Genomic DNA, 72,089 nt, shown 5'->3' with positions numbered 1-72,089 from the left:
ACATGTCGTGGCGGGTGGGTGGAAAATCTCGCCCAGTACCTTGGAATATTTTGAAGGCAGATATGGATAGATCCTTGAAAAGCAAAGGGGTGAAAGGTTACCAGGGTTAGGCATGAACTGAGGAGTTGAGCTTGCAATCAGATCAGCCATAATCTTTTTTTTAAATATTTTTATTCTGTTTTTAACATTTAATACATAAAACAAAATGATACAAAGCAGACAGAATAACAAACCCCATCCCCACTCTACCGAGCAATAGATATATGACTCAAAAAGTGACCCCCCCCCCCCCCCCCCCCCACCCTCCCACGCCCATTTAGCAGCTGACGTTGATCAACTCTATAAAGTGAAGGATAAACTCTTATGGAATCCCTCAATCGCCTCCCTCCAGCTGAACATAACTTCTCAAGTTACAGAAACACCATCAGGTCCCCCAGCCACACTGGGGCACAGGGCGGAGAAGCTGATCTCCACCCCAACAGGTCCCACTTGTGAGCAATCAGTGAGGCAAAAGCTAAAACCTCTGCCCCCGCCCCTGTCTGCCATCCCTGCAGGTCCGACACCACAAACATGGCCCTCAAGGGACTGGGCTTCAGATCCAAGTGCAAGATCGCCAACATGCTGCTCAAGAAAGAATCCCCAAACTTCTCCAACTTCGGACAGTACCGGAATACATGTATCTGGTTAGCCAGGCCCCTCCCACACCGCTCACAAGCGTCCTCCACCCCCTCAAACAGCCGGCTCGTCGTTGACCTCATCAGGTGTGCCCTGCGCACCACCTTCAATTCAGCCATGATCTTATTGAATGGTGGAGCAGGCTCAAGGGGCCAACTGGCTTACTTACTCCTGCTCCCAATCCATATGTTTGCAGGCATCAGATCAGCATGGGTGATGCATATGTTGATTTAGCTTGAACCTCTGACTGGCAGCAAGGTAACCAGAAGAGACAGCAACAGCCTTCTGCTCAAGCTGCTATCAATCTCGCTCAGTCAGGAACACTCTCACCTCTGAGGGAGGCGGTTGTTCAAATGCCATTCCCCAAGATGAGCACGAGCCTTACACTCCAGTGCAGTATTTGGATGGCATCTTAAACAGAGTGCCGGCTCTTCCAGGTGAACATAAAAGATCGCAGAGCAATATTTCAAAGAAGCGCCGAGGAGTTATCCCTGGTGCCCCCAGCCAATTTTCATCCTTCAGTCAATAAATGAAAAAACAGGGCAGCATGGTGGCACACCTGTTGCCTCACAGCGCCGAGGTCCCAGGTTCAAATCCCGGCTCTGGGTCACTGTCTGTGTGGAGTTTGCCCATTCTTCCCGTGTTTGTGTGGGTTTCGCCCCCACAACCCAAAGATGGGCAGGCTAGGTGGCTTGGCCATGCTAAATTGCCCCTTAATTGTAAAAAATGAATTGGGTATTCTAAATTTATTTTTTAAAATAAAAAAAATTAAAATAAATAAATAAATAAATAAATAAATAAACAGATGACTTGTTTGTTAACAGATTGCTCTTTGTGGGAGCTTGCTGTGTACAAATTGGCTGCTGTGTTTCCTACATTACAACAGTATTTCAAAAAGGAGCGCTTTGTATTTCAAGCACTTTGGGAAGTCCCCAATCATGGAAGGTCCTGTATAAAGGCAAGTTTTTTTTTCTCCTTTATGCTGCTCCACAGGGCATCTCACAAGAGAGGATGTGCAGAATGAGGATCACCTCCAGACAAACAAACACCAGTGTCTCAGAAGGTTCTAAGGTTAACATGGCATTCCGTATGGCGCCCAGCGCCAACCTCGATTTTCAGCTGACGCCCAAACGTGTTTCCCAATTCCAGCGTTGGCTGACAGAGAATCTCGCCCATAATCTTTCCATAGAATTTACAGTGCAGAACGGATTTTCAGTGCAGAAGGAAATTTACAGTGCGGAAAAGGGATTTTCATCCTTAATAAATATCCTTTCATACATTTAAGAGCGTTCACGTGGGAAAATGTTCTTAATACAACTTTCAGGAGTTTATCACAAAAATAGAGCGAGTAAGTTGATTTTAAATAATTGAAAATGACTTTATAAACTAAACAGAACTATCGAGTAGTTTTGTTATTGCGAAGTGGTCAGTTTCTCAGTCAATTAAAAATGTAATGTTCTGACGCTTTTCAATAAGGTGGCTATGACAGCCGTTACACCTGAAGAAGAGTTTATATTAAGAGCCTCCTTGAAGACCCTCAACAGGTATAATTAGGTAAATTTGCAAGGGTGAGATGTTTGGTTGGCGAGCAATTAAATTACACTGAAAATACCAGCGGAAACTCTACCTGCAGCCCCCCCCCCCCCCCCCCCCCCCCCCGCCTTCCCCATGAATAAGTCGCTTGGCAGCTTTTTCATCCATTGTAACTGTTGGCTGACTTTGCATTACCTCCAAACTAAACACATCCCAAAGTTACCTCCAAACTAAACACATCCAAGGCATTTTGAAGCCGTGTGTTGCTGTGAATTTAAATGACGAGAAAACCAGTCTTTTATCCATTTTGAAGGTAAACACGGAATCAAGGCTATTTAATTCTCTCAGCAATGGCCACAAGTGTCTCAGAACGCAAAGAACATGATCGGCTCAGTACTATCTTACTTCGTTAGACAATACAATTCACCGGCAAAAGCCGATTGTTCATCTTCCACAGCTCATTGCCTTATAGCTAGGTATATATCAGACCCCAGGGGATGAAGAAGCAGACAGGTCTTCTTATAGAAATACCTTATCAACACTTCACCAAGTGCTCTTGGATTATCGCCTTGGAGTCAGATCAAAGTTTTTTCCGGGCTATCTTTTCCAATTTGTTTTTTTTTTATTGAATGCAAAGTTTTACTTGTTTTGGGAGAAAAAAAACAATCAAATGGAGTTCTTTCATGTTGGATTTATCGCCCGTGATCATATTGACAATTCTCCAGCCTACAAAAAGAACAGGGTGCAGCAAACTCATGCCGAGGGAGGAGGTGTAACAGACAAAAGTGTTCTACAAGCTTTGATATTTTATCTCCAAGAGTGCACACATGCAATACAGCACCAAATGTTAGCTCTTGGTGAGACTCCTGCTATAATTATGCTCCTTCCTCTCCCATTGAAGTCAAGCTTTGTTAGTTAATCAAATAGCTGAAATCTGAAACAGAAACCCAGTGAAGAAACAGCTCAGATTCTGCACTAAAATGACTGCATATGAATTTCACATTAATTGAAGTAAAGTTTGAAATGAACAATCTCATTCATTAAAGTTTTTAAATATGGTTTACTAGGATACAGATAATCATTTAATTAATGCTCAGCGAACTAGACAGAGGTCAGGCCTGGCATCTGCCTAATTCATTGCGAAGTAATTAAAATGATTTCTGTCTGCTTTTAAACCATGATGACATAATGACACTGGTGTGCAAATTGGCTGCCACATTTCCGACATTACAATATTGATTGTGCTTCAAAAGTATGGAATGTTTTAACATGCCCTGAGGTCCTGAAAGGTTCAACTTTGTGCATCTTCCCACAACTATATTTACACAACTGTTCTGGCACAAAGTTCTACAGCCCTTCCCATCAGCGGGATATTCATGCCCCACCGAAGTCGACTTGCTGACGGATTCCCTGACGGTGGCACGGGCGAAGAATGCAAATCGCCATCGACTTTGGAAGGACCGGAAGATTCCGCAGGGGGAAAACCCGCCATGGGGAGACTGGAGAATTCCACCCTTTATCATCATAGAATTTACAGTGCTGAAGGAGGCCACTCGGCCCATCGAGTCTGCACCGGCCCTTGGAAAAAGCACCCTACTTAAGCCCACACCTCCACCCCATCCCCGTAACCCAGTGACCCCAGTTAAGCTTTTTGGACACTAAGGGGCAATTTAGCATGGTCAATCCACCTAACCCGCACATCTTTGGACTGTGGGAGGAAACCGGAGCACCCGGAGGAAACCCACGCAGATACGGGGAGAGCGTACAGAGTCCGCACAGACAGTGACCCAAACTGGGAATTGAACCTGGGACCCTGGGGCTGTGAAGCAACAGTGCTACCCACTGTGCTACCATGCCGCCCTAATGATCTATCCATCATTTCAATCCAATCTCAATTAAAAATTGAAACCCCAATGACATGTTGAGCAAATGATTCACCACCAGGGTACTGGACCAAATTTACTTAAGGTTTCTAGCATCTGCCTTATTTGGCATTCAGTTCAAGGTACTGGGCCACACAGACTAAAATTCAGCCTCTTCCAACCTTCACAGGACCCCCTAATTCAAAATTTCCTCTTGAAGTCCATCACTATCTTCCTCACAGTTCATAATACTTCCAAGTTTTATGTCACCTGCAAATTTTGAAGTTGTGTCCAGCGCACCTGAAGTGGTTAATTCCTGCTGAGTACAGTTCGAGAGGCACCGCATTTCATCATTGCCTGGCCCATGCGTCTCTTCTTGGTGTTTGAGTCTAGGGTTGCAAGCATAATCAGGTTAATTTGACTGTGGGGATATACAGCAAAGTCTACTCTCACCCTTTTGTGGCCTGGGTCAAAGGTGATGGCTTTGGTCTTCCTGATATTGGGCTGGTTGAAGCTGGGATTCATGCAGCACCTAATGTAGACAACACAAGGCAATCATGCATTGAGAGGAGTGCTGGAGAGGTGAACTTGACCCCGTGCCTTGGGAAGGGAAAGACACAGGTTGGAAAGGGGCCAGACCACAGGGGGAGAAGGCGGCAAGGTGGCAATGTATCTGGACCAATAATCCAGATACGCAGAATAAGGAACTGGGGACATGGGTTCAAATCCCACCACTTCTGACAGTGGAATTTAAATTCAATTGATAAATCTGGGATGTAAAGCTAGTCTCAGTAATTGCCCATGACAGCTATTATCAAATGTTGCAAAAACACATCCAGGCCCACAACAATGCCCTCTTAAATGGCCCAGCAAGCCACTCAGTTCAAGGGACAGTTATGGATGAATAATAATTCTGGCCTTGGTAGCAACATGGAAGACAAAATTTCCTGTGGCCACTTCTGAAGAGGATGCAGGGACAGTGTGACCTGGGAGTATGTGTGCGCAATTCACTGAATGTGGAATGGCTGGTTGAGAATGCAGCTTATAGGACAAAGGATCTTGGGCTTTGTACGAGAATAGAATAAAGCAAGGAAGTTATGATGAACCTTTATAAAGCTCTGCTTCAGCCTCATGTGGAATATTGTGTCCGCTTCTGGGCCTCACACGATAGAAAAGAAAGGTTACAGAGAGTGTGGAGAAAGGATTTGTGAGAGTAGTTCCAGGGACGAGGGAGTTCAGTTGTATCGATAGACTGGAGAAGCTGAGGCTGTCCTCCTTCGAGAATGGGAAGGTGTAGAAGAGATTTGGAGGTGTTCAAAATCCTGGGTTTAGAAAGAGCAGAGAAAGAGAGAAACTATTCCCACTGGCAGAAGGATCTAGAACCAGGGGAAACCAATTCATGGTGATTGGCAAAGGAACCACCAGTGACACGAAAAAAACAAGTGGACAGTATCTGGAATACATCACCGGAGAGTGTGGTGGCAGCAGATTCAGTTCTGGCTTTCAAAAGATGACTGGATAAGTGCCTGAAAGGGAGTAATTGGCAGGTTTGGGGAAGGGCGGCGTGGGGCTGCCTGAGGTGCTCTTGCAGAGAGCCAGAACATTACAGAGACAATGGGCCAAAGGGCCTCCTTCGTTGCATTCAATGGTTCTATAATTGAGGAGAGGAGGAAAGAGATTTGGTGAAAACAAGGTGTGGTATTGTGCGAAGCAAATAATGGCATGATGGGAAAACTAGTCAAGTTCCTTGGGACAATTAAATTTAAACTGACTTCGCATAACCTAAGGCACAAATACAAGCAACCAAGGTCAACTCGACCCGAAAACTGGCTGACTCTAAACTCGGATAAAGCTCGTTCGTCATAAGACCAGAGCCGTCTAAATACATACGATAAGCTAAAAACTTGTCTCTTTCGGGACCATAAACAAGTTTTATCCATTTCTTAAAACATGCACCAAAAGACAAGATAATGATATGAGACCCCGAATCCTCTAAAGGTCAGCAAGGTGACGCCATTATAATGATTATTACTTATGTTTTACTTTTGATCAAATTCCTGACCAAGCTGTATTCATGTTCTCTTGATCCTATAATGTATAAAAATCGTCTTATTCTTTTGTGATATTGCAGACTTGGAAGGGAACCAGCAGTTTGTACTTGACTGCTTTCCGACTTCAAGTCTCAGCCATACTGCTAGCAGTTGTAGTCCGTAAATGAAGCTTAGTTTTGCTTACCTAACGAATCATGTTTGAATCTTTCTATCACAGTCCAGAAGCGGGGAAAATATTGACTACGACAAAGGAATGTAGTTGAACATAGCTCAATATTTGTCTTGGGAGAGGGAAAAAAATGAAGATCTCACCTTGAAGATTCCTTCATTCCAGCACACATTGCAAATGGCAGCACTGTTTGAGGAAGCTGACATGACTTTCCTTACTTGAATCCCTGGTAGAGCATCAAAAGATGGCATTCTTGCCCAGTGATTTAAAAAAACACAAGATTCAGGCTTTCAAAATTAACCATCTGTTTTCAAGCTGCCAAAGAAATATTCCAGGCGGTTTGCTCCACACAGTTGGCGAGAAGTCAAAGCCAATAATCTTGTTATCGCTCCATTTATTTCGGTTCAAATGTTCATTAATCCTCCACAGCTCTTTCGTCCGTCCGTCATTGTGACCAACTTTGTTCATTCATTTGATGTGCTTCAAGGAGATAAAATAAGAGGCTGAATTTAGCTTTGGCAATTGTAAAACAAACCAGACCTTATAGAGATTCAGCCGCTGTTTAATCAGGGAGCACATCAGTAACGGAAAACGCCTTCTTAATTTATTTGTACAGTTTTAATTAACTCAACCTTTATGCTGTTTAATGGCAGGTGAATTCATCAGGTGAATAAGGGTTCAAAAATGGGATGGGCGTCGCAGAAGGAAGGAGAGCAGAAAGAGTTTCCTTGGATACAAGTTCAAAACAATCCTTTAGTTCCTGCAAACAATAAACAAAATGTCGGCCTAAACAGTTTTCAAAACCATCAGTGGCTGTGACTACTTTTTGAAAAAATCTTTATTGTCACAAGTAGGCTTACATTAACACTGCAATGAAGTTACTGTGAAAATCCCCTAGTCGCCACATTCCGGCGCCTGTTCGGGTACACTGAGGGAGAATTCAGAATGTCCAATTCACCTAACAGCATGTTTTTCGGGAGGAAACCGGAGCGCCCGGAGGAAACCCACGCAGACACGGGGAGGACATGCAGACTCCGCACAGACAGTGACCCAAGCCCTAATTATTATTATTATTAAACAGTCGGTGTCCCCATTACAAAAAGCCCATAGAGCCATACCTGCACAAAAGGAGGTCATTCAGCCCAGCCCATTAAGTCTATGCTGGACAATGCTACTCCCCTTGCCAAATATCTCCGTCCGTTATCAATTACATTGCCCATTTGGAGCATCCATGTTCATTTATAATCAAGAAAGGACCTTTAATAACTGACGAGCTTTTAATTTATGAAGTATATTTTAACTAAGGCAAATACTGATGTTGTTAATCCCGTTACTGAAGGAAATGATTGACCGCCCCTCATTTGTAACTGTCGCTATGAACTGCAAAGAAAGCAAATTGCAAAGGTTTTGAGAAGCTTTCAAAGGCATCTGGAACTTCATGGACTTGGTAAAGCAGTCAGAAAGCCTTTGGGAAAGACAACTAACATTCGGCACTTGGCTTCCAGTAGACAAGGGGCTACAGGAGGTTTCACCTGTTGCGTTTGCCACGGTAAAAGTCACCGCGATTCACAAGCTTTGCAATGGCCCATCATGTGTCGGTCAAGTCACTGGCTGTCTGAGATAGATAGGTTCTTGATTAATAAGAGACTTGCAAGGAGAAGGCAAGAGAATGGGGATGAGAAACAACTCAGCCATGACCGAATGGCTGAGCAGACTCTTAATGGGCAGAATGGCCTAATTCTGCTCCTATTGTGGCAGATTCTTTATGAGAGTTGAAGAAGTCACAAGGAACTTGGCCAAGAGGAGGGAATGCCGCGAACCAAGAAAAAATAATTACAAGAGCTACAAAGGGACAGATTGCTCCATTGATTTGATGTCAAAATCGTTTCTGTAAAAGGTTGTATGCATTTATTGATTTGTTCAATGCTTGTGTGAACAGTTCATGTTTTAACTATTATAGGAGACTTTCTTTGAAGCAATGCCCAGCTTCTCAAATCGCTGGAACATCCAGGGGCGGGATTCTCCGACCTGCCGCCGGGTCGGAGAATCGCCCAGGGCCGGCGTCAATCCCGCCCCCGCCGTGTCCTGAATTCTCCGCCCCCCGAGATTCGGCTGTGGTGGGAATCGCACCACGACGGTCGGCGGGCCCCCCGCGGCGATTCTCCGGCCCGCAATGGGCCAAAGTCCCGCCGCTGACAGGCCTCTCCCGCCGGCGTGGATTAAACCATCTCTCTTACCGCTGGGATTGGCGGCGCGGGTGGGCTCCGGGGTCCTGGGGGGGCGCGGGGCGATCTGACACGCAGCAACCTGAAGACTCGGGCTCGGATGCGCTGTTCTGGAAAAAGACAATGTGGATTTTACAACAAGAATAGCCTGGAGCTGCAGCACAGTGTTTTGAAGTGCTTTCGGAACGCAGAGGGGAATCAACGCCCTATTTGATGGAATGTGATATAAAAAAGCTGCACAGCCCAATGTCTTTGATGCCCCCTACCTGCCTACAGGATTTGAATGCTTCCCTCCTGGATAATAACAGACAGTGAAGAAAGCTGTACTTAAAGAGAATGCAGGGCTCAAGCTGTTTGAAACAATGGCCATCTTGTCATTCCATTGGCATGCCACATCCTAATACAGCTGCTTAGGTAGTGTGAGATAACAAGAAAGCCTCATTCAAAATTCTGTTCCTTGACAGCTTCCAAGCTCAATAGCTCATTGCTCTAAATGACAGAATACCGTAGTTGGTTAACGGATGGGAACAAAAACTTCAGGCAGCGTGAGGCCACTGGGGGTCAAAGGCAAGTCTGCACAACAGTTTCTTCGAGGCTGCCTTCTGGTGTTGGGGTACAGACTTCATTGAAGGGGTTGTGGTGATATGCATCACTGTGAATACACAAGGGGTTAATGTAAATGTATGTAGACTAGCTGGACACTAGAGGGAGCACCAGAGACATGACACACAGACACTCAACCAATAGGTCAGTAAGATAGGACACGACCAATGGGCATTCACGATACACACAGAGGTGACACTACCACAGGGGGGCATTACACCAAGCCATATATAAAGGACACAGCACACATGATCTTCTTCTTTCCAGTGGAGACACTCAGTGAGTATAGACAGAGGGTTGATACAATATCACACCCACCACATGGATTGTAGCAGACTGGTTTGTCAGTCTGAGTAGCTATAGAAGGATTAACAATAGTGGCGAACCCGAGTAGGAGAATTGTAAATAGTTCAATAAACGTGTTGAAGTTATCTCCACATCTGAACCTTCCTTTGTCAGAGTGCACATCAAGGAAGCAGCTTATACTGCGTCAAGAGCATAACAAGACATGGTACCAGTGAGTGAACTGTTTCAATCCATATAGTTACGACTCAGCAAACAGTGACAACAAGCAACAATGCCCAGGCAAGATGTTCGAGATCCCGGTTCCGCAGCGGCTCCACTGCCACGGCAATCTCCACGGAAATTGACGGGCATTCCGGCAAAGGGGCGAAATTCTCCGACCCCCAGCAGGGTCGGAGAACCGCCTGGGGCCGCCGAAAATCCCACCCCCGCCGTGGCAGAGATTCTCCGCCACCCAAGAAGTGGCGATGGCGGGAATCTCGCCACTCCGATCGGAGAGGCCCCTGCGGTGATTCTCCGGCCCAGATGGGCCGAAGTCCCGCCGCTGAGAGGCCTCTCCCACCGCCGAGGTTTGAACCACGTCTGGAACGGCGGGATCAGCAGCGCGAGCGGGCCCTGTGGTCCTGGGGGGGGCGGGGTGCGATCGAACCCCGGGGGGTGCCCCCACGGTGGTCTCCGGGCCAATGCCCTGGGTGCACTATTTTCCTCTGCGGCCGCCACGGCCTTCGCCATGGCAGAAGCGGAAGAGAACCCCACATCGCGCATGCGCCGGCCGGCGAAAGCCTTTCGGCCAGCCCCGCTGCTGGGGGCGCCGGTTTTTTGCACCAGTCTTCTGGTGCAAACCGCTCCGGCGCAGGGCTGGCCCCTTTGGGGAGGCCTAACCCCTGAGTGGTTGGCGCTACTCCCCTACGCCGACACCCTCCGTCACGCCGGGTAGGGGAGAATGCTGCCCAAGGTTTGAGATCTTCCTGGTAGCAGCCGACCTACAAGACGTGGCCGATGCTGAAAAGACAGAGCTTCTGCTCACCATCGCCAGTGCCAGAGCAGAAGAAATCTTTAAAACGTTCAAGTACTCCAAAGGGCAAAACAGGAGCGACTTCCAGGCAGTCCTGGACAAATCAGTAAATACTGCGAGGAAAACATAATCAAACCAACAGAAAACGGTAAGAGAGGCGCCAGTAGTTCCCACGAAGCCGAGATGCCGGAGAAGAGAACGCCAATCTTGATTGGCGGCCATCTTAGTAAAGGTACTGCACACGCGCAGTTGCGTGAGAAGTGCACAGAACGGGAAGGTCCGTTTGTGCGCATGCGCAATTGCGAAAAAGGCCCCCTGTACAGGAACAGCGATATGCGCATGCGCAATTGCTTCCTCCGACCGACGTCACACGCTTCGTGACGTCAGAGGCCCCGACCACGCCCACTTAAAGGGGAAATGTCCCAAAATTCGAAAAAATTTCTTAAAGCTGTAAAACAAGATTCTTTCACCTGGAATGACAGCACAATGCCTGAAATTCAACCAGTGAAATTGAACCTCTGCAGAACCCTTCAATAAGCAGTTAGCACCACCCAAAGAGATGATTCAGTCATTGAATACTACGCCTGTGACCTTTATTTCTTGTCTGGACATCGCAAGCCCAATGCCAGCTCCGACACAAACAGTGATGATATGGTCCTAGAAGACAACGACTCAGACAAACCTTTCACCTTGGGAGGCTACCCCAGTACCAAATCCGAACCACAACTAGACGTGTTGTACTTTCAAGACTCCGATGACGAGTTGTTTGAATTTGAGGATCTTCAACCCAGCATATACAACATACCGACTCGTGAGTGCAGGATTATACTGCGGCCTGACACCAAGAGACAGAGAGCGGCACAAGCCCACAGAGAGCGGCCTGCTGCCACACAGAGAGTGGTCCACACACCACAAAGGGTCCCAGCCTCCACACAGAAAGCAATGAAAGACTCCACGATAGAAGACACGCAAGACTCCACACCGCAGTCCTTGCATGAACAAGAAGTGACTCCAGTGACACAGACCTCCACAGCGAGCTCGTGGACAGCCTCCACGATAGAAGCAACGCAGGACTCCAAAGCGCAGTCCTTGCCTGAACATGAGCATAAGGGTCTAGCAACCTCCTCTGAGCAACCAGCAGACAATGCAAGTCTGCCACACTCAAGTGAACAACAGCAAGGCTATGACAGTCTACCCAGCTCAAGTGAACAACAGCAAGACTCTGACAGTCTACCAAGCTCAAATGAACAACAAGAAGCTACTGAGGCCTACCCACTGTATGTGAGACGAGTGACGACAGCAACCCACTTCCTATACAAGATGTGCAATGTGACAGACCTCAGCTAGAATGTACGGAGGCACTCGACGATCACAGTGAGACTACTGGTGACTCCGCTGACACCACATTACTTCAAACCTCATTTGCTCGAGCCTCTCCACAAGCAAACGCATCCCTGAATGTTTTGACTCCAGACATGGAGCATCAAGAAAACTCAGCTGACTCAAGTGAACCTGAAATGACTCTGGACGGGGAGCATCGACAAACCAAAATTGACTCAGGTGACAAAGACAAGACTCTAGATGGGGAGCAACCAAATGCCAAAGCTGATTCAAATAAGCTGGACATGACTCCAGACGGGGAGCGCCGCAAACTCAGTGACAGCACGCTCAAGAAAACAGCAGATGCCACAAAGCCCGCTGATACAAGTAACTGTGTGAAGGACTTGTATTATCCACAGAGTGTGGTCCTTAAGCGCAGCGAACACAACAACGTCCACAACAAGCACGACGAAAACAGCACCAATGGAACAACAACTGGTACGACATGGTACAACTCTGCCCATGAGGGGCACTGTTACTGCTCAGCTCAGTACAATGACATACCATGGCAGGACGATGCATCTTCCCAATTCACATGTGCTGCACTATCAACAGCCAACCTGGCTTTCAGGACAGATGCCATCCAACATCGCTATCACAAGCATCGGAAGAAAAAAAAGACTCCAAATCAGACAACAAAGTGATTTGACCACTTCTTGGTTCCTGATGCACAAGGACACTGATGGCGTTCACAAGGACATGCCTCCATCAAAATCACCAACTCACCAACCCAACAAGAAAGACATTCAGCCATGATAATTGATGGGTTTTGGACTCATACATATGATTTGGACTTATTGTTCTCATGACTTGTACATCGCATCACTTATCTATCTGTTTTTGTTCAATTTTCTTTATGTGTACAGAAAATATGTAACATGAAGAAAAGGGGGATGTTGTAATATGCATCACTGTAAATACACAAGGGGTTAATGTAAATACATGTAGACTAGCTAGACACTAGAGGGAGCACCAGAGATATGATACACAGACACTCAACCAATAGGTCAGTAAGATAGGACACGACCAATGGGCATTCACGATACACACAGAGGTGACACTACCACAGTGGGGCATTACACCAAGCCATATATAAAGGACACAGCACATATGATCTTCCTCTTTCCAGTGGAGACACTCAGTGAGTACAGACAAATGGTTGATTCAACATCACACCCACCACGTGGATTGTAGCAGACTGGTTTGTCAGTCTGAGTAGCTATAGAAGGATTAACAGTAGTGGTGAACCCGAGTAGGAGAATTGTAAATAGTTCAATAAACGTGTTGAAGATATCTCCACGTCTGAACCTTCCTTTGTCAGAATGCACATCAAGGAAGCCGCTTATGCTACGCAAAGAGCATAACAAGACAGGGGTGAAGGGAGGGAAGAGGAGCCTGGGGCGTGGGCTTCAGTAAATTTGCGGGGGAGGGGGGGTGGGAAGGGGGGGAGTGCGGGGGAGTCAGCATGGACTGAAGGTTCCATGCAATTACCTGGCCGGCAATGCGGGGGTGGGGATGACGATGTATGGCGGTGGCGTGAAGGCAAGGGAAAACCATGTGAATGGTGAGCACCCTGTTGCAGCTGAGACCATTTAGTTTGAGCTCAATTGACATGCTTGGAGTCAGACTGGTAACACGATTGTGCCCACTCAAGCAGCAATAATGCGTGCGAGTGCCAATGATTGCTGCCTTGCATTTAATCCATGGAGCACAGACTTCCAAGTTCAATGACTGATATGGTGTGACAGTGCCATTGTCCGACTGAGCAACCTGGAATAACCCTTTAGAAAATCGGCCATGCCACACTGCCCGAGGATAGTGCTCCTCATCCTTTGCTCTATGCTGAAGTAGCTATTAACAAGTGCCCCCTATGATCCAAGCTGAACACAAAGCCTTGGTGTGAAGATCAGGATAATGGCTGTGCCTGAGATGAGAGCTCAGGATGCTGAAGCTGTCGTTCATGTGGTGTGTGGCGGGGTGGTGTCAAGTTTTGGACAACCATCATGTGACTAAGGACTGGGCATGAATATTGCGGCCAGGACATGATTCAATGGGCTTTGAGAGGCAACTCTAGATGATGAATGGACAAAGAGTGGTTCATAGCAGACAGATGCTGACTGTCAAGTCTCTCTCTTTGATACTGCAGTCAGGAGATCATCAGAAAGATGGAGCCTGGTAATCTTGCTGTCTGCAAGATTAGGCAAGAGAGAAGAAGGAGAGAACACAACAGTGCCTCACCAAAGGCCGGAGCAGAACGTCAAGAGCAAAGAGTGACAGGCCTCCTTCGGATGCAGAGGATGAAGCCAGAGAGCCGCCGCTCTTGGACACCTCACTAGACCCAGTGAGCAGACAGCACTTGCCATTCCTGCAGATGATCAAGAACCAGCATCGCTGAAGTTTGCACAAGAACAGGGAACTGGTTGCTCACATCTGCCACCTGCTGCAGGATTTGGCGCCACGGGGACTTTGAGGGAATCCACTGTCGGTGTCACTGAAAGTGACTGCGGCTTGATTCTTACGGCAGTGGCTCCTTCCAGGGTTCCACAGGTGGCCCCTGTGGGGTCTCACAAATCTTCGCACACCTGCATCCAGGAGGTCACAGATGCAATCTTCACGGGGACACATGAATAGTCCATTTCAACCGGGATCAGGCAAGCCAGGAAGCAAGAGCACTGGGGTTTGCGCACATCTTGGGTTTTCCACAGCTGCAGGATGCCATCGACTACACTCACGTGGCACTAAGGTCTCAAGGGTATCAATCTGCCAACCATGAGGACCACAAGGGCTCCCACTTGCTGAATGTTCAGCTGGTCTGTGACCACACCAGATCCATCCTGCCTGTAGCTTTGCACATAAAATAGCGTGGAGACCTCAAAAAGAACATGCTGGGAAACGACATGTTACAGCTACCTTCTTCACCAGTTATGTAGCTGCCTCCAAATTCACTTTGAAGAGTTTCTTGTAAAATTTTGTACACCCTGGGTAATGAGCTCCTGAACGCGAAACTTCAAACATGACGATAATGAAAGAAAAAAATTATATCATTAAAATGCACACTTTGAATGAATCTTTGGCCACAGTTCTGCCAATAGTTACCCAGATAACCAGTGAACTTTGCCACCTTACTGTGAAATCACTGTAACTGACGTGACATTCATTCACATGCTCAATTTCAAATATGTTCGAGCAATTCTAAAATAGTGGACAGTGGATTTGCATATGAAAATGTTCGGTCATTACTAATATAGGTGCATAATGCGATTGTTTTATTTTAACAAAAACATGGAAAAGGTTTGCTTTGTGCTTCATGAGATTCAGTCCTTGCTTTTCGTTAAATTTAAGAGATGCTGAAAAACATGAGGTGAATCAAGCATAATTGTTTCTTTGACCTCCCCGCCACCTTCGCCCACTTCTCTCTCTCGACATCCACGTGTCCTGCAGGAATCCCCAGGTGGCGACCTTGTCGTTGAGGCCCTGATTTTTATGGCTGTGTAACAAGCAGCTGGGAGTCGTGCCCTCTGAGCCTCCCTCCCCGAGGGGAAGCATGTTTGCCTTTTCTGACTGACTACACACCTGATACAACAGATGGGGGTCAGAGGTTTTACCAGATGGGGGATTCTCAACAGCAACAGTAGAATATCAACAGATTCATTTCTTCTTTCGACGAGTTTCAGCTCAGTCTAGTTGCGAGAGTTCCACTTAGAAATCAACCTCCGGTGTCGCAAATACAACACGACAGCAAAGCTGAACAAAATGTCGCTGGATAGATCGCACTAATTCACACTTTACCTCCATTGTCCTTTAACCTTCACCGATTCAGTCTCCATGTCAACTCATTATCGTTTATGGGTAAAAGGCCTATCCCTGGAATCAGCGACAAATTATCTATTGACACATTTGCAGCAATGTCACCCTTCGACATAGGCCGTGTTTCGCCGTTGCCAGTCCACCCCACTATCATTGCTAGCTGCTTGTCAATGGGATTTTCCCATTGAAACCACCCCACGCTGCCGGGAAACCTGCAGGAAGGGGTGTGCTGCAGGCGGGTCCAGAGAATCCCATCCCAGCTAACGGGCGGAGAATCCCACAATTCTTGCTGTTAACCAGATGCACCAAAGTGAACTAAAAACAAAGATTATCACTAAATGGCAAGAATTGTGTGATGAATCATATTAAATTATATTAGAGAGTAGAGTTTGCAATCCAAGAATAAGCATAAATGGGGTTCAAGCCTCCACTAAACCAATTCTTGGACCATCATTGGTAGATGCTGTGCACTCCGCTGCCAAATGAATGGACGGTCCAACATTTGCCCAGCTTGGCCAGTTCCTCGTTATTCACTGACTTTAATCTATTGGTTGCCCTCTTAGGTTGACGTAAAAGATTCCAGGGCACTCTCTCAAGGAAGAGCAGGGAAGTTATCCCCAGTGTCATGGTTAATATTTGACCTCGCCAACTTCACGAACCACAGGTACACTGCACATTAGTTGCGGGATCTTGCAGTGCACTCGTTGCTTGCTGTGCCACTACACTACAAGATTCCTTCATTTGTTGTAAAATATTTAGGGACTTACTGAGGTTTGCGAAAGGTGTTGTAGAAATGGAAGCCAATCTGACTTTGACAACTGATAAAAGGTCATCATTACGTGGTTAAGATTAATTTATATTTGTCGCATGAAATCACACGGTCAGAAAAAAACACTTTTCCTTGAAATTTCATTAACAGCCCGTATGTTACATCGTTAAATGGACACTTTTCAATGCAAGAGGAAAATCAAATCCTTGCACTGCTTACCGCCAATAAACAGATACATGTTAGATCAGGGGTGGGCAAACTTTTCCGTGCAAGGGCCGCATTCAGAAATTCACAATTCACAAAGGGCCGCATAGTATATTAAGTAAAATAATTACTTCACCCGGTTATGATTCTGGGCGCCTCATATAGAACATGGAACAGTACAGCACAGAACAGGCCCTTCGGCCCTCGACTTTGTGCCAAGCAATGATCACCCTACTCAAGTCAACGTATCCACCCTATACCAGTAAGTAACCCAACAGCCCCCCCACCCATTAACTTTTTAAAAAAAAATTTAAAAAAAAAAAATTTAAAAAAAAATTTTTTTTTTTTTTTTTTTTTAATGACTTGGTGGGCCGCAGAAATACCTTTGGCGGGCCGCATGCGGCCCGCGGGCCGTAGTTTTCCCACCCCTGTGTTAGATGAATATAAATAAAGAATCAAGCCATCTTCGATCATGGAATTCCTACAGTGCAGAAGAAGGCCATTCGGTCTATCAAGTCTGCACCGACCCTCTGAAAGAGCATCCCACCTAGAACCACTCCCCTGCTCAGTACCCATATCCTGCACACCTTTAGATACTAAGGGGCAATTTAGCATGGCCAATCCACCTAACCTGCGCATCTTTGGAGTTGCGGGAGGAAACCGGAGCACCCGGAGGAAGCCCACGCAGACACGGGGAGAAGGTGCAGACCGTTACCCGAGGCTGGACTTGAAGCCCAGTCCCTGACGCTGTGAGGCAGCAGTGCTAACGGCTGTGCCACCCACCTTCATGTCCGACCACGAAAACTTATTCATCCAGGACCCACTTACAGTATTGTCTAATAAAGCCTTGACATTAAAGTGCCTCAGTGATTTAACTGCGCACTCTATTCATCTAAATATTGCACAAGGCCCCATCAATGACTGAGTCATTCTGAAGTGGTCTAGTTTGCTCACAGCAGAGCTAAATCAGAAACAAGCACTTTCTATCTATTATTTCTTTATCCATTTGTGCTTATTTAAAACGAGTGCAATCCTGTTGATAAAGTATGCTGCAAGGTAATGTTGCCATAGCTAGCTACAAGGGAACATGAACTGCTTTCTGCAGTCACAATGCAGAGTTATATTTCATATCACCATGAACAAAAGTATGAAGGTACATTCAAAGTGCATCTGGGTGTTATCATTGGAAAGCTACAACGCCAGGGAGGTGAGCTTTGCTGTGCCGAAAGGGCCTTTTCTTAGCCTCCAAATTTAGTATGCTCTGTATCTTATATCTGACACTTAAAGTTGCAGTAAAATAAATCAGGTTTTATGATGAACTACTTACTGTGTGGAGCAAGATAAAAACACATAAAGACAATAATCTACTAACTATCTGTTGTTAAATCTGCAACTATGCCAAAGAAGATCAAGAAGGACAATTAAGGGTGGGCAACAAATGCTCACCTTTCCAGTAATGCTCACATCTCATGAACAGTAAAAGAAAAAAGTTGGTACAACATTCTTGGGGTGATTACTGTACAGTATGGTTTCCCTATCCTGTACACAGCAAACGATAAATATGGCAATTAAAGCAGTCAATGGAGCATTTTCAATTTGCATTGCTTCCTACCAGCCCAAAGGTGTACACGTTAGGCTCATTTATGTGGTTAGAGTAGGGGAGAGTGGGCTGAGGTAGAGTGCTCTTTCGGAGGGTCGGTGCAGACTCGATGGGCTGAATGGTCTCCTTCTGCACTGCAGGGATTCCGTGGATTCCTTTTCAAAAAATTTAAAGGGCCCAATTCTTTTTATTTCCAATTAAGGGTCAATTTAGCATGACCAATCCACCCACCCTGCACATCTTTGGGTGGTGGGGGTGGGACACATGCAGTCAAGGGGAGGGAGGTTTTCTAGTACTCTTCGGGAGGGTTTAAACTAATTTGGCTGGGGAATGGGAATCGGACTTGTAGTCCAGCAACTAAGGTAGCCGATGTTCAGGACGTCAAAGCGTGTAGTGAGGCATTGGGAAGGTAACACTGACAAACGAGAGTACTTGCTGGCACGGAGATGGGCTGAAGTGTGTATACTTCAATGCAAGAAGCATCAGGAATAAGGTGGGTGAACTTAAGGCATGGATCGGTACTTGGGACTACGATGTGGTGGCCATCACGGAAACTTGGATAGAAGAGGGGCAGGAATGGTTGTTGGAGGTTCCTGGTTATAGATGTTTCAATAAGATTAGGGAGGGTGGTAAAAGAGGTGGGGGGGGGGGGGGTGGTGGGGGGTTGCATTATTAATTAGAGATAGTATAACAGCTGCAGAAAGGCAGTTCGAGGAGGATCTGCCTACTGAGGTAGTATGGGTTGAAGTCAGAAATAGGAAAGGAGCAGTCACCTTGTTGGGAGTTTTCTATAGGCCCCCCAATAGCAGCAGAGATGTGTAGGAACAGATTGGGAAACATATTTTGGAAAGGTGCAAAAGTCACAGGGTAGTAGTCATGGGTGACTTCAACTTCCCAAATATTGAGTGGAAACTCTTTAGATCAAATAGTTTCGATGGGGTGGTGTCTGTGCAGTGTGTCCAGGAAGCTTTTCTAACACAGTATGTAGATTGTCCGACCAGAGGGGAGGCCATATTGGATTTGGTACTTGGTAATCAACCAGGGCAAGTGATAGATTTGTTAGTGGGGGAGCATTTTGGAGATAGTGACCACAATTCTGTGACTTTCACTTTAGTAATGGAGAGGGATAGGTGTGTGCAACAGGGCAAGGTTTACAATTGGGGCAAGGGTAAATACGATGCTGTCAGACAAGAACTGAAGTGCATAAGTTGGGAACATAGGCTGTCAGGGAAGGACACAATTGAAACGTGGAACTTGTTCAAGGAACGGATACTACGTGTCCTTGATATGTATGTCCTTGTCAGGCAGGGAAGAGATGGTCGAGTGAGGGAACCATGGTTGACAAGAGAGGTTGAATGTCTTGTTAAGAGGAAGAAGGATACTTATGTAAGGCTGAGGAAACAAGGTTCAGACAGAGCGCTTGAGGGATACAAGATAGCCAGGAGGGAACTGAAGAAAGGGATTAGGAGAGCTAAGAGAGAGCATGAAAAATCTTTGGCGGGTAAAATCAAGGAAAACCCCAAGGCCTTAATATGCGAATGACTAGAGCGAAGGTGGGTCCGATCAAGGACAGTAGCGGGAAATTGTGTATTGAGTCTGAAGAGATAGGAGAGGTCTTGAATGACTACTTTTCTTCAGTATTTGCGAATGAGAGAGACCATTTTGTTGGAGAGGACAGTGCGAAACAGACTGGTAAGCTCGAGGAGATACTTGTTAGGAAGGAAGATGTGTTGGACATTTTGAAAACCTTGAGGATAGACAAGTCCCCTGGGCCTGAAGGGATATATCCAAGGATTCTATGGGAAGCAAGAGATGAAATTGCAGAGCCGTTGGCAATGATCTTTTCATCCTCACTGTCAACAGGGGTGGTACCAGGGGATTGGAGAGTGGCGAATGTCGTGCCCCTGTTCAAAAAAGGGAATAGGGATAACCCTGGGAATTACAGGCCAGTTAGTCTTACTTCGGTGGTAGGCAAAGTAATGGAAAGGGTACTGAGGGATAGGATTTCTGAGCATCTGGCAAGACACTACTTGATTAGGGATGGTCAGCACGGATTTGTGTGGGGTAGGTCTTGCCTCACAAGTCTTATTGAATTCTTTGAGGAGGTGACCAAGCATGTGGATGAAGGTAAAGCAGTGGATGTGGTGTACATGGATTTTAGTAAGGCATTTGATAAGGTTCCCCATGGTAGGCTTATGCAGAAAGTAAGGAGGCATGGGATAGTGGGAGATTTGGCCAGTTGGATAATGAACTGGCTAACCGATAGAAGTCAGAGTGGTGGTGGATGGCAAATAGTCAGCCTGGAGCCCAGTTACTAGTGGCGTACCGCAGGGATCAGTTCTGGGTCCTCTGCTGTTTGTGATTTTCATTAATGACTTGGATGAGGGATTTGAAGGGTGGGTCAGTAAATTTGCAGATGATACGAAGATTGGTGGAGTTGTGGATAGTGAGGAGAGCTGTTGTCGGCTGCAAAGAGACATAGATAGGATGCAGAGCTGGTCAGATGGAGTTTAACCCTGAAAAGTGTAAGGTTGTCCATTTTGGAAGGACAAATATGAATGCGGAATACAGGGTTAACGGAGTGTGGAGGAGCAGAGAGATCTTGGGGTCTATGTTCATAGATCTTTGAAAGTTGCCACTTAAGTGGATAGAGCTGTGAAGAAGGCCTATGGTGTGCTAGCATTCATTAGCAGAGGGATTGAATTTAAGAACCGTGAGGTGATGATGCAGCTGTACAAAACCTTGGTAAGGCCACATTTGGAGTACTGTTGCAGTTCTGGCCGCCTCATTTTAGGAAGGATGTGGAAGCTTTGGAAAAGTTGCTCAGGAGATTTACCAGGATTTTTCCTGGAATGGAGAGTGGGTCTTATGAGGAAAGGTTGAGGGTGCTAGGCCTTTTCTCATTAGAACGGAGAAGGATGAGGGGCGACTTGATAGAGGTTTATAAGATGATCAGGGGAATAGATAGAGTAGACAGTCAGAGACTTTTTCCCCGGGTGGAACAAACCATTTGAAGGGGACATAAATTTAAAGTGAATGGTGGAAGATATAGGGGGGATGTCAGAGGTAGGTTCTTTACCCAGAGAGTAGTGGGGGCATGGAACACACTGCTTGTGGAAGTAGTTGAGTCGGAAACATTAGGGACCTTCAAGCGGCTATTGGATAGGTACATGGATTACGGTAGAATGATGAGGTGCAGATTAATTTGTTTTTAATGGAGGACAAAAGTTCGGCACAATATCGTGGGCCGAAGGGCCTGTTCTGTGCTGTAATTTCTATGTTCAACACGGACAGTGATCCGGGGCCAGGATCAAACCTGGGTCCTCGGAGCCGTGAGGCAGCAATGCTAACCACTGCACCACCGTGATTCTGTGGATACTATGGGTATCATGCTATGGCAGTCAAAAAGAAATGTCCATTGCCAAGATTTTGCCAAAATGACTCCGTAATCAGCTGTGAACTGGTGCAAATCAGTAAGCCATCCCTCACATCCACAATATCACCTCCTCAGGTGGGATGTGCGGTATTGCGATAGTCCTAGAAATGAATGAAAATGAAATGAAAATCATTTATTGTCACAAGTCGGCTTCAAATGAAGTTACTGTGAAAAGCCCCTAGTCGCCACATTCCGGCGCCTGTTCGGGGAGGCGGGTACAGGAACTGAACCGTGCTGCTGGCCTGCTTTGGTCTGCTTTAAAAACCAGCGATTTAGCCCAGTGTGCTAAACCAGCCCCTAGATAGCCAGGCTAGAGAGTCAGGGTGGCTAAGACCCGGAATCAAACAATGGAGTGGAAAATTACCAAACCTCAAGCACAGCTTGAAATGAGAAAAATAATAATTATCATGGATTTGTGGACTAGATTTCAGCTAAAGCAGTAAAGATTAAAATTTTAACTGGATCAATATTGTGCAAAAATGCAATGAATTGAGGATAAATGCAGAGAGCAATGATTAAATCCTGAGTGCAACATAATTTATGTGTTCAACCATTTAAATATTTGGGATGGGATTATGAATTGAGAGCTCAGGTTTTGTTAGATTTCATGTCTATTCAGGCTCCATGCCATCAATTGGGATTCACACGTTTGCTCTTTAAAGAGTCACGATTAAAGAAAATTCAAGGCTACATAAATATTTCATTTGATTTACCTGCAAGGAATTGGGAGAAAGCGTTGCATATTGGGTCAGAACCATGTCTATGATCGAGCAGGTTGTACCGCAGTCTGTGGAATGAATGGGTTTGATTGATTGGATGGCATTTTCAGCATTACTTGCACTTTAATAAGACAGGCATTCCTCGCGGGGCAGGATCGTGATGGTCTGGCCTCCAGGGGCAACTGCAGCAGCGTTTTTTTTTCAACAGCACTGAAGTCAGAGAAGGAAGTGCCTTTTCAGCTTGACTGGGTCTACAGGAGGATTATAGCTGACTCGTCCTCAGAGGAAGCTCAGGCAGCCTCAGGAGATCCAACATTCTTCAAACACGTTGTTAATGAAACTGAATTGGGGAAGGCCAGCTGATCCTAGGCAGATCTCAATTAAAACCAAGACGATTCTTAAAAAGTTGCATTTGTGAATTATACCCTTGGCTGTTTTTACACAGAATCCACACAATACAAAGACAAACATTTACAGAAGAACTGGATTTCTCATCAACAATGTTGGTCACATTAATCTGCACAATACCATCCATCCAGCGTGCTGTTCATTATTTTATTAGCGACAGATGTTAAGCTTTCCAATTTCTTTTCATGCAATCTCTGCACCAGAGCCAAATATGTAGGAGTGGCATTTAAATTCATAAACATCAAAATATTTGACAGCATGTGATAATAAACTCATATGATTGAAAATAAAATAAAGAGCAATGTATTAGAAAGATACCTTCACCCCGGTCTCTTAGTCAAATTCACTGATTATAGATTGTGAATAGCAGAGGTCCAATACTGATCTTTGCTAGTTACAGCTGCCACACCAAACATATCCCATTTATTCCTACACTGTTTCCCGTCCGTTCCTCAATCCATGCTTATATATTACCCCCAATCTGATGAGTCCTAATTTTGTGCAATTACCTCATGTGTGCCACTTTATCCAATGCTTTTAAGAAAATCCAAATATACTACATCCACTGGTTCTCCTTTGTCCATCTCACTCTTTGCATCCTCAAAAAATTCTAATAGATTTTTCAAAAATATTTGACAGAAGTGTTGTCCAATTTGGGTCTGCTTTTTATTATTTTCTAAGTGTTCTGTTACCATGTCCCGAGTAATCGTCCAGCATTTTGCCTCTTCCTGATATCAGGGTAAGAGCAAGGGTTCCCTGAATTCTTGCTTTCTTCCATCTCAAAAAGTGTGGTTATGTTTGCTACTTTGCAATCTTTGGGAACAACTACAGAATCTAAGGAATTCTGGAAGATTAAAATCAATGCATCCACTATTTCTGCAGTGACTTCGAGGACGCAAGGCTACAGATTCAGGGGATTTGACATCAGCTGTGTTGCTCGCGATTTGGAGGTGTTAATGTGAAGATATCAATTCTGGCTCTAAACAAATGCTTACAGGCTAAAATGCATCAGCATTAAGTCACAATGATTAATTGACTCATGACCCACTGTTTTCTAAGAGACTGTTGTCTCTTTTCTTTGTAAAGTCTGACTGCAGGATGAATTTAATAATTATTTTGAAATCCCAATTTGTTTAGAGAGCAAAAATCTTTCTATAATCTGTAATCATGCAATATTTGCATTGAAAGCTGGGAAGATGATTCATCCATCAAATGCTGAGTTTGAAGAATATCTGCATTGTTGAATGGATGTACTTTATTGAGCATAATCCTTTCCATTTACCATTGCTCATTTTTGTTTTGCTTTTAAGGTTAAACATCTTTCCACATCTGCATAAAAGGGAACATAGAACATACAGTGCAGAAGGAGGCCATTCGGCCCAGCAAGTCTGCACCGACCCATTTAAGCCCTCTCTTCCACCCTATCCCAATAACCCCTCCTAACCTTTTTGGTCACTGAGGGCAATTTAGCATGGGAAATCCACCTAACCTGCACGTCTTTGGACTGTGGGAGGGAACGGGAGCACCCGGAGGAAACCCACGCAGACACGGGGAGAACATGCAGACTCCGCACAGACAGTGACTCAGTGGGGAATCGAACCTGGGACCCTGGTGCTATGAAGCCACAGTGTTATCCACTTGGGCTACCGTGCTGCCCTAAAGCTGACAACCAGGCATTAGGCACCTAACCAGGATGAGATTTCCAATGTTTACCCAGCAACAATTCTCTCTTTCCTCCACCCACTCCCACTACAGCGAACCCAAGACCAAAACGTAGCAGTGTCGGGATAACTCTGTTCTCCAGTACCAAATCCTGGTGCTCCACTGGTGGAACAAATACCATATTCAGGTTTTCCTCTTTCTTAAGGGCCTCGGAACTAAGTACGAAAGATGCCTTCAAGGTTCTTGATGGTGCAGTCGATTTAAACACAAATCTTCTTGGGGTGGCACAGGAGTTAGCACTGCTGCCTCACAGTGCCAGGGACCCAGGTTTGACTCCAGCCTTGGGTGACTGTCTGTTTGGAGTTTGCATGTTCTCCCCGTGTCTGCGTGGGATTCCTCCGGCTGGGCGCATGAAAAACTAGCATTTGCACGCATTTAAGTCCGATTAGTGGTTGGACCCTGTATGCTCCCTACTTCCACGATGCTCCGTCCCTCTCAGGGGGAGGTCACATGGGCGCAATTTACTACAAGTGTTTACAAATTCGCGCCATGGCTGCTCAGGAGGAGCGAGAAGGTAAGCAAACTTTTAAAACGTCTTGCCCGGGCAGGGGGAAGAAGCGGGGAGCGACTTGGTGACAGGTTCTTGGATTCGGGGTATCCCCCCTGGGATCGACATTGGGATGGCCTGGCTCAGGCAGCAATTGCTGCAGTCTGTGGCCGCGATTCTCCCAACACATTTCGAAGTTAATTTGTGGCGTGTATTTGAGGGAATTTCCCACCAGTTCTACTGGCAAATTCGTCTCTGCAATAAAATGACACTTGGTCATTTTTTGGGGCCCTGGGGAGATTCTCACCAGTTTAGCCGTGTTGGGGAACTGAACTCAGAGATCGGGCCGCCATTTTGAAAGGGTGCCCCCCGATCTGTAAGTGATCTTGTGGGTCCCCATGTCACCCCCCCACTACCCCGCACCCTTCAAGTGAGGGCACCCTGCTATGGGGTCCCCCCTCTTCAGATCCCCCAAGCCCTCTGAGAGCACCCCCACCTTTCTAGGACCACCATCCATCACCGTCCCAACCTCCCGGAGACCCCTACATACCTGCCCTGCACTCCCCCACTCTTTCAGATCCTCCCTCCACCCTCATTTCATGGCCATGGTCACCCTCACACCCTGACACTTGGCGGAACTAGCCTGGCACTCAGGCACCCTTCCACTGCCACCCTGGCAGCCAGGCAGTGCTCCTACTGGCTTGGCAGTGCCATCCAGCACCTTGGTAGTGCTAGGGTGGCAGTGCCAGGTTTCCACCTGGGCAGTGCCAAGGTGTCTGCATTTCAAGGGGCGAGCCAGAGGGTCACCCTGCACTTACCCTAACCACCGATGGCCCTAGAGACCCTCCCGGGTGCCATTCCTCCTGGTCCATGTTTGGTGTGGACCAACACTGATTGGCGCTCAACTGCAGCCTCCCTGGGGAGGCCGCTGGATCCCTGGCAGGTAGGTCATAAATAGGTTTAAGACCTAGTTCCAAGAGCATCATTTGGTCCCACCCATTTGGGGCGGGGTTCCGACTCCGACGTTTTGTGGAACTCCGAGAATCTCATGAGGCAAGGAGGCTGTTGGGAGGCTTGCTCTTTCCCGAGAGTCTCCAGGCACATTGAGGGCCGTAAGAGGTGTCACAACACCAGGTTAAAGTCCAACAGGTTTGTTTGAAACCACAAGCTTTCAGAGCACTGCTCCTTCATCAGGCGAAGTGGAGGCAGGTTCACAATCACAGCATATATAGGCAGGGACAGAATTGCAAGATAATTACAGATTGCAATGTGAAGAATGGCTGGTACCTTTACAGGTAAACAAGTCTTTACAGGTACAAACAGTGTGTGTGGAGGGAGGGATAATCACAGGTAATTGAGGTGCAAATTGTCTCAAGCCAGGACAGTTGGTAGGATTCTGCAAACCCGGGCAGTACGGTGAGGGTCACATCGAATGTAATGTTACATCCCGGTTGAGGCCGTCCTCATCCGTGCGGAACCTGGCTACCAGTTTCTGCTCGTTGCCGTGTGTCTTGAAGGCTGCCTTGGAGAATGTTTACCCAAAGATTGGAGGCTGGATGTCCTTGACGGCTGAAGTGTTCCCCGACTGGAAGGGAATACTCCTGTCTGCCGATTGTTGTGGGGTGTCCGTTCATCCATTGTCGTAGCATCTGCATGGTCTCGTTGATGTACTACACTTCGGGACATCCTTTCCTGCAGCGTACGAGGTAGACAGCATTGGTCGCATGAGCAGATACCTTACGTACTTGGTGGGTGGTGTTCATACATGTAATGGCAGTATCCATGTTGATGATCCAGCCGTGGCAGGGTAGTGGGTATCATTGCCGTTGGTCTCCTGAAGGTTAGGTAGTTTGCTGTGAGCAATGGTCTGTTTGAGATTCGGTGGTTGCTTGAAGGCAAGTAGTGGGGGTATGGGGATGGCCTTGGCAAGATGTTTCTCGTCATCGAAGATGTGTTGAATGCTCCGAAGAAGATGTTATAGTTTCTTTGCTCTGGGAAAATACTGAACGACGAAGGGTACTCCATCGCTTATGTGCCGTTTTCATCTTCTGAGGAGGTCAGTGTGGTTTTTTGCTGTGGCACCCGAACTGTTGATCGATGAGTTGGGCGCCATATCCCGTTCTTACGAGGGTGTCTATAGGTGAATGTCGCGTTCCTCCTCATCTGAGCGGATCCTGTGTATACGGTGGGCTTGCCAATAGGCAATTACTTCTTTCATGTGCTAAGGGCGGAAGGTGGAAAAGTGGATCATCGTAAGGTGGGCCTGCACTCGAGTGAAGTGCTAAGGTGTCCGTCCTTGATGGAGATGAGTGTGTCCATGAATGCAATCGAGTCTGGAGAGTAGACCTTGGTGAGTCTAAAGGTGGGATAGAACTTATTGATGTCATCGTGTAGTCGTTTCAGTGATTCTTCGCCGTGGGTCCAAAGGAAGAAAATGTCATCAAAGTATCTGGTGTATAGCATCAGTTGAAGGTCCCGTGTGGTGAAAAGGTCTGGTTCAAACTTGTGCATGAATATTTGGCATATTGAGGTGTGAACTTGGTCCCCATGGCTGTTCTGTGTGTCTGGATGAAGAACTTGTTGTCAAAGGTGAAGACATTGTGATCCTGAATGAAGCGGATGAGTTGCAGAATTGTGCCTGGAAATTGACAGTTGTTGGTGTTGAGTACTGAGGCTGTTGCACCAATGTCATCGTCACGAGGATGCTGGTGTGGAGTGCCAAGACATCCATTGTGACGGGGAATGTTCCTGGTTCAACTGGTCCATGAGTGCTGAGTTTCTGTGAGATGTCTGTAGTGTCGCGACAGAAGCTGGGGGTTCCTTGTATGATGGGTCTCAGAATCCCCTCGACGTACCCAGAGAGGTTCTCACACAGGGTCCGGTTCCCTGATACGATGGGACAGCCGGTTGTGTTGGCTTTGTGTATCTTCGGGAGGCAGTAAAAATCTCCAATGTGAGGAGTACACGGGATGAGAGCACATAGGATAATCTGAAGGTCTGGATCAAAGGTTACCAAAGGTTTTGATCAGTCAGTTGAGTGGCGGGTGTGTTCCTTGGTTGGATCTGCGGCTAACTGTCTGTAGTGTTCCTGGTTGTTGGGTTGCCGGTACACCTCTTTGCAGTAGTCCGTTCTGTTCAGTATGAGGGTGGCCCCTCCTTTGTCTGCTGGTTTGATGACAATGTTGCGGTTGGTATTGAGAGCGCGGGTGGCGTTGCATTGTGCTTGGTGATGTTCGGAGCTATCTTGTGAGCACGGCTGATGAGTCTGGCATTGACGCATCTCCTGATGCCTTGAGCATACATGTTGGGTCTCGGGCAGCATCCTTCCAGATGGGTCCAAAAATGAGTGAGCTTGGTTTCCACCAGCACTCTGGCAGGGCCTCTTCTCAGGTATAAATGGCTAATCTCTCATTCTGAGACTGCGTCCCAATGTTCTAGACTCCCAGACAGGGTCAATCTCTCCACATAGGACAATACCGGCAGCAGGAACAGCTGTTCGCAGATCGGGGCGCCATTTTTTTTTTAAAATAATTTTTATTGAAATTTTTACAAAATATAAACATCTTAACTCTATTAACAAACAACCGCGGTAACACCCCAAGAACAATACCCCCCAACTTCAAGAGTCTTCAAACAAAAGGAAAAAGAAAAAAAAAACAAAAGAGCACCCAAACAACAAAAGGGAAAGAGATAGCACCCGCCACATCCCACAGACCCATGTACACATCTCCCTCCCCCCAATCCAAACCTCCCCCTCCCTCCATTCCCCCCCCCCCCCCCCCCCCCCCGGGTTGCTACTGCTGTCGGCCTATTTCCCTACCGTTCCGCCAGGAAGTCCAGGAAAGGCTGCCACCGCTCGGGGTGCCATTTTGACCGGCAGTACCGATCTTCCTCCCCCATTCCAAACCCTGCCCGCTCCAATTAACAAGGCCCCTCTGGGCCAGACTCTTGGCAGTAATAACCTGGTACTTGGACACCTTGACACTGCCCAGCCTGGCACTCTGGCAGTACCCCTGACATGCTGGCAGTGCCACTCATGGGGGATGGCGTCTGGACCCAAGGGACACTGTCTCAGAATAAGGAGCAAGCCATTTAGGACTGGGCTGCGGAGTAATTTCTTCATTCAATGGGAAGAGAATCTAAAGAATTCTCTAACCCTTAGAGTATAGAGGCTCAGTCACAAAGCATGGTCAAGGCAGAGATCGATAGATTTCTCCTTACTAATGATATGGATATGGGGATAGTGCAGGAAAATGGGGTTGAGATAGATAATCAGCCATGATCTAGTTGAACGACAGAGCAGGCGCGAGGGGCGAAAATATCTACTCCTGTTCTTATTTCCTAAGTGAGGAGGAAGGAAGTGTGAACCACTTCATTTATTCTTTCAAGGGATGTGGGCGTTCTTGGCACATGCCTAATTGTCCTTAAACTGGGTGGCTCCTAGTTCATTCCAGTGGGCATTCAAGAACCAATCAGATTTGCTGTGTGTCTGGAGTTACATGTAGGCCGGGCCAGGTAAGGCTGGCAGATTTCCTTCCCTGTTGAGGTTAGATTTGTCATTCCAGATTTATTAATTGAATTTAAATTAAACCAGCAGCCATGGTGGGACTTGAACCATTGTCCCATGATTACCGGTCCGGTGACATTACCATGACACCATCATCCTTTGCATTATAGTGTCAGGCATGGTGGGTGGACCAATTCGTCATTTTCTTGTTGCCAAATTTCTCTGTTCTTATGTTGGTATGGAGCTCTATAAATTAGCAGCAAAGCATTTCAGCAAACATATTGCAGTCAGTTGCACGTGGATTTCCACACACAAAAAAACAGTATGATGAATGTAGGAATTTCAGATATATTGTATAATATATATTTAGTGCAGTAAGGGTTAAATAGGGGCTGGTTTAGCTCACTGGGCTAAATCACTGTCTTTTAAAGCAGACCAAGCAGGTCAGCAGCACGGTTCGATTCCCGTACCAGCCTCCCCGGACAGGCGCCGGAATGTGGCGACTAGGGGCTTTTCACAGTAACTTCATTGAAGCCTACTCGTGACAATAAGCCATTTTCATTTCATTTTCAAGCCTGGGTTAGTGTGCGTGACTGCTGCAGTCATGTTTATAAAAATCTTTGTGTGAAAGACAGCGAGGTCTTTTGGAGCCACGGGTGCAATTAAAGCATTGTAAAAGTTTGGGCTCATGGACTTTCATTTTATATTAAGAGGTTTCCGTGGGGAGGAGATGATTAGAGACATGGGCCGATATTCGCTGATTTTCGGGCACCCGCGGGATCGCTGCCATGCTGGTCGGGGGCGATTGACAGCAACCCCCCCCGGCAATTCTCTGGACATAGATGGGCCGAGCAGCCGCCGAGTTTGGCCAAGTCCCGCCGAGTCCCGCCGGCGTGGATTACTCGTGGAGTCCCGCCGACGTGAAAGGTGAGTGTGTGGGGGCCGTCCTGGAGGGCGGAAGGATCCGACCCTGGGGGGGGGCCTACACGGTGGCCTGGCCCGCGATCGGGGCCTACCGATCGGCGGGCGGGTTGGTTCTGTAGGGGCCTACTTTACTCCACGCCGGGCCCCTGTAGGGCTCAGCCATATTGCCCAGGGGCCGGCATGGAGAAGGGAACCCTGCGCGGAAATATGCAGGCCGTTCTGCACATGCGCGAACTCGCGCCGGCCGTTCCGCGCCGACTGGAGCTGCGGGGACCACTCTGGCGCCAATCTAGCCCCCTAGAAAGGGGAGAATTCCTCACTTTGGGGGCTGTTGACACCGGAGTTGTTGGCACCGGTTTTCTTGCTGGCGTGGGGACAGAGCCCCATTATTAGAGAATCCCGCCCATGGTGTTCAGCTTACTGAGATGATGTACCTAATGGGAAGAGCCAGAGGCTGAAGCAGTCAGGTGATGATGTTTTCAGGGTTAGTTCTTGGCTGGAAGGGAGCTGAGATTCTGACAGGGTGTCAGGTCTCTTTCTTTCAAGCAATCTCAAAAGATCTCTCTTTCACAAAGTGGAGTATCCAACGCATCTCTTTACAGCAAGCATTCCTGAGTGCTAACTGTATTTAAAAGTGGATTGTGACTTGAGATGGTTCTGTTGTTTGAGTGGAAGTAAAGGTAGCAGTTAAGGGTTATTGTGTCACTGTATTGATTAGCATTGTTTAACGGGTAATGTACGTTATTTTCTTGTGTGATATTAAAGATATATTTTAATACTGTGTTAATAATAAAGTTTTTTTTAATATATTATATCTCTATTTTGGGTGAAATCATTCCTGGGGTGAGGTATTCTTTCCTCAGTGTCTGACAAAATTAAAATAAAATATTGGGGTTTCTGTCTCATATATCACCATTGTTGAGGCCTGGCCCAGGATCATAATACCAAAGTTACGCTCGCTGTTCATGCACTAAACAGTGCGCGGAAATTCTGGACACTTGTGTGTACAAGGAGCTTTGATTGCATTGAATGCATTCCAGTTAAACCACATGCAGTGACTGTAGTGGAGTGACAGAATCTCAAGCTGGTGTATATATATTGAGAAATGCTGTCGGAAGCAAACATTCGCACAGGAGGCTGGCAGCTATTATTCATGTTTTCAACGCAGTGGATTAAATACTTCACTCTCACTGGGCAAAAACCCTCCTGAATGGTGTGACAGATTATTCACCCAGAACATCCCTGCTGAATGTTGCTGAAACTAATGGTATTCATTGAGTGTCCAACCTGTGAGTCAGTTCTCATATTCGCACTGACGTCATTGGCCAGCCGATTTTAAAATGATGGAATTGACCTTGAAATGAGTGGCCAGGAACTTGCTGGAGAGAGGATAGCATTCGCTTACTTCTGTAGGTACGAATCTACTTTGAAGATAGAATGATACAGCGCAGTACAGGCCCTTCGGTCCTCGATGTTGCACCGACATGGAAAAAATCTAAAGGCCATCTAACCTACACTATGCCCTTATCATCCATATGCTTATCCAATAAATTTTTAAATGCCCTCAATGTTGGCGAGTTCACTACTGTTGCAGGTAGGGCATTCCACGGCCTCACCACTCTTTGCGTAAAAAACCCACCTCTGACCTCTGTCCTATATCTATTACCCCTTAATTTAAGGCTATGTCCCCTCGTGCTAGCCACCCCCATCCGCGGGAGTAAGGCTCTCGCTGTCCACCCTATCTAACCCTCTGATCATTTTGTATGCCTCTATTAAGTCACCTCTTAACCTTCTTCTCTCTAACAAAAACAACCTCAAGTCCATCAGCCTTTCCTCATATGATTTTCCTTCCATACCAGACAACATCCTGGTAAATCTCCTCTGCACCCGTTCCAAAGCTTCCACGTCCTTCCTATAATGAGGCGACCAGAACTGTACGCAATACTCCAAATGCGGCCGTACTAGAGTTTTGTACAACTGCAACATGACCTCATGGCTCCGGAACTCAATCCCTCTACCAATAAAGGCCAACACACCATAGGCCTTCTTCACAACCCTATCAACCTGGGTGGCAACTTTCAGGGATCTATGTACATGGACACCGAGATCCCTCTGCTCATCCACACTACCAAGAATTTTACCATTAGCCAAATATTCCGCATTCCTGTTATTCTTTCCAAAGTGAATCACCTCACACTTCTCCGCATTAAACTCCATTTGCCACCTCTCAGCCCAGCTCTGCAGCTTATCTATGTCCCTCTGTAACCTGCAACATCCTTCCGCACTGTCTACAACTCCACCAACTTTAGTGTCGTCTGCAAATTTACTCACCCATCCTTCTGCGCCCTCCTCTAGGTCATTTATAAAAATGACAAACAGCAACGGCCCCAGAACAGATCCTTGTGGTACGCCACTCGTAACTGAACTCCATTCTGAACATTTCCCATCAACTACCACTCTCTGTCTTCTTTCAACTAGCCAATTTCTGATCCACATCTCTAAATCACCCTCAATCCCCAGCCTCCGTATTTTCTGCAATAGCCGACTGTGGGGAACCTTATCAAACGCTTTACTGAAATCCATATACACCACATCAACTGCTCTACCCTCGTCTACCTGTTCAGTCACCTTCTCAAAGAACTCGATAAGGTTTGTGAGGCATGACCTACCCTTCACAAAACCATGCTGACTATCCCTAATCATATTATTCCTATCTAGATGATTATAAATCGTATCTTTTATAGTCCTCTCCAAGACCTTACCCACTACAGACGTTAGGCTCACCGGCCTATAGTTACCGGGGTTATCTCTACTCCCCTTCTTGAACAAAGGGACCACATTTGCTATCCTCCAGTCCTCTGGCACTATTCCTGTAGCCAATGATGACCTAAAAATCAAAGCCAAAGGCTCAGCAATCTCTTCCCTGGCTTCCCAGAGAATCCTAGGATAAATCCCATCCGGCCCCGGGGACTTATCTATTTTCACCTTGTCCAGAATTGCCAACACTTCTTCCCTACGCACCTCAATGCCATCTATTCTAATAGCCTGGGTCTCAGCATTCTCCTCCACAATATTATCTTTTTCTTGAGTGAATACTGACGAAAAGTATTCATTTAGTATCTCGCTTATCTCCTCAGCCTCCACACACAACTTCCCACCACTGTCCTTGACTGGCCCTACTCTTACCCTAGTCATTCTTTTATTCCTGACATACCTATAGAAAGCTTTTGGGTTTTCCTTGATCCTACCTGCCAAAGACTTCTCATGTCCCCTCCTTGCTCGTCTCAGCTCTCTCTTTAGATCCTTCCTCGCTTCCTTGTAACTATCAAGCGCCCCAACTGAAACTTCATGCCTCATCTTCACATAGGCCTCCTTCTTCCTCTTAACAAGAGATTCCACTTCTTTGGTAAACCACGGTTCCCTCGCTCTACCCCTTCCTCCCTGCCTGACTGGTACGTACTTATCAAGAACATGCAATAGCTGTTCCTTGAACAAGCTCCACATATCCAGTGTGCCCAACCCTTGCAGCCTACTTCTCCAACCAACACATCCTAAGTCATGTCTAATGGCATCATAATTGCCCTTCCCCCAGCTATAACTCTTGCCCTGCGGGGTATACTTATCCCTTTCCATCACTAACGTAAAGGTCACCGAATTGTGGTCACTGTTTCCAAAGTGATCACCAGGAGGAAGTCTTGCCTTGGAGAGATGCCGCCCAATCAGATTGGCCAGCAGTTCTCCTTCCCCTCCAGGCACAGCGCTGAGTGGCTGGGAGAGGTACTGCAGGGATGTTCCCGGGATTATGTGTCAGGATGTGGAAGTCAGGGAGGTGGCAGGCGGCCTAGCGAGGGGATTGGATACACCTGGGGGAGGGGGTTCTCAAGTGAGGGTGAATATGATTCCTGGGTCGGGAGGAGAGAGGGATGTCCAGGAGCCATCCGGCCTTCGCAGGAGGGCAGCCACCATCAGGAGGGGGCTTCAGATTAAACCCCCCCCCCGACTCTTTACCCTCCGTGGTGTAGGTTTTATAATTTTTCTATTCCCCCCAATCTGCCACCCGTCCACCATCCTGAAAAAATGAGGAGGTGCGGAAAATGTCCTAGCCTCTGAAGGGCTTTAATTGGGGGAAGAGCCAGCTCTCTTACCCCCCCCCCCCCACTCTTGACACCCCCCCCCCACTCTTGACACCCCCCCCCCCCCCCACCCTCCCCCTGGAGGTCCTTCCCACCCCTCATCATAAGATTGCTTCCAGGCCAAGACAGGCAGGAAATCCCGGAGGAAATCCCATCCACACTATTTCACGCTCCCTCCCCATCCCGTATTAAAACCGGGCAGAGGAAGCGTTAAATCCAGGCTCAAGAATTCCGATTCAACACTGTTATTGCCAACAGAAGACTGGATTTGTAAAGTGGGCGTGCAGGTTTCCAGTTGGGCCTTCATCTGCATCCCACCAGTTGGTGGGCAGTATCGGAAAGTCCCGCTGTAACTTCACGCCAGCGTGAAACAGATTTTTGAGCTTCCTGCCAAATTCTCACCCCTTCTACTATTGATCTCTTCAGCGCCGGCATGGGAAAATTCCACACATAGCCGCCAATACTCATATATGTAGAAGAGTTCCTTGAGTAAGATACTAAATAACAACAGGAAGCAAGGAAACTGTAGTCAAAACAAGAGCCATTGCGTCACATCAGCATTTAGTGGACTAACCTCAACCATAATCAGTACATTTGCAACAGGGGAGCTATGAATAAGGAAATGTTTAGACTGCATTTTCACCCTGAGCTCTTAAATCACTGTGGATAACTCCAGCGAATGTGTGATGTCGGAAATCATCTTGCACCAATCAACCTTGCTTACATTTGTGTTGATTATTCTTAATAGGATAAAAGGTTCCTCTGTGTTTAGGTAATCATGAAATTAATAAGTTGTTAATTCAGAGTTAACAGTCAATCTTCAAGAAACCTCACCACACTTTCAACTATAACTACTTTTAAATTGTAATAACATCTGCAAGTTTGACAAATATATTTTAGCGGCTGCCAAAAGTGATCAAAAGCCGTAAAGCTTGAAGGTTTAAATTGCCAATTGGACAGACTGGAAAGCAGCCACAATTCAAGGACATTGTCAAGAAGAAAATAAATCCTTTCAATTCACAAACCATCTCACAGTTGAATAGCCATTAACACTTCTGATCACTAACCGCTGGGATTGAACATCCCATAGCAGTGGGTAAAAGTAACAATTAGTTCTGTATGGTTCTGCAATCTAAAGACTGTCAATCAAGAAGGAGTTGCGTTGGAGGGAGATTAATTAAAATGGTCTATGTTATTATAAATGTTTGCGTGTTTTGTTTTGTTACAAAAGAAACGTTTATTCACTTAATATTTCTTAAAGGAAAGTGAAAAAGTTGAAAAATGAAATCATCCTGAAGTTGATGGTTTATTTTTTTCTTGGGGGAAGGTGTAATGTGACAGTGCTTTTAAGAAATGGGTGTTTATAAAATAGCTGTAGTGGATGTACCTTTAAGAAATAGGTGTTTATCAGTGATGTCAGAGTGTGGGTGGAGCTGGGCCATCGGTCTGCTTTTACTTTTGCTTTGGGCTGTCTGCTACAGGGTGTGTTTTAGTTTTGTTTTAGATTTGGAGAAGCTGCAGTCACCGCAAGATGTGTATGAATCTCTGCAAGCTAAAGAATGTTCATTTAAAGGGGCTGGTTTAGCTCACAAGGCTAAATCACTGGCTTTTAAAGCAGACCAAGCAGGCCAGCAGCACGGTTTGATTCCCGTACCAGCCTCCCCAGACAGGCGCTGGAATGTGGCGACTAGGGGCTTTTCCCAGTAACTTCATTGAAGACTACTCGTGACAATAAGCGATTTTCATTTCATTTCATTTGGTGATTTCAAAGTGGTAACTGCTCTCAGTAGAGAATTTAAACCCGTTGTCCTTCTGTAAAAAGGGTTTTTGTCTTATGGATGTTAAAATGGAAAGATTAAGGGCTACTTATAGAGTACTGTATTCTTTGAATTGATGGTTGTTAAGATGTTTACTATGGGTTTATAAAGTGTTAACTGGTTTCATAAATAAACATTGTTTTAATTTAGAAGTACTGTAGATCTCTGTTGCATCACACCAGCAGAGTAGGCCCATATGCGCTCCATAACCACAATCTATTAAAAGTTGTGGGTCAGATGAACTCCATAATACACTTTGGGGTTCTCTCAACCCTGGCCCATAACACTTATTACCAACACCAATTCATGCTCACACAGCCAAACAGGTCACGGTGGACAGCAGGACCAGTTCTACAGGAAAGGACACAATCTTCTGCTTTGTTTTACCCAGTATCAATTCATTCAGTTCTACACTCTTACACTGAACAGACTAAACAAAGGGTTAGAATTCAATGAGTACCATTTCCCACAACATGTAGTTCTTTTATCGGGCTGAATTTTAAGGATTTGGGTACGTACTGTTCACTCCCTTACCCCCTCCCTGCCACCACCACCCCCCCCCCTCCATTCCATAAGATGTATGAACAGAAGTCATTCAGCCCATTGAGTCTGCTCCGCCATTCAATGAGATAATGACTGATCTGATGTAATGCTAATCCGCAACTCCACTTTCCCCCCTTATCCCCATAACCCTTGATTCCTTTACCGATTATCTTAACCTTAAATATGCAGAATGACCCAGTCTCTACAGCTCTCTGCAGTAAAGAGTTCCACAGATTCACTACCCTCTGGGAGCAGAAATTCCTCCTCATCTCTGTCTTCACTGTGTAGCCCCTTACTCTGAGATTATGCCCTCTGGCCCTAGACTCTCCCAAAAGGAGAAACAGTCACCCAATATCTACCCTGTCAAGCCCCCTGAGAATCCTATATGCCTCAATGCTTCTGAACTCCAATGATACAGGCCCAACCTACTCAACCTCTCCTCATAAGAAAATCCCTCCATACCCGGATCGACCTTGTGAACCTTCTCTGGACTGCCTCCAATGCCAGTGCCACATTAACTGACCTTCAGCAAGTCTGCCCTGCAGCAAGAAAACGTTGTCAGTGGCCTTGAGGAGGTGATGGTAGGACTTCCTTCAGCAGCTCAAGCTATCCCGTTAGTGCCAGAATTCAGTAATGGGCATTGCTGGGACTTCAAGCAAGCCCCGAGGAGAGGATGTCTATGCATCACTGAGGACCCCGGACTACGGTAAGTCTGGGGCCATTATGGGAGTAAGGATTGGGGAGCCCGGGTCGGGGCTGTGGGCAGAGTGGAGATGGACAGGCTTTGGAAGGGGAAGAGCGTCTTGCTGTCACCATCGCAGTGAAGAAGTGAAGGAATAGTGCCCTGCACTCAGTTCTTTATGAAAAAAACGAATGTCATCACAGGAAAACCAGCAGAGGCAGGGAGATAAAGGAGCCCAAGAAAGAGCGAGACTGAGAGCAGAGCCTGGAGGATAAAAGAGGAGGAGAAAGCAAGAGACTGAGAGCAAAGTGCGAGCTTGGTAATTTTGAACTCCTGGGGTGACAGCAGGTTTCAAAAGTGATGCACAGCAAACGGGAGCAGCTTATTGGGTGAGTACAGTGAGTACAGTCGGGTAAGTACTACTTTTATCGCTTATATTTTGTAATTAAGTCACCTCAACTGTATTGTGGGTAGCCAAAGAACCCCACCAGTGACAAACAGGAGGAAGATCATCATCCAGCAGAGGTGGCAGAAGAGGATTCTGGGAGACGTCAACCCAGTCATCTCGACTGTATTGTAACGTACACAGGGATCTGGGCGTGGAGGTCCACAGTTCCCTAAAAGTGGCAACTCAGGTGGTCAAGGCGATTAAGAAGGCATGTGGCATGCTTGCCTTCATCAGCTGGGCATTGAGTACAGGAGTTGGGAAATCATGTTGCAGCTTTATAAAACGTTTGTTCGGCCGCATTCGGAGTATTGCGTGCAGATCTGGTCACCATATTATCAGAGGAAGGTGGAAACTTTGAAGAGAGCACAAAGAAGGTTCACCAGGATGTTGTCTGGTCTCGAGGGTATTGGCTATGAGGAGAAGTTAAATAAACTAGGATTGTTTTCACTGGAAAGACGGAGACTGAGAGAAGACCTCATAGAGGTGTACAAAATTATGAAAGGCATAGACAGGGTGGATAGTCAGAGATTTTTTTCCAAGGATGGCGATGTCAATTACAAGGGGGCACACGTTCAAGGTGAGTGAGGGAAAGTTTAAGGGAGTTGTGCAGGGTATGTTTTTCACGCAGAGAGTGGTGGGAGTCTGCTATGTGCTGCCAGAGGATGTGGTGGAAGCAGGCACATTAGCAACATTTAAGAGGCATCTGGATGGGTCAATGAATAGGGAGGAAATAGAGGGATACAGACCGAGTAAGGGCAGAAGGTTTTTATTTTAGTTAAGGCATCATGACCAGCAAAGGCCTGGAGGGCCGAAGTGCCTATGCCTATGCTGTACGTTTCTTTGTTCTCTTTGTTCTTATATTTTGAGGTCTATGGTTTGCAAGGTCGATGTGCTGTAGCAACAGTGGCCAGGGAAGAAAGGTCCGACTGTACTTTGGGGCCTCACGGTAGCATGGTGGTTAGCATCAATACTTCACAGCTCCAGGGTCCCAGGTTCGATTCCCGGCTGGGTCACTATCTGTGTGGAGTCTGCACGTCCTCCCCGTGTGTGCGTGGGTTTCCTCCGGGTGCTCCGGTTTCCTCCCACAGTCCAAAGATGTGCGGGTTAGGTGGATTGGCCATGCTAAATTGCCCGTAGTGTAAGGTTAATGGGGGGATTGTTGGGTTATGGGTATACGGGTTACGTGGGTTTAAGTAGGGTGATCATTGTTCGGCACAACATCGAGGGCCGAAAGGCCTGTTCTGTGCTGTACTGTTCTATGTTCTATGTTCTATGTTCTATGTTCTATGTATATGATTTTGAGTATCATCCAAAATGTTTAATTGGAAGCGATAAATCATGGTACGAGAGCGCAATGCCATGGTGTGCTCCACCTGTTCATGTGGGAATCTGGGAACATTCCCAGTGCCCGGGACCAGCACATGTGCAGGAAGTGTCTCCATCTGCAGCTCCTGGAATCCCAATTTTCAAGAGTTGGTGCGGCACCTGGGGAAACTGTGGAGCATCCACGAGACGGAGAGTATTGTGGATAGCACGTAGAGAGAGAGGTGGGCGTACCACAGGCTAAGCTCAGACTCCAAAGGCAGAAAGGGAATGAGAGGCCACCAGGCAGAGCAAGAGGACTAAGCAGGCAGTGCAGGAATCTCCTGTGGCCAAACCCCTGCAAAACAGATATACAGCTTTGGTTACTGTTCGGGGGGATGGCCTCTCAGGGGAAAACACAACAGCCAATTTTGTTATACTATGGTTGGCGCTTCTGCAAGAGGAGGAGTAAAAAGAGTGGGAATGTAATAGTTGGAGTGATTAAATTCCAAGGGGAATAAATAGACATTTCTGTGGCCTCAAATGAGACACCAGAGTGGTACGTTGCCTCCTGGGTGCGAGGGTAAGGGTGCCTCAGAGCGGCAACACGACATTCTGGAGGGGGAGGGTAAACAACTAGTGGTCATGGTACTCTTTGGTATGGTTAATGCTGAACATTCCCGGTTTCCTGCAACTACTGGGGTTGGGCTGCCATTTTGAACAGGTGACCCAATCCCAGTGTCCAGGGACAGGCCCACCTCCTCCCAACAATGTAAATGCTGACCCCCCCTCACTAATTAGGGGAGCACCCCCAACCCCTCATCAAGGTGTTGCATCCACCACCCCCACCACAAGAATAATGGGTCACCCCTCACACCAATCATGCATAAGGTTGACCTGACTCCCCCATCCAACCTCCTCAGCACCCCCCTCAGGCCCCCTCAGCCACCTACGTGCTTTCTGCATTTAGAAAAGAGGCAGTAAAACCACTTTGCTTCTTTAAAGTACTCAGCAGCTGTCAATCATCACAAGAGTGTTTACTGTACATGGGTTCTGGAACACATTGACGCCACAGTCGAGGCGACAGAGAATTGCGATTTGCAGTGAAATCGGCGTCCGCCGCAATTTTGGTGTCGGAACCGATTCTCCGCCCAATCCCGCTTTGTGATTCCGGCGTCGGCTGGCGGAGAATCCTGCCCAAAGCGTTTCTGGCTTGATTCTTCACTGATCTATCTGACCTGCTCATCAGCTGTCAGGCAGACCAGTTCTGAGTGAGAAGACCACTTTAGAGTTTGAACAGGTCAAACCAGGATGAAGATCTTGAACAGAGGGCTGCCTGAGACACCATGTCAAGAGTGATCTTTGGGTTGTCCAGGGCTGGAAGAAGCAGTCCAGACATGGGACCCCCATCCCAGGGAAGGATCCAGGGGTCAGCCCCTTACTCATAGAAAGATTGGAATCGAACCCGGGTACCTGGCGTCGTGAGGCAGCAGTGCTAACAACTGTGACACCATGCGGCCGTGCCGTTAGTTAAGTTTTGTAGGAGTAGATGGTTAATATTGTAAGCGTAGATGGTTATTAATGTATACAACTGCTGTGCTCAGCAGCAGATGTTGTGGAACTAAATTAAAGAATACGTGAAAAACAACACGAGTTCTGCTCCTCAGTAACCAACATCACCGAAAACACAATAGATTGTATGTGATTGAGACATAAACCCAATCAGTGAGGGTAACATCCCACTGCGGCATATTAAAACCAATCCTTGTAAGGAACTGCCACTCTCACAGCCTTGCCTCTGAAAGGAGTTATAAAAGTTGTGAAAGTTGTCGGCATTGAAGAGAAAGAAGTGATAGCAGCATGTTACGTTGAAGGCTGAATAAAGTTTTGTACGACTGTACCACAACTCTGGCTCGAGTCCCATGAATGTAACAGTTTCTTTTGACATTCTCCATTTGTTACAGTGTCCCACCAAGGGCTGCCACTCCTCTAATTTGTTTGTTTTATTGATTTATTAATTCTAATTTTTAAAAAAGAGTCTAAATAGGGGCTAGCTGGGACACTGGAGACGTGAAAGTATTGATTTCAGCTTCACAAACTAGCTTGGATTGTATTCACAACAGCCAGATCCTCTCAATTCATGCAAATTGCCAATCTTTACGTGTGAGCCATGCCCGGTGAGTAATTGATTGTGCTTTTCACAATATTTTGTGTATTTTTCTCCACATGGATAGCCTTGTTTTTGGTTCATGAACCACGGAGTTGGGCCTTCAAGAAACAAGTATAATTAGTAGCAGTTATTGAGATTGGAACTGACACCATTCATTTTTCCAACCTTAATTGTGTTGAAAGGTCACAGACCTGAGACATTAACTCTTTCTCTGTCCACAGATACTACCTGACCTGCTGACTGTTTCTGTTTTCATTTCATCTGTAGTATTTTCCTTTCATTACAGCCTAAACAGCATGTCCTTTTTCATGAATCAATACCAGTTACTTACCTTCTCACCGGGATCTCGGTGCCTTCTTCATGTACAGCAATGCTTTCCATTGCGAACATATAAATCTGTTTCTCATTCAGCAGTGTCTCCAGTTCCAGCTCAGTATACCTGCTAACATATTTTATTCTTGTACAGGCAAGGGGGCGGGGGGCAGCTTCCACAATAATGCATCAAACTCATCTCCGGGTTTCAGACATACGAACATGCAAACCAGACAAACCCCTCCGCATGTACCAGAATACTCGGCCTCTCAGACATGCTCCATCATTCAATAAGATCATGGCTGGCCTAATTGGAGCTTCCATTCCACATTCTCACCTACCCCACCCCCTCTTGATAACCCTTCAACCCTTTGCTTACGAAGAACCTATCTAGCTCTGCCTCAAAAACATTCAAAGTCTTTGCTTCCACCATCTTTTGAGGGAGAAAGTTCCTCAACCCTGTTGTAATGATATGCATAAACAAGGGTACGTGGAAATACATATAGCCTCTGACCAGTAGGTGTCAAGCAAGTAATAGCACGTGACAGAGGAAACCATCATGGTCAGTTGTGTTTATATTCATTCCAGTTTGATAGCATTCGTATCTTACCCACAGTTTATTATGCTACAATAAAATTGACTAGTCTTCAACTAGATGTTCTTCAGTATGCCGACTCGGTAATTGTCTCTGTACAAGAACATAACATGGTACCAGAAGTGATGATCAAAAACTAAAATATCAGGGCCGGGATTCTCCTTTCCGGGCACTAAGTCCCCACGCCGGCAGGGAAACCGACGCGAACCACTCCGGCGTCAACAGCTCCCGAAAGTGCAGAATTCTCTGCACTTCTGGAGGCTAGGTGGGCGCCAGAGGGGTTGGCGCCGTAGCTAGCCGGCCACCGAAGGGACTGTGTGAGTTAGCACATGCGCCGAAGGGCTGGCGCGATCTCGCGCATGTGCAGAACTGCCAGCGTGGTTCCGCGCATGCGCAGACCGGCCGGTGTATTCTGGAACATACGCAGGGGTTTGTCTTCTCTGCGCTGGCCATGGTGGAGCCCTACAAGGGCCGGCGCAGAAGCAAGGAGTGCCCCCACGGGAGAGGCCCGCCCGCAGATCGGTGAGCCCCATTCGCGGACCAGGCCACCATGGACCCCCCCCCTCGCATTCGGATCCCTCCACCGCATCACCCGAGGACCACCTCAGCCAACCTATCTGCCAGGTCCCGGCATATGGGACCATGTCTAACCCACGCCAGCGGATTGGCCAAGAACGAACGGCCGCTCGGCCCATCAGAGCCCGGAGAATTGCCGGGGAGGCCACTGGCAACGGCCCGCGGCCAGCGTTGTGTATACCCCGCCCCTGCCAGAAAACCGCCGCCGGAGAATACAGCTGCAGAAGTGTGAAGATTTGACGGATATAGTCTTCAAATTTGGTGAAATGGTGCTGCAGGGAAAATGTGGAACATCAAAGAACATCCCTAAAAACGCAACAGCAGTGCAAGAAGAAGATGGATAGTTTAAAAACTCCTGAACAATCTCTGCTAACCGGTAATGTTGATAGCAATTGGCGCCAATTTAAACAACAGTTTACACTGTATGTAGCAGCTCTAGGATTGCAGGCGCAGTCAGATAAAAGAAAGATAGTGTTGTTGCAAGCCCACAGGCATTTGAGATTTATAACACCTTAGTATGTGAACAAGAGGACGATAGTAAAAGCTTTGATGCCGGCATAAAAAGATTTGATGGGCTGCACGGTGGCGCAGTGGGTTCGCACTGCTGCCTCACAGCGCTGAGGTCCCAGGTTCAATCCCGGCTCTGGGTCACAGTCCATGTGAAGTTTGCACATTCTCCCCGTGTTTGCGTGGGTTTCGCCCCCTCAACCCAAAGATGTGCAGGGTAGGTGGATTGGCCATGCCAAATTGTCCCATAATTGGAAAAAATGAATTGGGTAATCTAAAAAAAAAGATTTGATGAGCATTGCACACTGAAAAAGAATATAACTTCTAAGTGATATATATTTAGAATGCGCACACAGAAGATGTGCAAGTCCTTTGATAGCCTTCTTACCAACCTCAAGTTAAAAGCACAAGCATGTAACTTCGTGATTTTAAAATTTCAATCATTCAGGATCAAATTATCTTTGGAGTAAATGATGATAAGGTGCTTACAGGAGAATGAGCTTTAGTTACAAGACACGATTAAGATTTGCCACGCTAGTGAACTAGCTGCGCAACTTAGTGTTGCCCTTAGTGTTGGGTGGGGTTACTGGGTTATGGGGTTACTGGGTTATGGGGATAGGGTGGAGTTGTTGACCTTGGGTAGGGTGCTCTTTCCAAGAGCCGGTGCAGACTCGATGGGCTGAATGGCCTCCTTCTGCACTGTAAATTCTATGAAACTATGAAACATATCAGCACATTGAATGCGAAAATTGGGAGCGATGCTGATGCCATAGATGTTGTGATGCTCTCAAAAACAAAACGGGACCTCAGCAGCGGTGGCCATTTTAAATGCTTGGCAGAAGTAGCCATTACATGCCAAAGATATGGAAACAGACAATAACCGAGAAAATGTCTAGCATATGGCAAAATTTGCACAATATGCAAAGGGAAAAATCATTTTATGAAGCAATGTTTCACAAACAAAATAGTTAATGCAGGGAAGTCAATTAACAGAATTGATGACATTAATTTGGAAGGCACATTTTTTTATTGATGTAGTCTCGGATGAAGACAGGGCAAACACTGCCAAAAGAACAAAGTGTCACCTACAAGACCAAAAAGTGATGAAAATGATAATGGAACTGTGACAAAGGACAAATGGAAAGTTTCTTTGTTGATAAATCAATCGCTTATCACTGCGATGTTAGCTACAGGAGCAAGAGCAAATCTTATAAGCATCAGTGATATCAAGACTATGCAATTAAAACTGAGAATATTGAATAAACTGGTCTTCGCGAAGAACTATAATGGTCAGAAAATTGACACATTGGGGATGTACAAGTAAAAGATAAAGTGTGCAAAGTAAAATTCTCGATCGTGGCTAAAGATCGTGAGTCGTTATTGGCGATAAACCACAAGTTGACATGGGAAGTTGCATCTTTCGTAAACACATGAACAGTTTGAGGAGTAGAGAGATGCTCCAGTCAGTGTTGCCATCAAGAAATGTTTTTGAACCTGTGAGCACCGAAGTACCTATTCGACCAGTTACAGGCATAACCGATGTCTCTGTGAAGCAAGTAGTAATGAACTGCCTGGGCCAGAACAGGTACCTTTATTATTGCAATTCATTTTAATGTTGATGCTGTGGACGCATCTCAGACTACAGAACTATGTTACTCCACAAGAAACAGAAATCCTCAAAGATTTGATTTATTTATCATTGTACAACTCATGTATATAAAGCAGGATTCTCTGCTGTCCGCTGCTGATAGCAGAGTTCCTGATGTGACGGAGAATCCAGCATCAGGGAAAATATATTTTTAGGTGCCCATGCTCCAGTCCCCTGCAAGTGGCAACATTGAGGCTCGTACCCAATGCCAGCAGAAGGATGCAAATAGGTCAAAATGACCCACTTGCATCCTATTAACGGCTGGGCACCGGATTCTCCAAACCTCCATGATTCTCTGGCCCTCTGGGCTGGGATTCATATGGGCATGGATTGGTATAGGTATTTCCCAGCATGGCCCTGACATGGTGAATTTCAGGGTGGGCCAAGGGGTTTAGTATTTAAGGCAGATGCCTCCCAAGTCCATCGGAAGAGCCCCCTCCCCACACAATGTAATTCCTGCCCCACCAGCAGACCCCCACATACAAAGAACTCCACCATGACACATCCCCCCCCCCCCATCCATAGTTCAGCCCTGTCTGAAAGCTAAAGAACAATCCAGACAGAAACAGTGAAATAAATCACTGTTTTAAGGCTCACCTGTCCCTTACAGCTGCTGCCTCAGGCAGAAAATGCAGCACTGTAACTTCAAAGAAAGCGAAATCCCCATCACCTGCATTTAAATCTTCTCAGATCCTTTGATCTGCAGGGCTTCTGTTTATGTCAAAGAGAAATAACTTTACAAGGGTGTGAGCGGCACTGTAGCACAGTGGTTAGCACTGTTGCTTCACAGCTCCATGGTCCCAGGTTCGATTCCCGGCTTGGGTCACTGTCTGTGCGGAGTCTGCATGTTCTCCCCATGTTTGCATGGGTTTCCCTCCAGGTACTCGGGTATCGTCCCACAAGTCCCGAAAGACTTGCTGTTAGGTAATGTGGACATTCTGAATTCTCCCTCTGTGTACCCGTGATGTGGAGATGCCGGCGTTGGACTGGGGTGAGCACAGTAAGAAGTCTTACAACACCAGGTTAAAGCCCAACAGGTTTGATTCAAACACGAGCTTTCGGAGCACAGCTCCTTCCTCAGGTGAAACACGAACAGGCGCTGGAATGTGGCGACTAGGAGAGTTTCACAGCAACCTCATTGCAGTGTTAATGGAAGTCTACTTGTGACAATAAGTAGGGCAGCACGGTAGTATAGTGGCTAGCACAATTGCTTCACAGCTCCAGGGTCCCAGGTTTGATTCCCGGCTTGGGTCATTGACTGTGCGGAGTCTGCACGGTCTCCCCATGTGTGCGTGCGTTTCCTCCGGGTGCTCCGGTTTCCTCCCGCAGTCCAAAGATGTGCAGGTTAGGTGGATTGGCCATGCTAAATTACTCTGAGTGTCCAAACTGCCCTTAGTGTTGGGTGGGGTTACTGGGTTATGGGGATAGGCTGGGGGTGTGGGCTTGGGTAGGGTGCTCTTTCTAAGAGCCGGTGCAGTATCGATGGGCCAATTAGCCTCCTTCCGCACTGTAAATTCTATGATTCTATGAATAAAGATTATTATTATTATCAATTGACAACTTCAGCAGGCAGATGTCTGGATTGTTTAATTTAATTTCCCTTCACGCTTGAATGAATCTCAAGAACCCAGCTGCACAAATTGCTTTACAGCCAATTAAGTACTTTTGAATTGTAGTCATTGCTGTCAAGGAGGAAACATGGCAGCATACCCACACTCAGCAAGATCTTACAAATAGCACTGCATTAAAAGCCAGGTCAGGTTTTAACTGCCCTACCACGGCCCTTCTCCTCCCTGCAGATGCGGTGAGCCTTTTAAATTTCCATTCTGTTCAGCGGGACCAGAAGTCCCGTCAGATGGGCAGGGCTGCAAAACCCTGGTCTGATTATCTGTATTTGTGATGTTGATTGAGGGATGAATATTATCCAGGTCAATGGGGGTAAATCCCCTCCTCTCCCTCAAAATAATGCCATGGGATCTTTTACATCCACCCAGGAGGGCAGGTGAGGCCTCGGTTTAATGTCTCAATCAAAAAAAAACAATTCGAAACAGTGCAGCCCTCCGTCTGTACTGTACAAATGTTCCCGCTGAGATTAGATGCTGCTTTCAATTCCCGGAGCAGGTCTTGAACCCACAACCTCGTGACTCTGAGACGAGGGGGAAATCAGTTAGAAACATCTTGTGACGGTAAGCATTGGAAAATTAAGAAGTCAGAAACAATTTGCAGAGCTGGGGTGTGAGACTAATTTAATAGCACTTGCAAAGGGCCAGCACCCACACCATGGGGCGTCAGCCTCCTCCTGCACTGAGTGATTCATTGTGAAGGTCACACAAGGAATGGGACACAGGAGCTAGAGACCTGGTGACACCTCGAGTGAGAATCAATAACTTCTGGAGAGGAGGGAACAAGACAGCAAGAATTGAGAGAGGCAATATAGTTGTATTCGTCAAGACACTCTGAAGGGCCAAGAGCAAACATTCAATCTCTCCTCAATGTAATTATACCTGAGAAGGAAAAAGTCATGTTTCTCTATCTTGACAATGCGAGCGATACTGTTGGGTTTTATCTCACAAATGACTGGCCTTGGCAAGATATGACAGCCTGTTGTGCTTGAAGTAATAAAACCTTTTTGTAAATACCCTGACATCCCTGGCCTATCGAGAATTCCCATTTCCGGGCCCTGGAAGATATCTCAGCTTGTTTTATTACTGTGTTTGTTTGTCATTATTCCCAATGCTCTCGCAGAACCTCCAATCATTGCTCTCTGTTAAAGCTGTCGATTCACTCCCACGATAGGGAGAGCGGCAACCACTAGTCTTCAAACACACCTGGAGAGAGTGGGCAGAATGAACATTGAGTGAGGAGAGAGTATCAATCTCAGGTGCGATGGCTGCTATGTTTGAATAACATGGTATAAAGGATATAAGGCAATGCACAGGCCAGTGAGCCCAACCAGCCCCTGCTGGTGTTTATGCAATACTTGATCCATCTGCATCCATCATTGCGTCCTCTTTCCCCTTTTTCACGTTTTTCAAAATTGATTTTAATCCATTTTGAATTAAAATTTTCATTTTCACTTTACTTGCCACACAGAAATTTGTTTTGCTCTTTTTTTTAAAATGACATATCAATGAATATTGGTGGGGAAAAAATAGAAAGTGATCCTGTCACGGAGGTCTAACTGCAATTAAAGTCTGTACTAAAAACTATTCCAATGCATAAAAAGCAATATTCAAATCCATGAACAAGAGGCTTGTGCGGTTGAGAAGGAAGCTGCAACTGATCAATATCACAAGATCTGCCAATTGATGAGCACATTCCTCTTGTTCATGGATTTGAATATTGCTTTCAAGACCCACATGTGTTGTTCAACCCTAATTGCCCTTGGAAGGTTCTTATCTAGCTTCCTATTAAATAAATCTATCCTATTCGCTTCAACCACTCCACTTTCTATTGAGTCCTAGAGTTTTACAGCACAGAAAGAGGCCCTTCAGCCTTCGTGTCTGCACCGACCTACAAGCACCCATCTATTCTAATCCCATTTTCCAGCATTTGGTCGGGAGCTTTGTCAAGCTATCCCCACCCACTGCCAAGAATGTAATGGGGTTCCAGCCATGAAAGGTTGGGAATACAATTACCATACATTTAAATGTTATTATCAGGCTTCCTTGCTGTATCCCCCCCCCCCCCCCACATTAGGAAATCGCCTCAAAGGGCCCTCTAGGAAACCCCCAACTCACTATGGACATGCTCAATGGAAGCCCCCCTTCCAAAGTGCCCCCGGCATTGTCCCTTGGCACTTTCTGGGCATTGCCCCATGTACTGTGGAGAGGATCACTGGGGACGGGTCCTGTGTCCATGGGGGGGGGGGGGGGGGGTTCCCTGGGGGTGGTGGTACTCTGATTGGGGGGGGGTGCTCCTGAGTCTGTGGGGGATCCTTTATTTTGATCGGGGTGCCATTTCCCAATCTCTCAGCCGCCGAATTTCCAAGCTCATTAAAAGCCTGCCCCGCCAGTATGATGTCATGGGACCCTCCAACTTGTTACCTATTTCAAAAATACAGCAGGAAAACAAGACAAGACAGCTGGCACACACCATTACACTCCTGAGGATGAAGGGAGGTCCAATAACATATCTCCACAGAGTTCCCTGCTATCTCTGTACTCACCCTTACAGAAAGCAGAGTGTTGAACATTTTCCAGCACTGTATCCAAGTTTGGTGCACGACATCATCCCACTGACCTGTGCGACCAGCTCTCCCTGTGCCTTCTCACCATCCCTGGACATGAGGACATCACGCCTGGCACTGAGCTCCTCTGTGAAATGGGGGGGGGGGGGCAGAGTGCCCACGAGATTTGCCCTCCCACCTTCCATGTCACCAGGTGCTGAGGCCATGAACGCCGCAGATATCTATTCTTTGATCCTGTGAAGGCCGCTCCTGCAGACGTTCCCACAACCCCGTAGCAGCCCTCAGGGTGCTGCCTGCAGGGTTTTTAAGAAGTCCCTGCCAGAGACTCTCCACTCATTCCTTCCTCCTGGCCTAACAGAGGGCACATTAGATGCTGGACTGGCCTTAATTAGCCACAGCATAAAATGACTTTGACAATGCGATTTCGCCCAGGAACAGATTCTGTATCCACTTCCGCGCCAGCCAACTTCACGCACCCGAAAAACACAAAATTCAGTCCCAGGCAAGAGCAGCAGATTTCTTTCCCTAGGCAGCACGGTAGCGTTGTGGATAGCACAATGGCTTCACAGCTCCAGGGTCCCAGGTTCGATTCTGGCTTGGGTCACTGTCTGTGCGGAGTCTGCACATCCTCCCCGTGTCTGCGTGGGTTTCCTCCGGGTGCTCCGGTTTCTGCCCACATTCCAAAGATGTGCAGGTTAGGTGGATTGGCCGTGATAAATTGCCCTTAGTGTCCAAAATTGCCCTTAGTGTTGGGTGAGGTTACTGGGTTATTGGGATAGATTGGAGGTGTTGAACTTGAGTAGGGTGCTCTTTCCAAGAGCCGGTGCAGACTCGATGGGCCGAATGGCCTCCTTCTGCACTGTAAATTCTATGATCTACGATCTAAAGGAGCATCAGCGAACCATTGGGTTTTTGCAACAATCAATGATAGTTGTCATGGTCACCATCACTGAGGCTAGGTTTATATTTCAGATTTATCATTCAATTTTAGAGTTCCACTGGCAGCGATTGTAGGATTTGAACCCACACCCCTATAGCATTAGCTTGGATCTCTGGACTATTGGTCCAGTGACATCACTATCCCACCACCTCCCCTGCCTCAACCTTTGGGAAAAGTGGAGAGAAATTTGGGCAAAAGAGAAAAGGAGAGGCAAATTTCTATGTCAATGTTTAAATTTAATAGAGTGGCAGAAAGCAGGCTGGTCCTTCAAGTCATTAATGGTGTTGCATTTCATTTCATTCCTCATGGATTACAGAACACTTCCCATTCCATCGGTTGATTTTCATTCTTTGTACAACTCTAGCAGAATGAACAAAGGGTAGTGGCTGGAATTAAATGCATCCTCAACTCTGCAGTTCATTGTTCATCAGACACGCCTGTTACTTCCATCGTAAATCCGCCCTATAAATTAGAGACATTTACAGGGGATTACAAAGGTAAAAAAATTTACACCTCTTTACACCTGAGTCAGGAAGCTCTTTTCATGGTTTTTTTCTGTACAGAATTAGAAGACATAACAACAGCAACTTGTATTTACTTTTACATTAAACGAATAAAATGTCCCAAGGTGCTTGAAACGAGGTGTTAAATCAAAACTTGACATTGAACCATATGGGGACTATTTGGACAGATGACTAAAATCTTGGTCAAAGAGATAGGTTTTAAGGAGCCACTAACAGGACGAAAGAGACGACGAGGGACAGAGAGGTTCATGGGGGCACAGCCCAGTGGTGATGGGTGAATGATGGGTGATGATGGGTGATGATGGGTGATGATGGGTGATGATGGGTGATGATGGATAATGATGGGTGAATGATGGGTGATGATGGGTGAATGATGGGTGAATGATGGGTGATGATGGGTGATGATGGGTGATGATGGGTGATGATGGATAATGATGGATAATGATGGGTGATGATGGGTGAATGATGGGTGATGATGGGTGAATGATGGATGATGATGGGTGAATGATGGGTGATGATAGATGATGATGGGTGATGATGGGTGAATGATGGGTGATGATAGGTGATGATGGGTGATGATGAATGATGATGGGTGATGATGGGTGATGATGGGTGATGATAGGTGATGATGGGTGATGTTGGGTGATGATGGGTGATGATGGGTGAATGATGGGTGATGATGGGTGATGATGGGTGATGATGGGTGAATGATGGGTGATGATAGATGATGATGGGTGATGATGGGTGAATGATGGGTGATGATGGGTGAATGATGGATGATGATGGGTGAATGATGGGTGATGATAGATGATGATGGGTGATGATGGGTGAATGATGGGTGATGATAGGTGATGATGGGTGATGATGGGTGAATGATGGGTGATGATGGGTGATGATGGGTGATGATGGGTGAATGATGGGTGATGATGGGTGAATGATGGGTGATGATGGGTGATGATGGGTGAATGATGGGTGATGATGGGTGATGATGGGTGATGATGGGTGAATGATGGATGATGATAGATGATGATGGGTGATGATGGGTGAATGATGGGTGATGATGGATGATGATGGGTGATGATGGGTGAATGATGGGTGAATGATGGGTGATGATAGATGATGATGGGTGATGATGGGTGAATGATGGATGATGATGGGTGATGATGGGTGATGATAGGTGATGATGGGTGATGATGGGTGAATGATGGGTGATGATGGGTGATGATGGGTGATGATGGGTGATGATGGGTGATGATGGGTGATGATGGGTGAATGATGGGTGAATGATTGGTGAATGATGGGTGAAAGGGTGGTAGTGGAGTTAAGGACATAGACGGGGGAGTTTTACATAGCTCCAAGTTTCTGAAGGTTATAATCTGAGAGGATGACCACGGGTACATTGAAATAGTCAAGTCAACAATTTGAAAATGACATGGAGAAGGTTTCGGTAACAGATAAAGTGAGTCAGGAGGGAGTCCGGTGAAGTTATGGAGGTGGAAATAGTGATTTTAATAATGGCACAGAGATGTGGTTGGAAATTAATCTTGGGGTCAAATATTACAACTAGGTTGTGAAGAGTCTGGCTCTGATGACAACATTTTCCTTAGTTCATTTCACAATGATCTTTTATAGCTGTCACTGTGCTTTACGCACAGCTGTGTCCTCCTGAAGTAGCTATCTGTCAAGTTAGCAACTCACAAAGGTCTCCATGTCCTTCCCTCCTAAAAAATGAAAACACAACAGAAAATAAAACAGACTTCTTAATGAAGAGACAATCTGTCTTGTTGTCAAACCAATTTTCTCTTGACAGCATTAGGAGCCCAGTATCCCACCATGAGCTAAGAATTAACTGGGTAAGTGCTGTAAGACTCCTATCCATTCAGTAGAGTTTTAAAGCAAACACACTTTGTTCAACTTTACATTTCCATTTTTATTTTATCAATTGTTGGCTCCTCACTGGGAAGCCACATGAATAATAAAGGGAGGTGGTGTACTCCTTTTTGTGTGTTTATGAGTCACAAAGTTCCAGTTCAAGGCCCACTACAGGAAGTGAACACAAAGGTCAAGGCTGACACCAAGTGCAGTTATTGAGGAAGTGTTGCGCTGTCAGAGGTGCCATCTTTCAGATGAATCATTGAACTAAGGCCCCAACCACCCTCTCAGGTGGGTCCAAAAGAACCCATCACATTATTTTAAAGAAGGGCAGGCACGTTATCCCTGGCCAATATTTACCCTTCAATCACATCACAAAAACAGATTATCTGGGGCAAAATTCTCTGATCCCCCACAGGGTCGGAGAATCGCCCGGGACCGGCAGAAATCCCGCCCCCGCCGTGGCCGGAATTCTCCGCCACCCGGGAATTGTCGGGGGCGGGAATCACGCCACGTCGATCGACGTGCCCCCCGCGGCGATTCTCCGGCCCGCGATGGGCCGAAGTCCCACCGCTGAGAGGCCAATCCCGCCGCCGTGGTTTCAACCACCTCTGGTGGCGCCGGGATTGGCGGCACGAGCGGGTCCCCGGGGTCCGGGGGGGAGGCGGGGGCAATAGGACCCCGGGGGGTGCCCCCATGGTGGCCAGGCCCGCGAACGGGGCCCACCGATCGGCGGGCAGGCCAGTGCCGTGGGGGCACTCTTTTTCTTCCGCCGCCGCCACGGCCTCCACCATGGCGGAGGCGGAACAGAACCCCCCACCGCGCATGCGCCGTTGTGACGTCAGCGGCAGCTGAAGCATCGGCGCATGTGTGAACTGGCGAAGGCCTTTCGGCCAGCCCCGACTCCGGCCGGCGGGCGTCAAAGGCCGTTGGCACCGGTTTTGGTGCCAGTCAGCGTGGCGCCAACCATTCCGGCGTGGGCCTAGTCCCTAAAGGTGCGGAGAATTCCGCACCTTTGGGGAGGCCCGATGCCGGAGTGGTTGGCGCCACTCCGCTACGCCGGGACCCCCCCCCCCCCGCCCCGCCGGGTAGGGGAGAATCCCGGCCCTGGTCATTTCACATTGCTTTATGTGGGCTCTTGCTGTGCGTACATTGGCTGCCCCATTTCTTACATCACAGCAGTGACTACACGTCAGAAGTTCTATGCCTGATGTGCTTTGAGATGTCTGCTGGTCATGAGAAATGCTGCATCAATGCAAATCTTCCTTTTTTTCTTTTTGTCTTATCGGCTGGCCTCCACGCTCAATGTCCATACACAATAAGCTTCGCTAAGCAACAGAACTCAACCAGCAGGTGGCACCCAAAGATGGTAAGAACTATTGGCAACATTTCGAAGGTTGGACTTCAAGGTTTAGGTTCCTGAAACGTGACGTAATTCTTCTGTCAGATTGCACATTCTCAGAACCCCATGCTTCGGCTGACATCACTGCACTTTGATGTTCTCCATACATTTCAGAGGGGCAATAAAAATCTCCTTCAGTTCTTCAAAGAACTGATGCTTCAGATCTTGTCCTGAAAACGCGTATCACTTCAAAGTTGGCTTTGCAGGGATTTTGATGATGAGTGATTACATTAACTCTTCCCTTCCACCCCTGCTCCCACCGGAGTGTTTGAAGCTGGCCGGGCAACGATTGATGGGAAGGAAATTAGCATTGCGGGGAGACCGTTTGGGTTATTGACTGTGGCCCAGTACCTCCTCAGAGCCAGAAGAGGGTGGGTTCGAAGACCCCACAACAGAAATTACGCAATCCCAAAAAATGCTGCAGGACTTTTTTGTTTTCAGATGAATCCAAGACCCCCATCATCCACCACCACCCCCTCAGCTGGATGCAAGGGCAATACGCTGAAGCCTAGCAAGGAGATTCTCTTAGGTGTTCAGGCCAATATTAATCCCCCCAACCAACGTTACTAAAAACAGATTATCTGCTCAAGTACCGCATTATGTTTATGGTAATTAGCTACAAAGCAATCCCCACAGAACTGTTGGGTCCATTGCCCAGTAGAGAACTCTGCTAATCACCTCACCGACATTCACAGGGTCAGGCGGAGAGCTTCTATCAGCAGATTGGGGTATGCCACATCCGTCCTGCTCCCCCACCGCAACCCACCCCACTTTCCAAAGATACCAGATATCCTGAGGAAGCTGAAAGAAACATGAAACTTCTTTTCCCCAATGAAAACTATTCAGCAACGAGAGTCTCACCTTGTAACTCAACAGAGCTATTTACCAGAACTCTCATTCATCTAAATCTGTAAATGTCCCCAAAAAATGTAATATTACTGAGCTTTGCTACCCAATAAAGACAAGTCTATCAAGCATCGAAAGCCACACACAATTCATCAGTGAGACCGCCTCAGTGATAATAGAATCATACAATCACAGAATTTACAATGCAGAAGGAGGCCGTTCGGCCCATCGAGTCTGCACCGACCTTGGAAAGAGCACCCTACTTAAGCCCAAGCCTCCACCCTATCCCCAAAAACCCTGTGAACCGACCTAACCTTTTGGACACCAAGGGGTAATTTTAGCACGGCCAATCCACCTAACTTGCACATCTTTGGACTGTAGGAGGAAACCAGAGCTTCCGGAGGAAACCCACGCAGACACGGGGAGAACGTGCAAACTCCACACAGACAGTCAACCCAAGGCGGGAAATGAACCCAGGTCCCTGACGCTGTGAGGCAGCAGTGCTAACCGACGTGTCACCGTGCAGCCCCACGATGTGTACAAATGGCCCAAATTCATCAACAATAATTTTCGTTCTGAAATAAGTGGAAATTGCTTCAGAACAATTGACATAAACAGCCACTGAATCAATCCAACAGCAGGGCTTTTTCTCACTTCCTGCTTCTATTACTCATACCTTTTGAATCAATATTCATCCAATAAAGTCTCCTTAAACCCTTGTTCTGCCACAGAAACCATTTTACATGATTTCCTTCAGCCCTGAATATTTAATTACATTGAAGTGGAGGTTTGGTGCAGACACTTTTTTTAATGTGAAGGGTGTGAATTAATGCAAATTGTTGCTGTTGTTGAATCTTGCTCTTACGATTTGAAGCCATGGAACTCATTTGTCCCATCACTTTTCCTTTTCTCCCGCCAATCAGCTTTGATAATTCTACTCATTGACTTTGCAGTTGCTTTTCTATTTTATTTATTAATGTTGACACAAGTCCTCGATCCTTACACCATGCTGCAGGAAACCATCAACCAATAGATGAGGTGAATTTGTGTTTTGCACCAAAGCAAAATGCATGGTTGGGTAGATTGCAGTTACCCTTTCAGAGTGGTATCATGTGTGATTCATTGAGTAGAACTTTCACTCAGAGAGTTGGAGTCTCAGCCCCAGTCCAGACAGTTGAGCACATCTTCTAGCTTGAAACCTCGTTGCAGCACTGAGGGAGTGCTGCGTTGCCAGAGACTCCAGCTGCCCTCGGAGGTGGATGTGAAAGATGCTGCAGCCTGATTCCTGAAAAGAACAGGGGGAGTCCTCAGCCAGTGTCCAGGGCCGACATTAATTCTTCAACCATTGTGGCTAAATCAGAGTATCTGGTCACTGGCCGGAACTTTCCAGGTGGCTCGCCATTGGCAGCCGGCGAAATCCTCCAGTCCCACCAAAGTCTACGGCGTTTTGCATTGCATAGCTCGCCCGCCCCAGCACCAGGGACCCCGCGGGAGGGGTCGACTTCGGCGGGGACAGAGGATTCCACCGACAGGAAGGGCTGGAGAATTCCACCCATTATTGCATTTCTCTTTGCCGGAGCTTGCTGTGCATAAATTGAGCATGTGATTTCTTACATTAAAATAATGGCTCCATTAAAATAATTCATTAACTGTAAAACACTGTGGGGCATCCTAGGTTTGCGAGGGCGCTAAAGGAATGAAAATCTTCCTTTAAATATTTTGATTAAATTTAAGGTCAGGTTGAGTTTTTTTTTTTTTTTTTAATTTTTTTTTTATAAATTTAGATTACCCAATTATTTTTTCCAATTAAGGGGCAATTTAGCGTGGCCAATCCACCTACCCTGCACATTTTTGGGTTGTGGGGGCGAAACCCACGCAGACACAGGGGGAATGTGCAAACTCCACACGGACAGTGACCCAGAGCCGGGATCGAACCTGGGACCTCAGCGCCGTGAGGCGGTTGTGCTAACCACTAGGCCACCGTGCTGCCCTAGGTCAGGTTGAGTTTCCGTTACTTCCAAAATGACAACTTCTACAGCTCAGAGAAAGATAGAAGGAAACCGCAGGATTAAATATGACAGGAATAATGCAGCACAGGAGTTATTTCATCCAATTAAATAGGTTATTAAGAGAATGGATCACCCAGAGGCAAAATCAACATCTTAATTGCAGAGTAGATCAAAACAAAAGACAGAAATTTTAAGGATGACATCTAAAAGGAGGTGAAAATGTATTCTGAATGGAAGCTTTGACACCTGTATCCTTCACTGAAAGCTCTGTTATAAATATTCTCTCTTGTTTCAACCTCCCAAACACAGAATTAATAACAGAGCAGTAACAAACCTGTCACATGGGGAGTCAATGGTGTGGTTTCTATCCCCTCACACTTGCACTGATCAATGTATTCATTCTGGGTCACTGGCTGAAGTAAACAACAGCATTTCTCTCTTAATTCCTCTGCCTTTAACCCTTGCGTTGCTCAGATGGGATTCAGATCGAGGTTCACATGTTCTGATAGAAATTTGGACCTAACGATTGGCACATTAATCAGGCGCTACTTGATGTATTAATGCCCCAAATTGCCGAGCAGGAATCGTGCACACATTTTCAATCAGCCAATATCTGGGGAGACCTTGTACTTCATCTCTGAGCTCTGCGCCCCGCCACACACTCAAAAAAGGGCAAGTCTAAATTTCTGGAATTTTGTATTTTGGGGCATTGTATTTGCTATATGCTGGAAGGGCAAATAAGAATGAGCAGCATAAACTAAATGGTGCAGGGAAAGCAGGAAAATAAATATCTGGGAGTTTACATTCAAAGAGCCCAAACAAGCACGATGGCCAAATAGTCAAATGGCCTGATTGCAGTGTTATAAATTCATTAGATTCAGATCCATTTTGCTACCTGCTCAAAATCAAATTGTCAGTTCATAACAAGAGCATTGAAAATGTGACTGAAGGCTGCTCCCTCCATATATAATTCCATGATTCTGGACTCTCATTATGCATAATTCTGCATAATTCATCTGTTCCTGGGGCTGGCAGCTATCCCAGGACTACATTGTCTCCAGAAAATGAAAATTAATCTCCTGGACATTGCTGCATGAGGCAAATCATAAGGACGTAAAAAAAAAATTGTGTTTCTTTTTGTTTTTAACACGTTTACTTATTAGCACCTTCCAAACCCATGACCTCTCCCACCTCGAAGGACAAGGGGAGCCGATACATGGGAACATGTATCAGGTTTGTCTCCAAGCTGCAGACTATCCCGATTTGGAAGTAGATCGCCGTTCCGTCACTGTGACTGGGTCAACATCCTGGAACTCCCTCCCTAGCAGCACTGTGGGTGTACCTACACTGCGTGGACTGCAGCGGTTCAAGAAGGCAACTCACCAGCACCTTCTGAAGGGCAATTAGGGATGGGCAATAAAAATTGCTGGCCTAGCCATGATGTCCACATCCCATGATATATTATTAAAAAAGAACATTTTAAAAATTGGCGATTGAGGATATGGCGATCGAGGATAAAAAGCTTTCTGGTCGGGTGGGCGGTTCGATGTGATGAAACCTTCAGAAATAAATCCATCCCTAATATAAGGTTTATAGATTAACATTTCCAGTCCTAATCTATAACCTTCAAGGCTTGTTAAACAATCACCAGCATATTCATTAATGGCTTATCTCAACAATAGTTGTTTTCCTCAGACATATATATTTCAGCCTGAATAGGCTGTAGGCTTTACGCTTCTAATAATTTCACAAGGTAACAGAGGCTAAACTCAGAGGAAATGGAGAAGGCTTATTTGAGGATGTGCTGGAATATGCAACAGCACTAGGTGGGTGTAATGTTCTTGTCGGATGGCCTGATTTATATTACAAGAACATTTGTAGCAAAAGCTATAAACAATGAATTAACGTTAACTGTGGGTAAACTATATACAAAACAACAGATGAATACCAGTAAGATCATGCACAAGCAACCTCTCGCCAGCTTCCTCCAGCCAGTCTGAGGGGGTCATCTGACTCTAACATTTACTTCTATACTAGTGAGACTCTTAGTGGCCAGTTGGTGAATTACAACACAACCATACTATCACTACTATGGGGATCCAGAAATCAAGTGCCCCTTCTCTCCTAATACAGAATGGTTGAGAAAAGACCAGCAAAGGGTGAAACAGAAATGGGCGGGGGAAATAGATGATTCACAAAGCCTTGGAAAACTGACAACTAAGATAATGGAAACTATCAGGAACCTTCATTTAATGAATAGCATGATTTGGACAAGAATAAATCTCATATAGTTAGTCGGGGCTAAAAGTGATCATTATTTATATGTAGAAATATAAAAGAATACGCTAATCAGTGTTAGCTGAGGGGGTCCAAAAGCAGAGTTCATCAACATAATATAGTCACAAATAAATCAAAGCAACATCTCTGGGGAAATCTCTTTACTCAGAGAATCTGTGAGGGCACAGAAGGAGGCACGTTATTTCTATTCAAATAATCATGGTTAGAGTGAGATAATTGAGGAAAATATCACAGATGCATTTTAGTGGAAGCTGGATAATATGTGAGAGAAAGGTATGGAAGGATATGTGGATAGGGTTTAACACTACAGTCTGGAAGGAGAATTCTGGGGAACACGAACACTGCTATGGACCAATTGGGCTGAATTGGCAGGTTTCTGAGCTGCACGTTTGATGCGATCCTGTGTCATTCACTGTCCCCGCTCTCCCCGCCTCTAATTCATAATTTGATTTTCCATCAACATTGTAATCTCAATTAGAATTGCTGTAGAGAAATTTTCCAAGACAGAATATTAAATTCAATTCCACTTTGTGTGCAACCATTCCATTGATTGTGATCAACACTGGCTGGCTAAATGTAGACACTAAATTAGATTTGGCTCCAATCTGCAAAGCTGTGATCAGATGCCAGGATTGCAATTTAGTACCTTGAAAAGAAAGGCTGCAATTAAACTCATTAAGCAACGGGATAATTTTCCAGAAAAGATTCTGTTCAACGTTTTAACAGTTAAATCCTTCAAAATGAGGCTGTTTCTCATTGTAAGGTTCTTTTTTCTGGTCCAGTTAAGGTACAACATACACGTTCTGCAAATTAATTCAGCAATCATAAGCGTACATTTACATTCAAGGAGCGAATCATGCACAAATGAGTGTTGTTGATGGATGCTTAATGTGTTCCCACAAATATCTTCTCTACCATTAGTTCCAGAGGACTGGCAGATAGCTAATACACTTCGATATTGAAGGAGGTGCAATTAAGACACCGTAAAGGATTGAGATAATGGATATTTGTTTGGATTAAGAAGGTTTCCACTGGAGTAATTCATGAGAGACATTGGGCGGGATTCTCGAATCTCGCGGCAGAGTGTCCACGCCTTCGTAAGCGCCGTCGCATTTTACGGCGGCGTGAATGGGCCGCTCCCACATCCAATTCTAGCCCCTACAGAGGGCCAGCACGGCGCTGGAGCAGTTTGCACCGCTCCAGCTGCAGATCCCGGTGTGAACTAGGCTCCGCAGGATCCGTGCATGCGCAGTGGCGCCGGCGCCAACGCACGCATGCGCAGTGGCCTCCTTCAACGCATCATCCCTGATGCAACATGGTGCAGGGCTACAGGGGCCGGTGCATAGGAAAGGAGGCCCCCAGCCACAGAGCCTGGCCCGCCGATCGGTGGGTCCCGATCGCGAGCCAGGGCACATCAGAGGCCCCCCCGGGGTCGGTCGCCCCTCCCCCCCCCAGCGGCCGCCACCTGACCATTACACAGTGAGGTCCCGCCGGCCCAGAGAAGGTTAGAATGGTGCCAGTAAGGGCAGCACGGTGGCACAGTGGTTAGCATTGCTGCCTACGGCGCTGAGAACCCGGGTTCGAATCCCGGCCCTGGGTCACTCTCCGTGTGGAGTTTGCACATTCTCCCCGTGTCTGCATGGGTTTCACCCCCACAACCCAAAGATGTGCAGGATAGGTAGATTGAACACTCTAAATTGCCCCTTAATTGGAAAAAAGAATTGGGTACTCTAAATTTTTTTTTTTTTTAAAGAATGGCGTCAGCGGGACTCAGTTCCTTTCCTAAAGCCGCTCGGTCCATCCGGGCCGGAGAATCGGCCGGCCGGCCGGCGCAAATGGCGCCGATTCGCCGCACTGCAGAGAATCGCGTGCCGGCGTCGGGACGGCGTGGCCGGTTCGCGGGGATCCCTCCCATTGTGTGGGATTCTCCGTCCCCGAACGCTCGGAATGCATTCCCGATGGGACAGAGAATCGGGCGTCGGAGAAAGTCAGGCTGTAAGTCCATTCCAAGCACTAAGTGCATTCCAATCATTCAAGCATGTGTATTTACCTCTCTTTGATGTGGTTAATGTTTACAAACATTGGGGTTTCACCACTTTGGTCACGGAACCGTGAGGGGACATGAATGGTTTAACGGTACAGATGGTTTGTGGAAGCTGGCAATCACAGACCACAACACAATGCCATGAATGTTTTGCAACTAATGGATTTGTGCAAACCAGACACAGGTATAGCTGCCCTCCTGCCAGGAATGATACATGGATCTACATGGTACGTATTACAGCTATAATTCTTCCCACTGCTGCTGGCTGGACCGCTCTCTAGCTTCCAGACAGAGGTCCCTTTACTGAGGGCTGTGTTTGTGTGCGTAGGGTGGGGTCTGTGTGTGGGGAGGTGTCTGTGGAGGGTGTCCCTTTAGACAGGGGGTGCCAGTGGGGTGTCCTCCTTGTCCTGGGTCCTTGGGGACTCCCCTATTAGAGGAGTCCCTGAGGGTGTCCCCCTATTACAGGGGTCCCGGGGGGGTCTCCCTATTGCAGAGGTCCTTGCGCTTGGTTCCCCTACTACAGGGGTCCCTGTGGGAGTCCACCATTACAGGAGTCCCTGTGGGGGGTCCCCCTATTACAGGGGTCTCTGTGGGGGTTATCGCTATTGCGGGGAACCCAAGCGGGGGTGAGTCTGGTCACCCCATACCTGAGAGTGGGGGGATACCCAGGCAATCCAGGGATGGGGGGGCTGCTGTGCGGTGGGGGGGGGGGGGGGGGGGTTGGATCTGGTTTGCGGTGGTGGCGAGGTCAGGCCCGATATGCGGTGCTATAGAACCTCACTGTCACGTCGCTCACTCAAGATGGCGGCCCAAAAGCAGGCTTCCCTGGGAAATCCTCGCATTCCCTGCAATGCACATTTATGCATGCTGTGGAACACTGAATTGCATCCCACTTTATGACACCACGGGGATTATAAAACTGGTGCAATTCCACTTTGGCGGTAGAACATATGGATGGATTCGCAGATTGCCAACGGCAAAATTGTTTTCGGTGACCGGAGAATTAATTTTTACAGCGTAATCGGGGGCGGCGCCTGTTTATTGGATGCTCTACCCCTTCAAAAACAGAGTCATCGCTGAGTACGCCGCACGCCGTTGGGCCGGCCTCAGGATGTCTCCCGATGCTCAGCCCCCGATGGGCCGACCTCCCGACAGCGTGGGACACGTGTGCTCACAGTTTTCGGGGTCCGCACGTGGCAGATGCGCACTGTATACAGCGCCGGCACAGTCGGGAGAGGGGAGAGCCGTTCCACTGGTCAGGAGGCTTTCGGCGGGGCTGTGGGGGGGGGGGCTGGTTGGGTGTGGTCCAGGGGTGGCCGGGGGGGGGGTTTACAGGGGGGCATTATTTGGCATGCTGGGTTCATGCTCGGTCGGTGTAATGTTGAACGGCGTGACTGCTGCATGTCGCCGCCGTGCCCATCCGTGGCCATGGACCTGGCAATCCTCTGTCCGTATCTGCAGGTAAAGCCAGGGCTTTACATGGCGCGGCTGCCCCCACCCCCCCAACCCCCCCCCCCCCACCCCCCGGGCGGAGCATCAGTACAGAGGCGACGCCCACCTTTTGGTCGGAAGACTAGACACAAGCTCCGGACATAGCCTCAAAATCAGAGAATCCAGCCCATAGTCTCCGAAATGGAGAATCCAGCCCATTGCGTTTTAGCTTGGTAAAATGATGTAACTAATGGGAGGCGATAGAGTGCCAGCCATTTGGCAGAAAAGCTGGCATTTCAGTCGGTTGCTGAAAGTCAAACCATGAAGACAGTTTTCTGGAGATCTGCATTGTTATGATAGGATTCAGGTCTATCTCTTCAAATGGAAACAAAGAACATCTCTTAGGGAAATGTGTCTGGTTCTGCTGACTGTATTTAAAACTGGATTGGGATCAGAGATGGTTTTGATGTTTGAGTGGAGGTAAAGATAGCAGTTAAGGGTTATTGTGTCACTGCATTGATTTGCATTGTTTCAGGGGTAATTGTACGCAATTTTCCTGTGTGTTGTCACAGATATTTTAATGCTGTGTTAGTAATAAAATTTGTTTTAATCTACCATTTCCCTGTTTTTTGTGAAATCACTCCGGGATCAAGGTATCCCTTTCTCACATTCTTACAAAATTAAAATAAGATGTTGGGGTTTCTGTCCAGTACCCCAGCCACTATTGGGGTCTGTTCTGGGATTGTAATATCAGCCACACTAACGCAAAATCCCAATACAGTTGAAAGCAAAATGGTAATTATAAAAATGGAATTTAATTCAGTTTCTTTCTCGTTGCGGGGGCAATATTTTTTGTTTTTGCTGGAAGTGAAGACCTTTAAAAGCAAGAATTTCTCAGTGGTTGGAGAGGCTCTTATAGATCTGTCAGATGTGGAGCGCTCATGTGAATGTGGTGGGGGGATTAGAGGAATTTGGGGGTGATAGTCAGGGGATCCAGTGTGGGGTTAGGGGTGAGGGGAGGTAAATATTATGGTTATCCAGAAGATAGAGCAGGTTTTTAATCCTGCTAACCTTTCCTGGTTACCCATTCAGCTAAGTAAGTCAGGAGCAACCAAATTCTCTGAATCTAACCCAGAGTTTTTGCGGGTTCCAGATGCAGGGACTTGGCCAAAAGAGATTAAACCTTCCCAGACAATTCCCGTGGAAGTTTTCCACTGGGTCCTACGAGGGTTCCCCTGCTGCCGGGATACCTCAGGGCTGAACTATCCAGCAACTGGTCGATCTGGACCATGATGGTCTTTTGGAGAGTCACAATATCACCATGTTCTTCTGACTCAGAAATGAGAATGCTACCACTGAGGCATGACCCAACAGGTCAGTGTTTATGCTACAAATGTGCCTACTCTCACCCATATCAATTTAACTCCATCATCATACCCTTCTATTCCTTTCTCCCTCATGGTACGTAGGACAGCACGGTAGCACAGTGGTCAGCACAGTTGCTTCACAGCGCCAGGGACTCGAGTTCGATTTCTGGCTTGGTTCACTGTCTGTGCGGAGTCTGCACGTTCTCCCCGTGTCTGCGTGGGTTTCCTCCGGGCGCTCCGGTTTCCTCCCACAGTCCAAAGATGTGTGGGTTAGGTGGATTGGTCAGGCAAAATTGTCCCAGAGTGTCCACAGGTTAGGTGGGGTTGCTGGGTTACGAGGATAGGGTGGAGGTGTGGGCTTAGGTAGGATGCTCTTTCATGGGCCAGTGTAGAATCTATGGGCCGAATGGCCTCCTTCTGCACTGTAGAATCAGTGATTCTACCTATCTTCCACTTGAATGTACCCATTTTATTCACCTCAACTACTCCTCCTGTGGAAACGAGTTCCACATTCTCATTGTTGTCTGTGAAAAATATTTTTCTTGATTTCTCTTATGGATTTATTTGCGACTATGTTCTATTTAAGACCCCTGCTTTTGATCTCACTTCCAAGTGATAGTACCTCTTTGTTTACTTTATCAGAAACCTACATAATGTTGAAGATGTGCATCAGGTCACCCCTCAGCCTTCTCTATTCTCGAGAATAGACCCCACATTGTTTAATCCTCATTGATAGATAGAACCTGTCTATCCATTTAATAATAGGGAGCAGAAGTGCACACATTTCACTGAGTGTGGTCTAAATTCGATAATCATTTCTTGAACAAGCCAATATTGAGATCAGACTGACATTGAATGAAAAACAAGCAGCATAAAACCAGTAATTAATATTCGAGTTAGATCTTAAAGCATAATAAGTATCTAATATACATGACATTGGATAAGCAGGAACAGATTACAAGGCAGTAATAATCCAATCAAAGGGGTTTCAGATCTCTTCAAGCACAGAGATAGCATTGCTAAATCACTTTGATAGTCATCTGAATCACGTTTAAATTACTCGCTGAAAATCTTTAAATTATATCCATGCAATATAACCGACAAAGATTTTGTTCAGTAGATTTGCTTGATCATTGATTTTTAATAAACCATTTCTAAATAATTCGGAAGCATAACAAAAAATAAAATAGGGCCAATTATTCCAAATGCTTATAAGGCAGAAATTGGTTTTACCACTCCCCCAGGTATCTGTCAAGTTTTCAACATTGAAGGGATACATTAACAGAAGACCACCACCGCTCTATGTCCCAGTTACGTTATAGACTTTGCATCGACCGACAAGGGAGTGAGGTCATTGATTAGGTGGCAGACTATCCTTTAGTAAGATGTATTAATTCACCACTGAGATTTACTCTCACGTTGCTTCAGTTTTGCATGGCTGTAGCTGGAGTTAAGCCAACTTTATAAAAGTGCCAGATGATTTGGACCTTATTTTCAAACATTTTAGGATTAGCAAAAAAAAAAGAGACCCTTTGATCAGCAATTACCTTGGCACATGCGTGTAGTGATGCATGCTTCTTCCTCTGATTATACAGCGTGCAGAACCAAAAATAAACTTGTTTTGCCACTCAAAAGCAAGCATGTTATCTGGATGCACGTAATGCTCTTTCGTTCAATATTACCAACTTGTTTGTGCTATCAAATAAAAAAGCAAAGCAAATAACAATCCTTTAAAATAAACTGAAAGAATCTAAAATACCCAAGTTGCTCATGATCTCTAATGTATCGTTATGGAAATGTTTAAATCGCCCATTTGTAAAATGTAAACCAAAGATAGCGCCTAAGTCAAACAGAAATGTTTTATTCAGTCGAAATTTATTCACATACTTGGTCGAGGATGGCAGTGTCAATGAATTTCAGCTTCATTGCTGCAATTGTAAACACAGATGGGGCTCTCCATGAACATGCAGCTATTAATTACACTCAGCAGTATTACTTGCTCACTGTGGTGAAAGTGCATCTCCTATCAAACTTGTCACAGAGGAAATCTTCAAGAAGCTCACTTCTCCTGTTGCCATGTCACATTGAGCCTGTCACTCAGAGACCAGTGGCGCGATTCTCCGCTCCCCACGCCGGGTGGGAGAATCGCGGGAGGGCCGGGCGAATCACAACACGCTGCCCTGGCACCCCCCGCGATTCTCCCACCCCAACCCCCCAAAATGGCGTGTCGCGTTTTGTGTGACGCCGCTGGGAGAATTGCCGCTCACTGTTTTTCACAGCGACCGGCGATTCTCCGGCCCGGATGGGCCGAGCGGCCTGACGAACCCGACCGGTTCACGCCAGTGGCAACCACACCTGGTCGCTGCCGGCGTGAACATCGCGCGACAGGTAAGTGTGGGGCCTGTGGGGGACGGAGAGAGGATCGAGCACCACGGGCGTGCTCAGCAGATGTCTGGCCCGCGATCGGTGCCCACCGATCGTCGCGCCGGCGTCTCTAAGAGACGCACTCTTTTCCCTCCGCCGCTCCGCAAGATCAAGCCGCCATGTCTTGCGGGGCAGCGGAGGGGAGGACGGCAACCGCGCATGCGCGGGTTGGAGCCGGCCAACCCGCGCATGCGCGGCTGACGTCACTTAGGCGCCGCTGGCCGCGTCATTCTCAGCGCGCCGCTTTGACGCAAGTGTCAAGGCCCGGCGCCCGGGATTCGCGCACCGCCACTCCTGGGGGGGGGGGGGAGAATAGGGGGCGAGGAGCGGCCTCCGACGTCGGAGTGAAACACTCCGGGTTTCACTCCGGCGTTGGCTGTTTCTCTCCGTTTCAGAGAATCGCGCCCCAGATATCCTGACCATTCATCGACCTCTTGGACACAAGCTGACCAGAAAACTATGGGGCAGGATTCTCCTGTCCCCCACCACCCCACCCCCCCGCCCCCCCCTCCCCCCAGTCATGTGTTTCTCACTGGTACGCTGGCATGAGGAGTCTATTTTCCCAACTCTTGTCAGTGGGATTTTCCATTGAAACCAGCCCACGCAGCCGCAAATCCCATTGGCGGGATTGCGCCGCCAGGAGGAAAAGTGAATCCTGACAACCAGAGAATTCCGGCCCAGGTCACCTAGGAAAAAAAAAAAAGACTGTAATTTGATAATCTTTCCCAGAACGATGTTGTAATCATTGGGAAATTCACACCAGCGCAGCAGGTGTTATTATTTGTAGAATGGATTGTAAAGTGGGGGAAATTTCAGGTAATCTGCCTAAAATGATGCTTTGACACAAATTTTGGGAGGGTTTGTCCGCTGTGAGTCTGCCTCCCTAGCGCTGTCAGTGAGGACGGAGAATTTGGAGCGCAGCTAATGGGAGAATGCCGCCAGCGTGAAGGAATGGAGAGTCAAAGGGGGGGGGGGGGGGGGGGGGGTTTACCGACCAACTCGCCGACTGTTTTCCGGCAGCGGAGGCGGCCAGCCAGTGGCATTTTCCAGTCCTGCCGTTTGTCAACAGGATTTCCCATTGACTGCACCCCTCGTCGCCGGGAAACCCGTGTGCCATCGGTGGAACCAGAATATCCCGTCGGCGTCAACAGCCGGTAAATTCTGCCCAATTCCTCACTCGCGTTCTTAGGGTCCAGAGGAGGTTCACAAGAATGATCCCTGGAATGAAGAGCTTGTCGTATGAGGAACGGTTCCGGACTCTCGGTCTGTACTTGGTGGAGTTGAGAAGGGTGAGGGGGATCTTATTGAAACATACAGGATACTGCTGGACCTGGATAGAGTGGACGTGGAGAGGATGTTTCCACTTGTAGGAAAACCTAGAAGCAGAGGACACAATCTCAGATTAAAGGGAAGATCCTTTAAAACTGAGGTGAGGAGGAATTTCTTCAGCCAGAGGGTGGTGAATCTGTGGAACTCTTTGCCGCAGAAGCCTGTGGAGGCCAAATCACTGAGTGTCTTTAAGACAGAGATAGATAGGTTCTTGATTAATAAGGGGATCAGGGGTTATGGGGAGAAGGCAGGAGAATGGGCATGAGAAAAATATCAGCCATGATTGAATGGTGGAGCAGACTTGATGGGCCGAGTGGCCTAATTCTACTCATATGTCTTATGACCTTATGGTCTTGGAACCCATGTGCGTTTGAAACCTCAGAAACAGTCAACAAATCAATTTTGCTGGTCCTTGTGCTTCGATCAAGTGAATCAAAGGAGTTTTCAGTGCTTCAATCTTGGCTAAGAAACACCCAATCACTTATGGTACATGTGGAGCTCAACCTGCAAGTCAGGTTACTGCAGGGCAAGCAACATCTCCATTTTTCTTCACCCTAAAAGGAAATATTGCAATGCCAAGAGCCGACAAGAAGTTGATTTCTATAAAGGGTTTATTAGCACTTTATGGATTAATGGATTAATTCTAATTCTGGCATTGAACCTCTATTGCATTTGCCTTTTGTGTATTGTTTTATCTGTATTCAATATGAAGAGTCTTTGTCGGCTCTATTCAGTGATCCAGCGATGTGGTGTTTTCTGCTGTTTGAGGTGACAAGATAATATGGTGAACGTCCTACATACTCGCTAGGATGCAATATTCTGCAATTAGGATTAATTGTTAGACTTGGGCTGCCACAGAGAGAATAAACACAAAGCACTTTAACTGCGAAGAGACACAGACTGCTTATGAAAATTGTTTTTTTAAGTCTTTTGCACACAAAAAAAGGCTGGACTGTAGCAATTAGATCCCATTGAAACGTTTGAAATTTTCCCCCGCCACCCACAGAAAACTATTTAATTCAGCCTTCATTTGCAGAAGCATATTCAGGTGCAGCCAATACAAATAATACTGGCCAAAATACTCGCACATAACCAGAGAGAAAAAATTGTCAGCCACTTGTACATTACTTGGCAACTTTAAGGGGAAGCGGGGCAAAGATGTGAGGGAGACGTTAATAGAGTAGATTTAGATTAAAAAAAGATGGGAGGTCAAAGTGGACTTGTTCATCCGAATTTCCGATGTAAACTTACTGTTTGGAAATCAGCACATTTGTATTCCACGCAGCCCACGTATCGAATCAGAATTAAACCTCATTCATTCGCTATGAGGAGAGATCAGACAGACTGGCCTCCGAAGGAACTCTTTGCGCGAGGCTGGGTAAACTGGGCCTTTGGAGTTTGGGCGAATGAGAGGTTATTTCATTGAGGCATACAAAATTCTGAAGCAGCTTGATAGGGTAGACCTAGGAGATTGTTTCCCCAGTCTGGAGAATCTAGAACACCGCGACACACTTTCAGGATAAGAGGTCAATCATTTATCAATGAGGTGAGGAAAAATGTCTTCATTCAAATGCGTGTGGATCTTCGGAATTATCTACCTCAGATGCACCATTGTTGATTGTATTCGAGGTCAAGATAGACAGGTATTGGTCTCTCAGGGAATGGCATCTGTGCATGTCCCAATAACTGGTGGATTATATCAAACAGCACCTACCCTCGGCTGTTCACAATGGACTGCCCTCGGCTAAGCATGCCTTCAAAACCCAGAACATAGTGTCTAACGTTAGATGTGACTCTGCGATTGGGCAGCATCTGATGAACAATCTTGAGTATGCTATGAGCTATAGCAACAACCAATTTAAGATTCCCAGCTGAGCTCACAATGTAGCTGGCAGGGGATTCTCCGACCACCCCGCCTGGTCGGAGAATCGGCGGGGAGGGGGGCCGGAATCCCGCCCCACCGCCCCTACGCTGGCTGCCGAATTCTCCGGGCTGTTATTTTGGCGGGGACCGTTAGAAGCGCCCCCCTCCCCCCCTCCGCGATTCTCCGCCCCACGATAGGCCGAGAAGCCGCCCGTTTTCGGCTGGTCCCGCCGGCGTAAATCAAACCAGGTCCGTACCGGTGGGACCTGGCTCTATGGGCGGCCTGCTGAGTCCTCGGGGGTGGGGGGATCTGGCCTTGGGGTATGCCCCCACGGGGATCTGGCCCGTGATCGGGGTCCACTGATCCGCGGGCGTGCCTGTGCCATGGGGGCACTCTTTCCCTCCGTGCCAGCTGCTGTCAACCTCCGCCATGGACGGCGCGGAGAAGAACCCCCCAGCGCATGCGCTGGGATGACGCCAGCACACGCTGGCACTCCCGCGCATGCACCAACTCCCGCTGGCCGGCGGAAGCCGTTCGGCGCCGGTTTGCGAGGCGCCATCCCTGCCGCCGCTAGCCTAGCCCCTGAAGGTACAGAGGATTCCGCACTTGCGGGCGGCCCGATGCCGGAGTGGTTCACGCCACTCCTCGCCGCCGGTACAGCCCACCCTGCCGGGTAGAGGAGAATCCCGCCCCTGATGTACGTTTGCTAGAAGATACATATATTCATACACAGGGACATTCCTCTGCAGGGGAGAAAGAACATGGCCAGAATTCTCCGTTTGGGAGGTGAAGTGTTCCCGCCGAGACTGAGCAGTGTGCGATTCGTGCTTCTGTTGGGGGTGCTATTGTGTGAGCAAGTGAGGATATGCAAAAGGGCCAGCACTCTGCCGGTGAAAATTGAGTGCAATTCATAGCCAGCGGGCGTTGTAACTGCTGGGGCCAGTACTATCGCTGAAGAATGTGATAACTGGAGCTGTTTTTAAGCACTTCTCTTACCACACACTCTGCAGCCACAAAGAAGACGTACAGAAGACGTGTCCCCCCCGAGTTCAGGATCCTAAGATGGACCCACAGTTCCAAGCCAGTGAGGAGAGGAGGGACACCCTCTTTCCCAGGGTGGACCACAGACTCAAGCCTGCCCTCCTGAACAGCGTCCGGGAGGTGGTGACGGAGGCAATCAGCACTTCCAGCCTCACCACGAGGAGGCAGCTGGTGGTCCTGAGGGGTAAGGGTCAGTGGTGAGGCCTCTGCTGTGCGATGGGCAGAGGACCAGGTAATGTTCCAAAGACTGTGATGCAGGTGTCCTCTGGTTGGGGTGAGTTCTGCTGACCCCCTGCTTCCTGTGCAGTGAGGCAGCGCTTCTGAGGAGTGCCAACATCTGCTGGCCCCCTGACTGAGCTTGGCCCATTCCATTGATGAAACAGCTGGGGTACAAGGCCCGGGCAACAACCGCCTCCCTCCACCCCTCAGAGAGCCCAATACTTTTTTAGGCCTTTTCAGAGGTTTTTAGCCTCCCGCTCCCCAACCACAGCCATGGCATCCAGGCCTTGTTTATTGCACTAATTCATGCCTGCGAGAGGGGTGGAGCATGAAGTGTCCACGACACCAATGAATAAACCAACGAGTGGCCTAATTCTGCTCCTATGTCTTAAGGTCTTCCCAGATCCCAGTTTAATAAAGGTTTTAATCCCTATTCTACACTGGGCAGGGGCTTAACCACCGCGATATCGAGGGGTCACCATGGGATGGAATGATCTCGGCATTGTCACATTCCAAAGGCACACTTCCACAACATAAATCCACAAAAAACACTGAAACTTTAATTCAAAAATCTGACAAAATTGGATTCAGACGATGGAACACCTGAATTTACCTTGAGGCACAATGAATGAAGCCGGCACAAAAACGCACAACATTCAGCCCCAACCCTGGGAGCAATAACCTTGCATTGCATCCATGCCATTCAATCCTTTCCGCAATGCATCATTTTTGTAGAGACACTGGCGTTCTTTCTGTTCCCCCAAATAGGTCACACTGTACATTTTATCCTGAGGTTTGACAGCATTTAAAGATGATGTATGTACAACGATTTGCACGTTATCCATCCTTCCCCTCATAAGGTTTTGTAAAATGCTGACATTTTAATGGACATCAGCTTTAATGCACGATACACAATGTCAGCTACACTATTTCAAATTGCTTCATTGGAACCCTGTTTATAGGGCTACGTGATTGCTACCTTTCTGACATTTTGCTTGGCTCATGCTAAGCTCTCGAGGGTCTAGGCAAAAAAAGAAAGGCATGCCTTGCAAACACGCAGAAGTAAAATTTCAGGAGGAGGGAAGAAAGTTAATTTAACCCCTCCCTCCCCCAATCAGCTTCTATTGTGGCGCAGGGTGCTCCAGCTGTCTTCAAAAA

General features: G+C 47.0%; 1 protein-coding gene across 1 annotated transcript; it reads right to left on the bottom strand.

Moving 5' to 3' along the window:
- Nucleotides 1–50,994: 50,994 nt before the first annotated feature.
- On the bottom strand, nt 50,995–52,116 carry LOC119954035 (histidine-rich glycoprotein-like). The gene has a single exon (XM_038778807.1). It carries the CDS (start codon nt 52,114–52,116, stop codon nt 50,995–50,997), a length of 1,122 nt encoding a protein of 373 aa, XP_038634735.1.
- Nucleotides 52,117–72,089: the final 19,973 nt, after the last annotated feature.

The sequence above is a fragment of the Scyliorhinus canicula genome, chromosome 19 (genome assembly GCF_902713615.1).
Source record: "Scyliorhinus canicula chromosome 19, sScyCan1.1, whole genome shotgun sequence".
Classification (NCBI taxonomy): domain Eukaryota; kingdom Metazoa; phylum Chordata; class Chondrichthyes; order Carcharhiniformes; family Scyliorhinidae; genus Scyliorhinus; species Scyliorhinus canicula.
Note: the sequence above shows the minus strand (reverse complement) of the source record. Positions and strands in the feature narration are given on the sequence as shown.

What these genes read in the sequence shown, in the direction of transcription:
- LOC119954035 (XM_038778807.1), bottom strand. Translation starts at nt 52,116, where the DNA reads ATGTCCTTAACTCCACTACCACCCTTTCACCCATCATTCACCAATCAT.